Source organism: Myotis nattereri (assembly GCF_964212035.1).
Source record: "Myotis nattereri genome assembly, chromosome: 10".
Taxonomy (NCBI): Eukaryota; Metazoa; Chordata; class Mammalia; order Chiroptera; family Vespertilionidae; genus Myotis; species Myotis nattereri.
In genome coordinates, this window is record NC_138085.1 from 59,263,773 (window position 1) to 59,322,719 (window position 58,947).

General features: G+C 38.3%; 1 protein-coding gene across 1 annotated transcript; it reads right to left on the minus strand.

Moving 5' to 3' along the window:
• Window positions 1–8,324: 8,324 nt before the first annotated feature.
• On the minus strand, window positions 8,325–52,772 carry SOCS5 (suppressor of cytokine signaling 5). Its single transcript, XM_081100545.1, has 2 exons — window positions 52,531–52,772; window positions 8,325–12,542 (listed from the first exon to the last, which is right to left on the minus strand). The coding sequence occupies exon 2, from the start codon at window positions 12,528–12,530 to the stop codon at window positions 10,920–10,922; it is 1,611 nt and encodes a 536-aa protein (XP_080956671.1). The 5' UTR covers window positions 12,531–12,542; window positions 52,531–52,772; the 3' UTR covers window positions 8,325–10,919.
• Between the last annotated feature and the right edge of the window lie 6,175 nt (window positions 52,773–58,947).

Sequence of the window (58,947 nt, forward strand, 5' to 3'; positions counted from 1 at the left end):
CTTACTGTAGCCATGCCCATGCTGTGTGTGATGTGCCTGTGTGTGCGTGTGTGTCCCAGTCCTGTGGTTATACCCACAGTTATAAAATAGAAGGGTGTATTTAGAGGAAAAATAACTAAACTTTAATAAAACTTTTCTATGTATATTGCCACATTTCTACCAGGATGTAAAAACATGAACTAAATTTATAATAACTCTACTTCTATTGATTCCAGAGATAAATTCTTTCACTTTATGGAAAAAAAACTAAAAAATTTTATGAGCCTTGAAATAAAAATTTGAATAGAGTTATGGTTGGCTTTATCCTGCTTCCAAGTAATTTTCTGAGCAAGTTTTATAGATTTATTTCTTGTGAAGATTTAGAGATAATGTTTCAACATTTTGACTCTGTCCTTCAATAAAACTTCACATTAAACCAACAGTATATAGAACTACTGGCTGAATTCACATTTTAGTCAAGTCTTCTGCAGAAGAAAGGCCAAAAGCAACTCTAGATTTCAGTTCTGCATTTCTACTAATGGAATAATATGCATGATGAATGTAAGAATAAAGAAAACAGTAACAACATGTATTGAGCACTTACTATGTGCCAGGCACCGTGCTATGCACTTCTCAAGGATTATTTAGTACAGTATTTGCTCACCACAGTGAGGTAGGTAGAGGAGGTAGATGAGAAAAGTTAAGAAACTTACTGGTTAGTAGGTAGCTGAACTGTAGCACAATCCAGCAAATTGACAATAGCTACACAGCTGTGAAGTTTGAGTTTATCAGAAGAAAAATGTTATGTAAAGAACAGCTTTCTTAACTTAAAAATTATCCTATCTAATAAAAGAGAAACATGGTAATTGGCGTACGACCGCTACCCTTCCCATTGGCTAATCAGCGAGATATGCAAATTAACTGCCAGCCAAGATGGCTGCCGGCAGCCAGGCAGCTTGAAACTAACATGAGGCTTGCTTGCTTCAGTGATGGAGGACTCCAACGTTCCCCGCCTGCCTTGCTGGTCTCTGAGCCTGCAGTTTAAGAAACATTGTAACAAATATAGAAGCTAAACAAAACCCCAGAAACCAGCTTTCAGCGAGCCGGGATCTCAGAGCTGGAGTTGATACAGAGTTTCGATTATAGAACCGAAACAAACCAGATACCTGCTTTCAGCAGCTGAGGCCTCAGAGCTGGAGCCTCAGAGCTAAAGCTGGCCCAGAATAAAAAAAAAAAAAAGAGAGAAAAAGGAGCGGTTGGAAGCTTCCGTCACCCGCCAGCCTGAAAACAGCCCTCAGCCCCTCGCCCAGACTGGCCAGGCACCCCAGTGGGGACCCCCACCCTGAAGGGTGTGTGACCAGCTACAAACAGCCCTCAGCCCCTCACCCAGGCTGGCCAGGCATCCCAGTGGGGACCCCCACCCTGATCCAGGACACCCTTCAGGGCAAACCAGCCGGCCCCCACACGTGCACCAGGCCTCTGTCCTATATAGTAAACGGGTAATATGCCTCCCAGCACCGGGATCAGCGGAGCTGGGAGGCCTCCCGGCACCGGGATCAGCGTGACCGGGGGCAGCACCCAAACCCCCTGATCGACCCTGCTCTGTGCATGACAGGGGGGAGCTCCCCAACCCCCTGATGGGCCCTGCTCTGTGCCTGATATGGGGGAGCTCCCCAACCTCCTGATCGCCCTGCTCTGTGTGTGACAGGGGGTGGTGCCACAACCTCCCTATCGACCCTGCCTTGAGTGTGACAGGGGGCGGTGCCCCAACCCTCCAATCGGCCCTACCCTGAGCATGACTGAGGGTGGCATCGCAACCTCCCAATCCACCCTGCTCTGTGCATGACAGGGGGCGGTGCCCCAACTCCCCAATCGGCCCTGCTCTGAGCCCGACCAGGGGCTGCACCTAGGGATTGGGCCTGCCCTCTGCCACCTGGGAGCAGGCCTAAGCCAGCAGGTCGTTATCTCCCGAGGGGTCCCAGACTGCGAGAGGGCACAGGCCGGGCTGAGGGATCCCCCTTTCCCCGCCAAGTGCAGAAATTTTTGTGCACCGGATCTCTAGTCTATATTATAAAAGGCCTGTGGCCGTAACACCATAATGACCAAAGGACTGGTCATCTAGAGGTGGATTGATGGATCCCGCCCATGATGGTGCGCGGAGGGAGTTTGGGGTCCCGTGGCGCGGGGGTGGGGGGGTCTGGATCCCGCGGCATGGGGTAGGGGGGTTTGGGTCTCGCGCGATTTCACATGCTGGGCCTCTAGTTTTAAATAAATCCCTGTCTTGTATTAACTCATATATACAAATTACAAAATGCTCATTTTTCCAAATGCCATAGAGCTCTGAAAATGATTGGTGATTTATCTGCCATTTCTTATCTGAGATGATTTTCAAACTGTGATTCTATGAGACAGGCAGATATTTTCTTTTTGACAAGAAGAAAGGAAGGCCAAGAGATACCGTGATTTGACCAAGATGACATGAGTGGGGGCTAAGTCTCCTAACCTGAACCCAGGTCTGCTACTCCCCTGCAACCAACTCCTAACATCTCATATAATGTTTCTTCAAGGTCATTCGTTTCCACTAAAAAAGATGACTTTCAGTACCATATCACTTTGGACCTGTAGTTTCACAGATATAGTTATCTCCAATGGCAAGAGACTATTGCCTGAGTGTTTCCTAAGGCATTCATTTGTTCTGTGAATTATCCATGGGTTTCTCCATTCACCACAGGAAGGCCATCATATTAGTTATGTCCTTGGCTTTCTTTTAAAGCTATCTGGATGGATAGCTTTGAGCCCACACCACCAGAGAGAACACAGTCCCCATTTCATCCATTCCCACATGATCATGAGTCCCCTTGGGTCTCTGCCCTCATTTAATAAGAATTGAAGAAACAGTAATCCTATACCCACTTACCAGAGGTTCAGTTCAGTGAACTGAGACTGTAATCACAATCCCTTTGAAAACATGATACAATGCTTTTGAGTACGTCTCCATTTCCAACTCAGCATTCTTTCATGGCTTTCCTAAAAGTTCTAAATAGCTTTAAGGTGTTAGCATAAAAGTAATTACTTTTATCTATCTAATCATATTTCTATCTATCCATCTATCTTTTTTATATTGGAATTCACTAGAAGCTACCTGAAGAACTGTGAAAAAAGTATGTGTGCTTAAAAAATATCAACATATAAAGAAGGAAGATAATTTGAACACTAAGTATGAAAACAAGATTGGGGAAACAAATAAGGGGCAGGGGAGAGATGTGTTCATTTGATTTTATCACCCCAGGGCCCTGCATTCTGGTTATTCAGGCAGAAAATTTATATTTTTTTGTAGGAAATTTACTCTGAAACAACTTTTAAATGTCTCAGATATGGCATGTTACCAATCTTTTACTTTTATTAAAAGATTTAATGCTGGGTTATTTTAAATACAGGTATTTTCAGATATTCACATTACACCACTTTGCTTTTATGAGACCTATGGTAGTACCTGTTTTTGCGAACTGAAATACATCCAAAGAAGATTTTCGCTTTTATGATATAAGACAAAAATTTAAAAAGCATTCAGCTTTTATTTTGCAGTGAGTCATTATAGACTCTGATCCAAATGCATGCTACTTACCACTGTATGTCCCCATCTTCTCCATCTTCTGCTAAGTCAAATTCTTAGACATTCTTGTGATGAAATAAATCCAAGACACCAAATCACCCTGCTTCTACTCACGTTTCTGTTTTTCCATACCAAGCATGAACCAGTTTTCACTTAATTACTTTTTGCTTGGTCTATTTCCATATATTTGCATCATTATACTTTTACTAGAGGCCCAGTGCATGAATTCATGCACGGGTGGGTCCCCTCTGGGTGGCCTGCGGGGAATCAGGCCTAAACCGGCAGTCTAACACTGCCTGCAGCTCCTACCTGCTGCTCCCATCATCCTGGCCCCACTGCACCTGCCACAGGCTCACGCCCAATCAGTCCCGATCAAGAGAGGCTCAAGCTGCTGCAGCAATGCTCACCAGCCATGAACCCTGCATCTGACACCCTCCTGAGGGTAGTGGCCTGCAGGATTGGGCTGAAATTGGCTCTCCGACAGCCCCCGAGGGGTCCTGGATTGTGAGAGGGCACAGGCCAGGCCGAGGGACCCACCACTGCACGATCGGGCTGGGGAGGTACCAGGGGAGAGCTCCAGGGCATGTCCGGCCCATCTCGCTCAGTGTCATCAGCCAGACCCCAGCAGCAAGCTAACCTACCAGTCAGAGCGTCTGACCCCTGGTGGTCAGTGCACATCATAGCATGCAGTTGAGCGGCCTTAGCATATCATTAGCTTTGATTGGTTGAATAGTCGACCGGTCATCGGATGACCGGACACTTAGCATATTAGGCTTTTACTATATAGGATATTTTTGCCCATGTTCTCAACTAGTTTATATTCTGTGAGGTGAGGGTTTTCATCTTTTATTGAAACTTTATTTCAAGAAAGCACCAGTGATTAGGCCTTTGCAATCTCATTTCTTCTAACCACTGAATAATTTGGAGCACATCTGAGTATACTCTCTAAAAGTTATTCGAGGTTTAAGCCTCTTCTCATCTCTGTATATTAATATCTATCTAAAAACCAAGCGACCATAACTATTGGAATGACTGGAATGACCAGAATCACGGGTTGCTATGATGCACACTGCGGCCTGCCAACTGGCCCAATGGGGGCGGGGCTGGCCAGCCAACTTCCTGTGTCTCCTCCACCCGGCCGGCTGGACCCCACCCGTGCACGAATTCATGCACCGGGACTCTAGTAGTTTATAAATTTTGATCTTTTAACTGTTAAAATGCATGGAAAATATTGGAAGGGAATAAATGTTAATAACAGTTACTACTGGAAGACTACAAAATGGGAGTTGGGAGGAGGAGGATTGGAGTTGGTGATAGTAGAGAAAGAGATAGTATGGAGGGTTTTTTTTCTTTTTGGTACTGATTCTTAATACTTTCAGTACTTTCTAAATATTCCATAATGAACTTGTATCTCTCACATGAAAATTTGTACTGAAAATACACAAGTAAACTTGACATGGAAGGCATGACAACCAAATTTGACATGGATAAAGTATTAAAAGTGAGTGCAAGGTTATGATTCCAGTATTCTAAATTTTTTTGAAAGTCTCCTATTAAAAGTAGCTGGCTTAGAAAACACACTTAATTTTGCAGAATCTTTGAATTGTTCAAAGATAAATATTGCCATAATTACTTCCCCCAAAGAAATGCTTTACTCCATGCAAAACCCCTAGTTGTTGCCCTCCTGTCCTATGGTTTTAAATACTATCTCTCTAGTGACTCTCCATATTTTACTTTCCCCTTAAGTCTACATTCATACATCCAATTGCCTACTCAGTGTTTACGTTGGGGTAATTAATAAGAATTTCAAAACTCAGCATATCGAAGATACCCTCAAATTTGCTCCTTCACTGGTTTTCTGAAATCTTAGCTGCTGGCATCACCATTCTTGCTCAGGTCAAAAATTGGTGTCTGATTTCTTCTTCACATCAAATCCATCACCAAATCCTTTTAGCTTTACCACCAAAAGACATCATGACTCTGACTTCTCCCTATGACTACCACCCCAGTCCAGGCTCCCACCTTCTCTTACCTATTTAAAAAGTTTCACTTCAATAAACATGGCACTCTGAAGTAAAAGTAGCCATGAGAATTGTGCTACCTTTTACTGGTTTCATAATCTGGAGCAAGGTTCAAGAGCAGCTGCCCCACAGCCCATTTCCAGGAAGGTATCCTTATGGAAGGTGAACTGAGATTGTGGGCACAGTGGCCCCTTTGCCTTCACTCGATCAGAGCAAGAAATGTGCAGTAACTTTCCAAGTACCTGAGTGTGTGTGCGTGACTTATTGGTTAGTGAAGGCTGGTAAGGCTGTCAGAATGAGTGTGTGGTTCTTTTAATGTTAAAATAAAGATGTGTATAGAAAACAAAAGCTGTCTCCCTTATCTTGCCCCACTATAGCTTGTTCTCTATGTACCAAAGGAATAAAAAGCAGACCATGACACTCCCCTACTTACAATCTTCCAATGGCTTACCAACACATTCAGAATAAAATAAAAATTCCTTACTATGGATTCATAGCCCTCATTGGTCAGGCCCTTGACAATCTCTACAACCTTAGCACCTACCAGCCCTCTGCCGCCCCCTCACCGGACTCTAGACTTGGTAGCATTTTCTTTCTCAATATATAAGCTCATTCTTGACTTGAGATTTTGTTTCTTTCATCAAAATGCTCTTTTCTTTGGTCATTCTCCTCTCACCACTTAAGGCAGGGGTGGGCAAACTTTTTGACTCGAGGGCCACAATGGGTTCTTAAACTGGACCGGAGGGCCGGAACAAAAGCATGGATGGAGTGTTTGTGTGAACTAATATAAATTCAAAGTAAACATCATTACATAAAAGGGTACGGTCTTTTTTTTTTTAGTTTTATTCATTTCAAACGGGCCGGATCCGGCCCACGGGCCGTAGTTTGCCCACTGCTGCCTTAAGGTCACCACTCCCGTGACCCTATAACTTCGTCTTACAGCCCAATGTAGACCCATCACCTAAAATGGTGACTGGCACCGAGTATTTGTTGAATGAATGGCTGAAGAGTCTAAATGTTCAATCAAGCTTCCGGGCACCAAAACAGTTGTCCCAACTGAACCGTACTTTCCAATGGCAAGCACCAACCAACCACTTCCCACAAAAACCCCTCCCAAACCGCTTGTAGACCATACTATTTAGAAAGTCTGTTCTGTATCAGCAGTTGCAAAAAAAATATGAAACAAAACCTGAGCCTCATCGATACTGTAGTTTTTGTGCATACAACCAAGCAGTCTTGTCCTCTTTGGGAACTCTTCTCACCTTTAAGTCAGCCTTTTGTGTGCATCTTTAATTTCATATAGTAAAACTGTGTTGGTGTGCAGAACAAGTGAACGAACTGGTGTAATTTTCCCTGTGTTAACACACTCCCACAGATGGAGAGAGTCCTGACTCACTCATAGCCTCTTCCCCATCACCTAAAAGCAATTTTACAGCTATCAAAATAAGTGATTTAAGACCAATCTCAATAAAACTTACCAAACGACTGTTTAGTGCCAGGGAGCAAAGGAAGCTTGGGATAAAAATGAACAGTTTGCCCTATCCGGTTTGGCTCAGTGGATAGAGTATCGGCCTGGGGACTGAAAGGTCCTGGGTTCAATTCTGGTCAAGGGCACATGCCTGGGTTGCTGGGGAGGTCCCCAGTAGGAGGTGTGCAGGAGGCAGCTGATCAATGATTCTGATCATTGATGTTTCAATCTCTCCCCGTCTCTGAAATCAATAAAAATATATTTTAAAAAATTAATGGCAACCAGGTTAAAATGTCAAATAAGCTTTGAATTTTGTCAAAATGAAGCACAGAAGTATCAATTTTTATAGTTCAAGCCATTATAAATCTTATATAAACCTTCTAATAGACCTTAAGAAAACGGATCAGTTATGGGGTATAATTACTTGGGCTAAATTTTTGTCTAAGAAATATCAATTTAATTATGACTGTTAATAACTATATTTAAACCAAGCTATTTCTTTTTCATTTTTTTTTACTGTGTTTAGCCAGCAAAGAAAATACTAATAAAAGCATTATCTTTGTACGGTGATTGTATTACAAAAAAGACTAAGAGTAGCAAGACTAAACTGTAGGTGTAGATAATCAAATTTGAATGATACAAGAAATACACACACACACACACACACACACACACACACACACTAGAGGCCTGGTGTACAAATTCGTGCATGGGTGGGGTCCAGCCAGCTTGCCCCAACTGAGGCTGATTGGGGCTGGCCTGGCTGGGGGGAGGGGCTGTGGGTGGTTGGCCAGCTGGCCCTGCCCCTGATCAGGGTGGGCCGAATGGGGCCGCAGTGTGCATCAAAACAACCAGTTGTTCTGGCATTCTGGTCGCTTGGCTTTATATATATATATATATATATATATATATATATATATATATATATATACACACATACATACACATACACACACACACACGTATATGCACATATATATATGCACATATATATATGGAATAAGGCCTCTAAATGACTTAAAATCAGATGGCAATATTGTCTAAAGTAATATTAACACCACAAATGTATGTATGTCTGTGTACATATATGCATATACAGAGAATAAATGAACAAGTGAATGAGTGAGTGAAAGAATTAGAATATATATGAATCCATCTGTCTTGGGTTAATTACTTCACTATGAAGATGTGTCTGAACTTCTAAAGAATTTCCTGGTTTGTATTAAAATACACTTCAAAAAGACCATGAAAACACAAATTTAGTTGACAGACTACAATGGGATTCAGAAAAAGACACAGTGAATATAGACTTCGGTGTAATTTCATGCTGGTGATTTTTCTTTTTTAAAATGTAAGCCACTAATATTTCAAGAAAAAAATTTTAAACCAAAAGTTGCATATTAATATTACACACAAACTGAAACATAAGTGACTTTTAGCACAGTGTATACATGCTTACAGAAACTCAAATATTTACATTTAAAACAATTTCCATTTAACATTTAAAGTTCTGAAATACATAAATGCATTAATACGTTCTAGAAAACTACAATTAGAACACTGATTTGCTACAAGCATATAAAATATGAAGTGCTTTCTTGGAGTTTCAAGTTACCTCTTTAAAACAAGATCTTGCTTGCACATATAGTCTGTTTCCAAAAAGCAGTAAGAACTTTTCATTTCCAAGAGGTTTATTTCCCAGGTACATGATAAGCTCAAGAAAATGAACCCAACGATTATGCAATATAATTATGTCATAACAACTTAATTGCACATAATGCTGTAAAGTAGGTTTGGATGAAGTTCTCAAACACTTTGGTATATGTTCTTCAGGGACTTCTATTAGGAAGAACAGGAATTATTAAGTTCCTTCAATTCCCATTTTGCTTTAAAATAGATAAATCTTTGGTTAAAGTTCTATATTTTGGGCATTTGTTATTTAAAATGGTCCCCAAACCAATAAATGGCGCTGATGTATTAGTTCATAAGACTTCTTTTAACCTGTTTCTGGTGCAGTGGGAGGCTAGAAATACTTATTTACTATGACGTCATTGACAGTTTCTATTTTTCACTTAAAAGCAGAGAAATCAACAGGTTTAATCAATATTTCTCTGTTCATTTTGTTATAATCTAAACTGCACAGTAATTTGCAGTAACTATAGTGTTCCACAGTATATGTGATGATTGGAAAGATGTATAGCATTACATTTAGAGTTAGTTTAGTCAGAATAAGTCAATATTAGACTGTACAGTAATTCTGCATTGACTATAGTAGGTTGTCAGGTAAAGCTAATTTAAAAACCCCAATCCATTCCATTTACAAGAGAAATTGTTGCAAATGTATAAAACAGTAGATATACAAGGAGAACACCAAACATACTTTATTAGCACAAAAAAAGCAGCCATAACAAGGCACAGCAAGCAGAGAAACATACATTAGCAGTCAAGGGGTTAGTGTTGCATACAAATATAGCTTTTCTTTTTTGTAGCCTTGGCAATAAGCCATCGCGTAAAATAACTTTCTGTAGCAGCAGGTAAGGGAACTAAGGAGCACTCACCAGTGGTACAGAGCACATGAACAAAAAGACACAAGAATGGATTCCACTACTTTAGTGCAAAATGTCTAGGACAGAACTGTAAGTTCAGTTCAATGCTAAGAAGCAAACACTAGAACTTGGTATTACTTCCAAAACAGCTCACTCAAGTAGTATTGCATACTATTCTAAGTGACAAAAAGGTGCTAAGTAAAGTTATTTACAGATACAATGGTTGTACAGTACCTTTTAAATCTGCAACTTAGATTTCAGATTTTCCATTAAAAATGAAATTCAATTCCATTGAAATTCTATAAATTGTACTTTAAGCAATTCAGCTATGAGCATTTACAACAAAGAGATAAATACTGCCATCCAAATTATTACAGTTTAACAATAACCTCAACATCAGCAATCACTGTAGTTATTATTTCTGACTTGTTTGGGCATCTTCTAGTCTCATTTTCTTCATGGTTCACAAACTTGTCATGGGCATAGGAAAAAATCCAACATTAATAAATCAACAATTAGAGTGCATATGTCAACTTTAAACATCACACACAGGTCTAAATTGCAGCAGTATTCCCAATATGTTTTAAGTTAAAGCACTCATTAAAAAAATTAACACCTAAGGCTTTTAAATAAAATTCTCCTACAAACTTTGTAAGTCTGAAATTTTAAGAACTACTATTTAGAAAAACTGGTTTACTTAACAGTACCTTTTGTAGAAGAGAAAAAGACTAACTATAAACAATATCAACACTTAAGTAACTGCACTATGCCCTTGTGGCCAGAAAATTGCATTTATTTTTTAATTTTTTCTAAAAGGAAGGCAGTCTTTATTTTTTGGATTTCCAAAGCTTGATTTATAGTAACTACAAACATCACTACTTTTGGAAGGTTATAAAAAAATTCTTAGAAAAAATAATAATTTCAAACAAAATCACACGGTTGAAATACTCATCCAATATTAACAATTTGTTCTTTAGTAAGAAATAGAATTCTTCATAGCAAATGCCTCAGAATTGCCTCATTCAATTACTTCAGCCATTAAAAACCAAACAGCTAATTCGGCAAACTATATCTGTAGCCTTACTGAACACCTGCAGTTCTATCTTCTGTTGTCTCAATAGCGACCATGTTTTTCTGAGTAACAGCAGATCGCATCTGACAGATACTAACACTTCTGACAGATACTGACACCAAGCTTACATACTGTACTGAAAAAAACCTAACACTGATATCTGTGCTTGCTATAGGTGTACTGTCTGGTGCACATAAAAGCAGATATAGGACAGGAGAATTTACTTTGCCTTGACTGGTTCTCGTTCTAACCAGCGAACTCTAACTTTTTGTTTATAATGATACTCTTTTAGAAAATCTTGCAACATTGATGGTAAAGGGAGCCCATCAATTCCATCGTACGTAGTGCATCTGCAGATTACTGCACGGCAGATATACTGCAAGCTAAAAGGGAAAGTCCTATTTAGTGAGATAGTAAGCAATGGTTCAAAAAACATGCAAGAACTGGGATCTTTATAATGTTCCAAAAGTCCTGTTACAGTGGTGGAGTGAAATACACATGGGTCGTGGGCATCAAAGCTAAAGTTGTGATTCCACTGTTCAATTCGGGCGTGCAGGGATCTGTTGTAGCGACGGAAGCTCACAGAGAAGAGGTAGTCCTCTTGTGCAGAGTCCCTGAGCAAAAATGTGCCTTCAGGTTTCCCTTCAAGAAGGGCTTCTGCTTCATAACGGTCCATCACTCCCCAGTAACAGGGATTGCCTGTAATCTGAAGCAGATCAGGCACGAGGCAGTGTATATAATCAATCTGAGTATGGACTTTCCAAGCTCCCTGTCTGCTCACGTGGGCATGGCTGTCTCCAGATACCTGACGTTGCTTCTGCCTACGTGACTGCAAACACAGCGTGGTTGTGTCCTCTTCTGAGTCACAATTAGCTTGTGGAATTGCAGAACTGTCCCCACTTATTTCAGTCATCCCAGGCGCTAACTTTGGTCCCAGTTTATATAAGGGATTAACCTGTGCAGTGGCTTCAAATGTATGTATTTGTGCATTGGGAGGGGGGTCAACCCCTTCTTCAATACTAAGCCGCCTTCTCTCTCTAAGCCTATCTTCTTCATCTTCTGTAGAAACCAAGGATGGATCAAATGTATCAAAAAATGTTGAATGTGGGCTCACAGGGGCTGTATGCTGTTTAATCAAATGCCATTTTTGGGCTAAATCTGAACCAGCAGGAAAAGGACATTTCTCAAGCATTAATTCAGAAAGATGTATTTTTCTTTTATTAGAAAATAGAGGTTTTGACTGCTTGTTGTAAGTTCTCATAGGAAAACACAAGCCCACAGTATCCTGCAACCTCTGTCTCAGAGAGCGACTTCCTACAGTTCTGCTGGAAACACTGTCCATGTCATGTACGGAGCTTACGCCGTATCGCCTCTCTCTCCTCTGAAGTGCACTTCGAGTTCTACCAAACTTTTTATCAGTATCCAGTGAACTCTGAGTCTTTGTGGAACAGGAATGTTTCTTCTTCCCACCCCACGGAGCATGTCGAGAGTAGGAATCTCTTCTTGCAAGTCTTGATCCTGTGGTGACACACGAGTCGTTATCCTTTTCAATGCTTATTTCAACAATCTGAGGAATTTCAGTGGCACAGTTTGGGTTTCTCCTTGAAGAATTCTTTGAAGGGCTTAATCCCAGTTGTAAGGCAACATTTTCTCTTAAGGGACTGCTTTGTTGCTGAGGAGCTGAGTCTCCTATACTGATGCTTTTCTCTCTGACAGATAAACATCTGTTGGAGTTCATGTCCACATTTTCACTCCGGCTTCCTCCCTCATGACTAAAGAGATTCTGACACCTGTATTTGAAGTTATTCCACATTTTCCCCACTTTATCCATTGATTATAAGACCTAAAAACAAAACAGGGAAAGGAGAAAAATAAGTTAAAGTGGTGTGTGAAACAGAAAAGGCAGAACCCACTCCCCTTCTTTTTGGAAATTTCAGCAATACTGGTCAAGAGTCTGCCTTCTATTACTAAAGTGATAGGACAGACAATCTGCTAGGTAGCTGTAAGGTCACCAGGCCCTTTGTGGCACTGCATTCAAGCTAGTATTCACTTCCCATTTCCTTTCAGATAACATACTCAGGACTCGGGGGCGGGGGTGGGGGGGGGGGGAAGGAAAGAAACACTTTCAATCAAACTCTGGTTTCTTTTTCCCATGTATCAATCTAATTTCATTATGACATTGATTGTTGCCTTACTTTGAATAATTTAGGTACTTGCCTCAAATATGAAAAGAGAAAACGTATTCTGGATTTTGAAACATATATGATTCAATTTCTCAAAAGTCATAAGCAGGACCACATTTATGTAAATATTAAAATTAGTTAAAAACCTTTAAGTAGCAATCTTCCCAATTTCACTTACCAACTACTACTCCACTAACCTAGCAATCTAAAGCTTACAGGTTAATCACTTGTAAAAATTTTATATCTTCCCTCCCCACCCTACAATGTATCATATTTTATCCATGATTTTGAAGAAGCAGTCTGAGTAGAAAGAAAAATAAGAGGAAGGAAAGAGAATACAATATTTAGGTTTAAGTGAAAAGATATCTTTAAGCTTCACAATTCTCAATCCTGGAAGAGCTTAGAAGAAATAGAGCAATAAAAAAAAAAATTTATGATACTTTAATAATTAACAAAATAAAAACAAAAAATATGCAATTTGGCTTCTTTATTCTTGCTCCTTTATAAAAATCTAAAGCAGTTTATTGCATTTTACAAATAAATTATTTTTTTAAGACTACAATATTAATAGGCACACTGTCTTATTCAGTAACCTAAAAGTCAACATTGGAAGAAATGGAAAAACCTGAATTGACTGATAAAATTCTAGGTGGGAAATGATTTGCCCTCAGAATTTTGAGGGCATTACTTCACTGTTCTAGTTGTCAAAAAGTCACATCATACTAATTCCCAATCTTCTTATGTGGCCTGTTTTTTTTTTCATGAAAAATTATAGTTGTTCTTTATCCTTTGAGTGGCCCTTTTTTTTTTTTACAGTCATTGAGCTGGGGCCTTTCCATGTCCTTCCCACTGCCCCCTCCCTCTCTCCTGAAAGTCCTTTTTATTAGATACTAAAACTCTTAGGTTTACCTTTTATCATGTTTTCTTTTCAATATTGTATTTCCTTTCCTTTTCTACTGTCTGGTAGATTTCTTTGGCATCACTTTCCAACATTTCTAGTTCAGTTACAATTTTTCTATGACACTTTTAATTTCCAAAACAATTTTCTTGTTCTCTGTTCTTCTTCTTCTTTAAACATATATATATTCTTGATTTCAGAGAGGAAGGGAAAGGAAGAGAGATAGAAACATCAATGATGAGAATCATTGATCGGTTGCCTCCTGCACGCCCCCTACTGGGGATAGCAACCCAGGCATGTGCCCTTGACCGGAATCAAACCTGGCACCCATTAGTCCACAGGCTGACGCTCTATCCACTGAGCCAAACCGGCCAGGGCTCTCTGAATGTTCTTTTTAATAGTATCCTATTTTAATTTTTTGTCTGTAATATCTCATTTCACTAAGGATACAAAAAATTTTAAATATTGTAACATTTTAAATATTTTTATCTGTTTCTTCTCAGTACTGTTTTCTTCTTAAGTTCTGTCTGATGAGCCCTGGCTATCCATCAGCACTAACATGCTCATCAGAAGCTGTGTCTACATGGGAGAGTTGTTTGTCAACTGATTGGCTTTACTACAAGGTAATGAAGCAAATGAGTTGTTTTTTTATCCCCAAAAGTCAGTATCTGTAAGTCTGTCTGCTGGCTGGCTCATCCCAGAGACAAATGCTGCAATCTTTTCTCTAGAGCATACAGGGGTGAGCAAAAGTAGGTCAATGATAATAATAATAATAATAATAATAATAATAATAAATATAATAATTACTGAATACATAATAATAAACTGCTTTGAGTACTCACAACTGTAAGCCTACTTTTGTCAACCCTATATATACCTGACTGCCATGTTCTGAGAACAGGGCAAGAGAATAATGGAGTCTTAACCTCAACCTTAAGTCCCTGTTTTATCAAAGGTGTCCTTATTTATAAAAGCTGCCCCAGCTCCAGCTATATCTGAACCGCTTGATTAAATTTGCCCAGCTCTAACCTCTAGTTTCATCTAAGGTAAAGGAATGGTGATCTCCTGGCTACTAAGGGTGAAGATTGACACGTGGGAGCCTGATGCATACGCTTTCAACCACACACGTTTTCCGCTCTATACTTCATCTTACCCTCTGAAGTAGCTGGTTTCTCTAATTTCTGAGCCAGCAGTGTAAATTGGTTTGCTCGTTTCTAACATACTCATTTTGCAGGCACTTAGATCACCGTTCTCAGTTCTGTTAATTTCTAGTGACCTGCTTTTACCAAAAACGTCACCAATTAGGCCTATTTTTATCTTCTCTCATTTGTTTTTTGCTCCTGAATTTATCCCTTATGCTTTTTTTATTGCTTTAGTTTTAGTGGGCATGTGCAGGAGGCAACCAATTGATGTCTCTCTCTCTCTTACATCGATGTGTTCTTTTTCCCTCCTTCTTCCCTCCTTCCCTTCCATTCTCTCTAAAAATCAATGGGAAAAATATCCTCAGGTGAGGGTTAAAAAAAAAAAAAAGGACAATGCTCTAAAGTAGGGTGTGAACAATACTAAATAAACTATGTGCCACAATCTCATCACTGCTTCTCATCTTTTTTATTTTTGTCATGTATTCAAGAGGCCTATAGAATCCTAGGAGAGACCGTCTAGAGCACTGACTCTTTTGTAAGATATAAGAAGAATAAATTACTGGGAATAGGAAATGTAAAAAAGACATGAAATACAAGTGCATTATTAGATTGAACAGACATAAAAATAACTGTCAAATTGCTATAAAATATTTTAAATGTTTGCTTTTAATTTCTATACCTAACTTATCATCTTTTTGGCATCAATTCACAGCCTATACTTTGGGTAGCTCTGGTATACTGTTGTGCTATCTAATACATGTGGTTACTGAGTCCCTGAAATTTGGCTAGTGTCACCTACTGAAATAATAGCATGGATTTAATTGGTTAAATATATCATTAAAATTAATTTCATCTGCTTTTTACTTTTTCAATGTGGTTACTAAAAATTTAAAATTACACATATGGTTCAAATTATATTTCTTCTGGATAGTACTGATTTAGAGCAGGGGTCAGCAAACTACATATCCTGAGGACAAAATATGGCCTCTGGCCTATTTCTGTATGGAGCCTGGCGAAGAATATTTTTTACATTTTTAAAGGGATTACTGAACAACAACAAAAAAACCCCCACAAAGATTATTGACAGAAACCACATGTAGCCTGCAAAACCTAAAATATTTTCCACCTCTCCCTTTACAGAAAGTTTAATGACCCTGGTCTACAGTATGTAAGATTACAAACCATACCACGATAGACATTAGAATAGCAATATTCAAGAAGTCCGAGTCTCTTTTCTCCATGTTTACAACATAAATTTTGTAGCTATCTAAAAATATTTCTTTGACAAGCAAATTATACTTGAGAAATGACTGTTTTAGAAAGCAACCAAACTTAAAACCACTTATCTCCCTATATAGCTGTTTATAAGTTGAATAACCGAGTGGGACATGCAAAAAACAACTGTACTTCCAGGTTACAAAAGGCAGTTTCCAATACTGAAACTTTAGTTCAGTTTATAAATAGAGCATGAAACTTAGTGATTTCTCTATTTCTAATCTGAATAGTGTTGATAGATTACATCGTGACAAAATACTCTAATTTAAAGAAAGACTTATGCTTCCACACCCTTTGGGGATAGAAAGTGGAATTTTTGTTGATGTGGGAAATGCTATGTGGGCGGCTGTAATACTGGGAATAAAAAAAAATGCTGATAATGATTCATAGAAGAGTCCATGTAAGAATCAGACAGGCATTTCAACTATTTTTTTAAAAACGTTTTTGCCTTGACATTCTCAGGAGAAGGTTTTTATTAAATTTATTATTTATTTATTTATTTATTTACTGATTTGAGAGCTTGTTTGGAGGTTCTAGCAGGGGAGCGCAGCTACTCGTATACCCTTGACCGAAGACCGGTCCTCTCCTGGGGGGGAAGGTCGTCCTCTTCGACCGAGCGCGCAGCTTCGGGAGGGACGCACATGGATCGGTGAGGGAGGAGGGGGACACCCGCCTAGCCAGCCAGATCAGCCGAATCAACCCTAGCGATCAATGGGGTGACAGATGTCGCAGCCAGATCGCCCTCACATCCTATTTACTGATTTGAGAGAGAGAGAAACATCAAGTTGTTGCTCCACTTATTTATGCATTCATTGGTTGTTTCTTGTATGTGCCTTGAGGGATCAAACCTGCAACCTTGATGAATGTGGACAACACTCTAATCAACTGAGCTACTGGGCCAGGGCCTGCATTTCAACTATCTCAGTATTTACAACGTCAGTTTTGAGGTTCTTTTGTTTGTTGTTAAATTTTAGGAAATATTTTTAGCTGAAACCCTTTGAAACCTAAATTACAACTCTATTACTTTATATAATGTTACACATAGCTAAAAAAGTGTTAAATTTAAACTGTAGTGATTCTGGAATAAAAGTCACTTGTTCATTACAATCTTTCCATTTCCACTCCTGTATAGCTATCCTTAAAACTAACCAAAACAAATTTCTAAAAACTCATTTCTTCCTCCAAGGATAGTCAGAATTTAAAACTGGTTTTATAATGCCATTATCAACAACAGCTTTTGTTGAAAAACGATATTTAACAGGATAAGCTATAAACCAGAATTATGGAAAATGGTAGGTCAAATTCCATTACTAGAAAAATTTATGTACATAAAATATTAAAGATTACAGTCAATGACCCTCTTAATGCCAAGTTATATCTATTACAAAATTCCCATAAAACAAAATAATTAAAATAGTTTCCAGGAGTTTATTTTAATGGGACTCAATCCACACTTTATTAGAAATAAATTAATTCAGCAAGTTTTAAGACTACACGGCATGCCACAATGGTTAAAGAGGAAGAATATGACTCAACTCAAATCCTCTGTCTACTGTTTAGTCTATCTAGACTACTTAGTCATGGTAATACCTTCCCAACAGAAAGTCCTTCAGTTTCAGTAACAAAAATTGGGACACATGATTAAGGAAAGTATTTCTGTGCCAAATTCAGAGTACAGGAGACAGTTTAAGAGTTTCAACTTTTAATTGGTATTTTGGTGGCATTTCAATAATTTTTAGAAAAATATAACTGGATGCCTATTTATCTCTTATACTGTTATTCAATATGTTCAACCATACAAAATTACTGATATAATTCAACCTCAGAGTTCTATTGGAATATACATAACATTTATATGTAATTTATACATAATCATTTACACAAGGATTTTCAACTGGTGTGTCACAGGAATTTTCAAAACATGCAATACCTGACTATATAGTCAGGGGCACTGTCCTCTTTTCCCTTAGATTGTCAAATAAAAATATGACAACAGCTAATATAATAATAGCCATCCGGTGTGAATCAAAATTATACCTATTTTTTTGGTCAGGTCAGCAAAAAATATATTTTTTGGTGTGCCACAGAATTTTAGTAACTAATTTATGTGTGCTATGAGGTGGATTTGAAATGTTTAGAAGTCAAATCTATAGGATTAATAACTGATCGGTAAAAGGTAATGAAGAAGAGAGCGGTATCAAAAATGAATGCCAAGCCTGAATGGTGTGGCTTAGTGGTTGAGCATCAACCCATGCACCGTAGGTCACCAGATGATTCCCAATCAGGGCACATTCCTGGGTTTTGGGCTCGCCCCTCAGTAGGGGAGGGGCAAGCCAATTGATGGTTCTCTGTCATTGATGTTTCTATCTCTCTATCCGTTTCCCTTCTTCTCTCTCTAAAATCAATTTAAAAATACACAGAAAAAAGAAAACAACCAATGCTAAGTTTCTGACTTGTGAAAATAGGTGGGTAGAGATGCTATTTTGTTATTTCTGAGATGGGAAACGCAGTAGATAGAGCAATTTTGGCAAGTGAGGGGTTGGGGAGAGTTAATAAATTCAATTTAGAAAATGCTACAGTTAAGACTGTCATTGAGATATCTAAGTAAAGCCTCATTAGTCTCTCAATGTATGTTCATATAATAGATTACTATATAGCAGGGATGATAAACTACAGTGACCTGCATCTATACACATGAATCTCAAAAACACTGTGCTTAGAGAAATAAATCATACAGATGATATATACATTATGAATTCATTTACCTTTTAAACTGGCAAACCCCAAAATATATTGTTTAGGTATACAACATACATAATAAAAATATAGAAAGCAAGGAAATGGCTACCTATTTGGGGAAGGGATATGTTATTAGGGAGAGGCACTCAAGAAGCTTTGAGAACACAGGTGATTTTTTATTTCTTATAGTAATGGGGACATGGTTTTTACTTATTAACTATTCTTCAAACTGCAGTTACATTTCATACACTTGTTCCTGTATGTGATACATTGCATAATAAAATTTAAAAAACTATATAGGCCACATTTTGACCACTATGGGAATTAATAACCAAGTATTATACAAAAAAAGCTACCAGAAAAATAAAAAGTTCTCATAACTCTTAGGTAAAAAAGGAATTCAAACCTAAAAGTTACAGACGATTTAGAAAATAGCATATTAATATTTTGCATTTTTTTCCTGTGCAGCAATTTGGCATATTTATCAAAACACTCTTACTCTTCAACTTGGCACTTATTCTAGACTAGATGGTTACCCTAAAGCAGGCAAAGTTTAAAACAAACAAACCAACAACCAGAAAAAATATTAAGCTAAACTGGTTTTCTAATGTAATACAGAGGTCAGCAAACTTTTTCTGAAAAGGGCCATATAGTAAGTAAATATCTTAGGCTTTGTGGGCATGCATTCTCTGTGGAAACTATTGAACTTTGCCATTGTAGCCTGAATGCACATAGATAATATGTAAGTGAATAAGCATAACTGTTTGTCAATAAAACTTTATTATGGTCATTGAAATCCAAATGTCATATAATTTCCAGTGTCACAAAATATTCTTCTCCTGATTATTGCCCCCAACCATTTAAAAATGTAAATCCATTCTTAGCTCTGGGGTTATACAAAAACAAGTAGCAGGACAGATTTACCTACAGTTTGCCAACTTCTGATAAAGTATATCATAAAGCCTTTGATATTACATTTACTAAAACAAATGTTTATTCTAGAAAGCAATTTGGGGAAACAATACTCTAAGAAATAAACATACCAAATAAAAGTCTAACCCTCATCTGTAATCCCACCACCCAGAGTCAACCACTGTCACTATTTTGGTGGACATCTTTCCATACATCCTCTTTTATGTAAAAAGCTGTATGTAATCTTCTTTTATAATTAAAAATTTATATCTTCATGTCTGTGACTATATTCCTTCTCATTTATTGAATAGTGTTTTTTCTTTTTCTTTTTTTTTAGTTAGCTGTCAGAAATGGCATCAGACTAGTAAAAGAGGAAAACCTCTGACAGTTATATCTTTTAAATTGATCAATAAACCCAAGAGTATTTGAAGTAAACAAAAAAGCAGACAAACATTGGAAAGCTGAAAAAAGAAAATAATAATGGTAATGATGGCTATGATGACGATTTACATTATTGAATGCTAACCATGTGCCAGGCACTGATATAAGCATTATACTTCTCCCAACAATCCTATGAGTAAAAATTATCTCAATTTTATATATATAGAAACTGATACAATTGAAAGATTAATAGTAATCTAGAATTAAGTTTCTTTCATTATTATTAATCTATTCAGGTTTTCTACCTCTTCTTGAATCAATTTTAGAACTGTATATTAACAACTCTAACTCTGAGTAGGGTTATTAATAAGTTCTTTAAAACCTCAACAAATACATAATTTCTATATATTTTCAACTATGGCAGAGAACAAAAAAAGATGAAACTGATACTAAAATTTGGAAGGTAGCACATACACACCAAAAGAACATTAATGGTTTGTTTCTTTTGTTGTTGTTGTTGTTGTTTTGGGTAATCCTTACCTGAGGATATTTTTTCCGTTACTTTTTAGAGAGAGTGGAAGGGAGGTAAAGAGGAAGGGGGAGAGAGAAAAGAGAGAAACATTGATGTGAGAGAGACACATTGATTGGTTGCCTCCTGCACACACCCTGACCAGGGTCAGGGATTGAACCTGCAATCCAGTTATGTGCCCTTGACCAGGAATTGAACCCTTGACACTTAAGTGTGCAGGCTGATGCTTTAACCACTGAACACACCAACCAGGCCTGGCTTGTTTCATTTTATTATAATGTATGAAACAATACTCTGACCAAGAGTCCAGAGTAAAAACTATATTCACAACCTACTGCAAATATTTTGGTATCTATACTCTATGCTTACCTATTATGAAAGTCATTTTTTTTTGTGTAGAACTTGTATACCACTCAGAAATGTTCTGATTATTATAACTAAAGGATTTATATGACTAAGTTCTATTTCTTTGCTCAAATACTACTTTTAACCACATGGTCAGTTAAGAATGTGTTTGAAGCCATATGCTTAATTCAAGGAATGAAGTTCAAGAAGTACTTATATTTCTTTCTGCATATTAAGAAAAATATAGTAGTCCATTTTTAAAAAGAAAAAAGAAAGAGGACATAAAATCAAATTAAGAGTCACAGTGTTATACAGATTCTGCATTAATACCCCCCAAAAGTGATAACCTGAGGGTGGTTTTTTTTCTAATAAAAGTAAGTATCTAAAATTTGTTTCTTAAATTTTACTCACGTAGTTCTAACTTCCAGTGTCATGTTGGAGGTGCTCCAGGCCTCAAAAATCCCATTCTTAAGCCCAAATCACTTGTGGAAACACTGCATGTGCTTTGCTTAGGGCATAAGCATATTGAGCCAGTCCATGGGACAGAGAGGAGAGGAGGCTGAACTCCAGCTTTACTACTTAAGAATACTTTGAACTTGAATGTATTCCTTCACATTTCTGAGGTTAACTTTGTCTCTTGTTAAAACAAAGATAACAATACTATCTCATAGATTGGTTATGAGGAATAATAACCATCTATTATAATAAAAGCATAATATGCTAATTAGACCAGACGTCCTTCCGGATGACCTTCTGGATGAAGCTGGGACTGGAGGGAAGCCTGGGAAACAAGTGCCTGGCTGTGGCTGGAGGGAAGCCTGGGTCCCGGGTGCCAGAGGGAAGCCGGTGCTGGCAGCTGGGGGAAGGAAGGCCTACTTTTGCACGAATTTTGTGCATTGGGCCTCTAGTTAACTATAAAGCCTTTGGCTCATAGGAGACACTTAAGACAGTGGCTTTAAAAATGGTATCAGCAGTATCTAGCATAAAACTTTAGCTTTTCTTTCCTTTAAAGATAATTCTCCCTTTCATTTCTTGTGGGTTATGCCCCAAATGTTAATATTGTCCTATGTACAATATCTGCCAGACTGTAAGTTCTATTAATCATTTGAACTTCTATGTTATTTCCTCAGAAACTCTATGGGGATTTCAATGTTCCTTAGCAGTTGAAGCTACAGCTCATCTACAACCTAAACTAAGCATAGCTAATCTGTACAGTACTGGGAAAGATCCAGGAAAACAGTCCTCATTCTTTATTTTCTTCAAAATTTCTTTTTAGTCTGTAAAAACACTGCCACAATTTAAATTTTACCACATAGATGTTGTACACCAGTGAAACATAAAGTCCTAATATGTTATGCTTCATTTTCTGTGGAGAAAGTATCTTATGTAATATACTAATGAGTGTACCATTAACTGAAATGTTTCTTATCTGGCCAGTACTATTGGCAGACTGAATGGAACACAAAGAACATGTGCTTTAGCTTCCGAGGGCCCTAAACTAAAAATCAAGCACTCACTAGCTGTGTGAAATCTAAGTCTCAGCCTTTCCATCTAAAAATAGGAAAAATTACCCCTCTTTTCAATGTTTTCTAGGAGGATAACATGACATTAGGATTAAGTAATAATAGCTGAGTATATAATAGGGTCTCAAAAGTGGTAGCTTCTGTTACACAACCAATCCAAGGCAGGAGAAGCTACATGTTGGTACTAGTAGCAACAAAACAAAGCTGTTTTATGGCTAGGGAGAGATTATTGATGAGTTAGTCCTGCCTTTATCCCCCACCTCAAGGGAGGCTACTTTTAAATGTAAAGAAAAGTGTCCTGGCCGGTTTTGTTCAATGGTTTGACCATTGGCTCATGGACCGAAGGCAACCAATCAATGTGTTTCTTTCACATTGGCATTTCTCTCTCTCTCCCCTGCTCCTCTCCTGCCTTTCCACTTCCTCTAGGAAATCAATGGAAAAAAAGAACCTCGGGTGAGGATTTAAATAGTTTCAAAGATGAATTGAGCAATTTAAGAAGGAAATTTTATATACGTAAAAGCTTTAAAAATATGTGCACCTTTTGACCCAAGATTTTACAATTGGAAATTTGTTCCAAAAAAAATAGTCATTTAACAACACAAAGATTTATATATGAGATATTCATCATAGCGTTAGTTATATTAGCAAAATTGGCAAGAACTGTATTGTTCATTTAATAGAGGATTAGTTAAATAAACTGATACTTTTATATGCTAGAATAATAGAAAGACATTAAAAACCATGTTTCTGGAGCATTTAATTTTCTGGAAATATTCATGATGTTAAATGAATATAGTTTAAAACAGTATGTGTAATTGACCTCAACACATACATATAGAAACATATACTTTCATAAAAAGATATGGCTAGGAAATACCACTGTGGTTATCTTGGGTGGTTTTTGATTATTGTAATTTCATTTTTTCTGTTCTGTATTTTCCAAAATACTACATTTAAATGTATTAATTTCATAGTTGGAAAAAAATGCTATTTAAAAAGGAAGATCTTGAAAAAGACCAATCTATTTTAATATTATAAACCCCAAATTATGTGTAAAATGCAGAAGAAATAAATAATGAAGTATTTAAAAAGACCATTTAAGGAAAGGTAGAAGAAAAGCAGCACAAGGAAATGGGGGATTAGAAGGGTAGAAGAACACAATCAATGGAGAAAGGAATAGCAAATACAAAGATATCCACTGGAGCCAGCCTGATTTTCTCAAACAGTATTGGGGATGAGTAAAGTCACATTGGATTGGGAAGTAAGAATGGCAACCTTATTTTCCAAAAGAGTACCAATAGTAAGAAATGCACATTCTTCGGCATATGGAGATACTATTTATAGGATAACCAACAGAAATAGATTGTGTGATGCCATATAACATTAACACTTCTAGTACAGCTGAGCTTAGTTTCCAAAATGTAATAAAGAGGGGAGGGAAAAAGCAGTGGTAAGAATGGTGGGTATTCCATTATTATAAAAACTAGAGGACCCATGCATGAATTTGTGCAAGGGGTGGGGTCCCTAGGACTGGCTGGAGATTAGGGCTGATCGGGGTTGGGCTGATTGGGGCCAGCTGATCGGGGCCTGCCAGACGGGGGGAGGGATGGAAGGGGAAAGGAACACGGGATGTTGGCCACTGGCTGGGGGAGGGACTGCGGGAGGTTGGCCAGTGGGCCGGGGGGGGGGGGGTAGGGACTGGCTGGGGGGAGGGACCATGGGAAGTTGACTGGCTGCAGGAGGTTGGCTGTGGGAGCACAATGACCACCAGGGAGGAGCTCCTGCCTTGAATGTCTGCCCCCTGGTGGTCAGTGCTTATAGCAACTGGTCGGTCAGTTGTTCCGGTTGCTCAGTCATAACGGTCACTTAGGCTTTTATATATATAGATGTTTTCTACTTGTTAATCAAAGAGTAGCACTCTGATATGAATTCAACTCTTACACATCAGTCTCTTATGAATTCAACTCTTTCCTTATGCATCAGTCTCTTCTCCTTGCTGGGTACTGACACTCACTTGGGTTGGCAAATGTAGGTGTGTGTGGTGGGGGAGAAGTACTGGTTATAAGTATGAATTTGGTGGGAAAGAAGAATTCTCATTGAAATCCAAGAACAAAATCAGTAACATAAGTGGGCTTAGGCCTCAAGGATACTGGAACTGAGAGTCTGACCAGGTCCCACAGTTGCCCTAGGGAACCAAGCAGCAGGAGTCTGTTGGGTCCACATTCTAGACTCTGCAACTTGGTATCTGATTTGCCTCATTATGTGGATCCTTATAGTAACCACCACTCCCCCCTTACTTGTTAATCCTGAATACATCCAGACAGAAAATTAAAAGCAAGAGCTATATTTCTTTAACCAGCCAATGAGATCTATGAGAACCTGATTGGTTCAGTTTTTCCCATTTGCACAAAACTTGTTGTGTTAGCCCACCTGTGATTGGCATCTTTGATGTGGGTACCTACGTCTTCCAGCCACCTATGGCCAAGTAAGGGAAGGTCTTCATAATGTGGAGCACACCTGCCTTGTTTTACTCCCTCAGCAAACGTTCCCCTAGACATGACTGTGGGAAAGCAGGAGCTGAAATTACTCTGTGACAATATGTAATATAGAGATGTTTAATACTTTGGTCCTATTCTACCAGTTCATAAATAATGTTCTACAAAATATTAAGAAGTATTCTACAAATAAAGGTTTCAGTTCAAATAAGTTAATGCCTTAGCTCTCTGAAAAGGATATCCTCCTCAGCATTATTTCTCAACCTCACTTGACAATGGCAGCCTTATTGAGATTTCAGAGGACACTAATGCTCTGTGGGTCAGTTTGGAAACTTCTGTCCTATTGTGCTTCACGTTTCCAGGCAATCCAGAATTTACTACAACGTTAGTTTCAAGAAAGAAGGGACTTTGTCTTGTGCCATGCTTGGTACATATTAAATGTTCAATATATGAATTAGGTGCTCAATATACAAATGTTGTGAAACTAAGTCATTAACATGGAAGCTGAAGAAAAAATGGTAAACAGAAGAGTAAGTGGAGAAAAATAACATGAAGACTACCATTTCTGGTAGTCTAGGATTTTTCAGACCAACCTCCTCGCTGAAAACAAAAGTCCTTAGATCCAAAAAGTCCCAAAATAGCTTAAAATAAAAAGCTGACAAGCTGGTGGGAAACAGTCAGACCAAATTCTAGGGACAATTTGGAACCCAGAGAGATAATAAGAACCCCCTAAAGACAATGACCCTGAGGGCATTTGCAGGCAGAGTTCAACAAGTTAAGTCTTTGATTTCAGTGACCTTACAGGATTAGGGGAACAAATTTCAAAGTACAGATTCCTCAAAAGGTGGAGAGTCCAAGGGAACTCTTTAACACATTAAACCAGGATCCCAAGGGGCTATAATCTCAATCAAAGATAAACAATATCTAAAACCAAACCCTAAATCCCACCCCCAGGAGACTGAAGAGAAGGTTGTTTTAGCCCAGGGAGAAGTGAGAAAAAAAGAATGGAGAGTAAAACATCTGAGGATATAGATCCCTAAGAAGTCAGACCAGTCTAGGTAGAGTTTGCAGTCTGGGTTTGCATGGACTCCTAATCCAGGAAACTTCAAGCTGTGAAATTCTTTTAAAATATTCCTCGGTTAGGGATACCGTCACATATCTTAAAAAAAGGAAAGATAAACCCACACTGAAGGAAGACATTTTCATTCTAGGCCTCAAAGAATACTCACAAGTAATTTTAAGGACAATAAGCAGGAGGCACATTCAAATACAAGTACACAGAAGACATGACTGAAAACAAGAGTCCATAGGAGATAGAAGTATCAGTAGTCAAATTCTTTCCAAAAAGAAAACCTTGGACCCAAATTACTTCATTGGTGAATTCTATCATTATTTAAGGAAAAACAAAATATTCCAATCTTACACTAGCTCTTTTAGAGAGAAACATTCTCCAACTTATTTTATTTGGCTAATATAACCTAATACCAAAGTCTAACAAGGAAACTTTGAGAAAAAAGGCTACAGGCCAATCTCAGTCATGAGTATAGATATAAGTTTTTTAAACAAAATATTAGCAAGCTGAATCTAACAGTATATAAAAATGGTCAAGTTAGACATATCTTAGGAATACAAGGTGGCATTAACATTAGAAAATCAATTAATATAATTCATCATACTGATAGTTACAGAACAAAAAATATGTAGCTCATGACGTGGAGAAAAAGCATTTAATAAAATTCAACATCCACTTGTTAAGAATATATTTAGCAAACTAAGAGTGAAAACTAAACATTGCCCAACTTAATAAAGAACATTTCTAAAAAATGATAGCTAACCTCATCCTTGATGAAATGCTGAGACCGGAATAAGACAAGATGCTTATTATCATCACTCCTACTCTACGTTGTAATAAATCTAGTCAGCGGAATAAGGCAAGTTAAGAAATAAAAGGCAGTGATTAATTTTATCTTTATAGCTTTTGGGAGGAACAAACAGTTATTATTTCTGGATAAAATAATTGTGCATTTCAAAAATCCACAATGATCTACCAAAAAATGATCAGAATTATATGAATTTGGAAAGTTGGTAGATTCAAATCCTATATAATAAAAGCCTAATATGCCGAAACCGGTTTGGCTCAGTGGATAGAGCGTCGGCCTGCGGACTGAGAGGTCCCAGGTTCGATTCCGGTCAAGGGCATGTACCTGGGTTGCGGGCACATCCCCAGTGGGAGATGTGCAGGAGGCAGCTGATCGATGTTTCTCTCTCATCGATGTTTCTAACTCTCTATCTCTCTCCCTTTCTCTCTGTAAAAAATCAATTAAAAAAAAAAAAAAAAGCCTAATATGCTAAGTGTCTGGTAATCCGTTCAACCAAAGTGTAATATGCTAATGATATGCTAAGGCCACTCAACCACTCGCTTTGACGTGCACTGACAACCAGAGGGTAGACAGTCCGACCAGTAGGTTAGCTTGCTGCTGGGGTCTGGCTGATTGGGACTGAGATGGACTGGACGCGCCATGGAGCCCTCCCGCATTCCTCCCCGGCCCCGTTCGTGCACTGGTGGGGTCCCTCAGCCTGGCCTGTGCCCTCTCGCAATCCGAGACCCCTCGGGGGATGTCGGAGAGCCAGTTTCAGCCCAATCCTGCTCAACACAGGAGCTGCCCCTTGGTGGTCAGTGTGCTCCCACAGGGGGAGCGCCGCTCAGCCAGAAACTGGGCTCACAGCTGGCAAGTGCAGCAGCACTAATGATGTCCGACTGCTGGCCTAAGCCATCAGTCAGATATCCCCCGAGGGCTCCTGGACTGCGAGAGGGCACAGGCCGGGCTGAGGGACCCCCTCTACCCCCCAAGTGCACGAATGTCGTGGACCAGGCATCTAGTCTATATATATATAAAAGGCTAATATGCTAAGTGTCCTTCCTCCTGTCCAGGTAATGATGACACATAGCAACGCCTGGCTTCATCCCCCTAGTGCAGGGGTGGGCAACCTTTTCGTGAGTGCATGCCAAAACCAGCAAAATCTCTAACTCAAAATTCTTCTGTGTGCCAACCCTAATTTTTTGAGAACATGTGACGCCTACTTGATATCTCTTAAGGGTATGTATGTGAAGAACCTTGAAGAAATAATAAAATTCATTCGAGCGACAAAAACACAGTATATGATGATGAAAAACACATTTATTTTTTAATGTATACATGTACACTGATAGTCCAACAGAAAACTTTATGACTCTGTTTGATATTATCAGTGGGACTTTTGCTGCTGCATCACTGATGACAGAGATTTTACATCAGGTTTATATTTCGTGACCTTCAGAGATATGCACGAGCTACTACTTTCATCCATCAGGTTACTCCTATTACGAGACTTAACAAAATTCATCACTGAGAACAAAGATTCACAAGCATATGTGGATGAAACCAAAACACTGGTATATTCATATAGTAGGATAGTATGTGTATAATGGATTAGAGAAATGAAATGTTATACACAAATGAATGAATGGCACAAAAATAAGTCAGACACAAAAGACTATATATATTGACATATATACATATGTCTGTATATGTGTATATATAAGATGTAAATTTCATCTTTAAGGATGTAAACTTCTGAGAGAAGGAAAAAATATAAGAATATGGCTACTTCTGGGAATGGATAGGATAGAGACATGTAGGGTTTGACTGGTAAGGGCACATAGCACAAGTATGGTAGACTGGCAATATTCTATTTCTTAATTTGGGTGGTGAATGCCTTATAATTACCCATTAAACTGTACCTTTATATGTATTTTACACACTGTTCTGTACATGTTAGATTTCATCATGGGAAATAAAGAACAACAAAAGAGTATACACAGAGAGAGATCAAAGAAAGCAGAAAGCAGTATTTGTTGTAGGTATTACTCTCAAAGGGCTACTTAACAACCTTCAGGTAGCTTCAGTGAAACCCAAATAATAGTCCATCTCTACACTAGACTATTATTTCTTTCATTATATTACCTTTATCATTACTGTTACATATTATATCTTAACAAAATTTCAAATCTAATTATAAGAGAAAGAATACTTTGCCAAGTTTTTTCTACTTGACTCCATATGCCTGCTACATACACAGAGAACCATTCCGAGAGAGAAAGCCATAAACATTTGGCACAGCAGATATAACTAAATGTTCCACTAAAAATGATCCATAAAACATTCAATAACATAGTGGTAGATTTACTTTAAATCTTATGAAGTTAAACTACATATTAAGTAGTTAATTCAGTAACTTAACTTACATTATTCAAGAACATAAGTATCCTTTATATGACATTTTTCTGCCACAATTTCTATTCAAATATGTTTTTTATGAAAGAATCTAAGTTTTTGCCCTGTTCCGCATCTTAATAGCCATATAAGGCAATTTGGATTCCACTTTCTTAACAATATGGGAGAACTTCAGTTTCCTGGGTGTAATTTATGAATTTCATCTATTTAACTAACTTAGTCCCTTCAGTTGAAATGAAGCTAATGGGGAATTTTTTTTATTTTATTTTAAGAGTGTATATATATATATATATATATATATATATATATATATATATATGCTATGGGAACGTATGTTCTTGTCTTTACAGTTATAATCAGGTATTTTTCTAGAACCAACTGTTACCTCCTTGAGTACAGCTGGGTTTTTATGGGAAGCATATTAACAGTCCTTATATTCCATCCACTTTTCAGTCCACTAATAGCCTACAAAAATGTCTCAATTTGGCTATTCCTCATCGCCCCTCAAATTCATTATGTCTAAAATTAACTTAAGATTTCTCTCAAATTGGGATATCATCAGTACCACGTTTCTGTGGAATTTCTTAGAAAAATTGTATTTTATTATTTTCCACTTGACATCATTATATTTATTTTTTATTTTTAAATATGGTTTTTACTGATTTTAGAGAGAGAGGAAGCAGGAGGGAGAAACATCAATGGGAGAAACATGAATCAGCTGCCTCCTGTATGCCCCCTGACTAGGAATTGAACCGGTGACCTTTCGGTTCATGAGACGATGTCATCCACTCTGGCCAGGCAACACCATTATATTTAATATTACCAAGTTGACAATTTCTTTTCCAAAATGGCTCTCAAGTTTACCTTTGCTCTGCACCTTCACTGCCAGTAACCTTGTCCAGGTTTCTATTGCTACATTCCTAGGTTTCTACAACACCTTAGTCTCTCCTCTTCCTGTACTCTACCACCACCAAACTCATTTCCTTTCAGCAACATTCAACAGGTATCTCTTGTGCCTGACTTTCACTGACTGACATCCATAATTAGGCCCCATTTTATCCAAACTTAATTCTCCTTACTCTAAAACACCTCCACCACTACTCTGTCCTTCACCATTCAAGTCTATTTTTAATGTCTACATCAAGTTCTAATTTCTCTAAAAGGATTTATTACTAATGCTACAATTTGTTGTTTTCTTCTCAGATTGTTTCAGACATGTCAATTTTATCTCTATAAAAGTACACCTACAGGAGAAATGAAAAACTTTACATCAGAATTTTTAGGAAAAGACAAAAAGGTGTCAAGGCCAAGGTGCTCTATTCTATTCTGGTACTTGGGTCTTGGCTCGGATAACTAAATCAACAGCTGGTCTGTGAGCTGGCTAGTGAAGTATGACTCATTCTGCCAAATGGATTAAACAATTAGCTGCAATGGGAAAGTGTCTATGAAATTCTATTTAAACCACTGGGCATGTATTCTACATAAGTAATTATTTGAAAGCTTGGTCAGAGAATTTTAGTAAAAAAATTTGATTGCTAATTTGGATAATGTGCCTAGTGGGATAGAAGCCAAAACTCAGAGTTTACTAGGCAATCAAACATTCAATAATTATTATTTGACAACAAAAGAGGTCAGGTGATAGAATGGGGCTAATTTTCTTTACTCCACCCATTCTTAACCCTTTTCTCTTTAATGTTAGAGAAATTTTATAAAAGCAAAATCCACCAAGCTACAGCTGTAAAAATTTCTTTCTTCATTGTCCAGTCATGGTAATACCTCCATATTTCAAAAGGATAGAGATTAATAGGTTGAACTCACCTGTGTCTACCATAATTCAAGAAATTCTCCATTAAAACAAAATCTAATCTTTTCTTGTGAAAAGCCACTATATTTTCTTCCAATTCCACTCTTGTACCTAGATTTGACACCAAGATAATGTTTTCCATAACTTAATTTTACTTTTTAATTTATACTTCAGAAACTATGACTGGGAGAGGTGTTAATTACTTCCCAAAGTAAGTTCCTAACACAGATGATTGTTTTTATGTTCTTTGTACTTTCCTTATAAAAAGGTATGTAATTATATGGTTTCTGTTTGGGGGTAGTGGTGGTGAAATTACAATAGAATAAGACACTATTTGTATTGAAAAGTAAAAACCTTAAAAAAAACAGTGTAATACAGCAACCCAAGCATCCAGATGAAAGGATAAAAAGAAAAAGTGGTACAATCTATAATGGAATATATTCAGCTTTAAAAAGAAAATAAATTCTTCCCTCACCAGTGTGGCTCAGTTGGTTGAGCATCGTCCCAGACACTAAGAAAGAGGTTGCCAGTTTGATTCCTGGTCAGGGCACATGCCTGGGTTCCTGGCTTCCATCCCCAATAGGGGGCATGCAGGAAGCAGCTGATAGATGTTTCTCTCTCACACAATGTTTCTCTCTCTCTCTCTTTCTCCTTTCTTCTGTCTAAAACAGGGGTGGGCAAACTTTTTGACTCGAGGGCCACAATGGGTTCTTAAACTGGACCGGAGGGCCGGAACAAAAGCATGGATGGAGTGTTTGTGTGAACTAATATAAATCCAAAGTAAACATCATTACATAAAAGGGTACGGTCTTTTTTTTTTTTTTTTTTTTTAGTTTTATTCATTTCAAACGGGTCGGATCCGGCCCGCGGGCTGTAGTTTGCCCACGGCTGGTCTAAAATCAAGAAAAACACAATTTTTTTAAAAAAGAAATTTTGATATATGCTGCATCATGGATGAATCTTGATGATATTATGCTACATGAAATAAGCCAATTACAAAAGGACAAATATTGTCTGATTCCTCTTATATGAGGTTCCTAGAATAGTCAAATTCAGAGACAGAAAGTAGAATGATGGTTGCCAGATGCTGGGGGCAGGAGGAAATGGGGAGTTAGTGTTTAATGGGTACAGAGTTTCAATGGGGAAGAGAAGAAAGCTCTGGTGATGGTTGGTAGTAATTAGTGTACAACAATATGAATGTACTTTAATGCCACAGAAAAGTATACGTAAAAATGGTATCATTCATGTATATTTTATGAAAAGCCAGTATAACAGAGAAGAATATACAACCTTTTAAGTAAACACAACCTTTTGTGTTCTGCGTGGTTAATCAATTTTGAAAAGAAGCTACGCTCTCTATTGCTGGAAGTATCCACTTCTCTCTACATAATAGAGAACATAGAAAAAAGTTAAGTCTAAGATATCAGTGTCTACACAAGCAATTACTCTTGTTCACAGGAGTATTTAAATATCGTTTTCTTATGTCTCTGATAATTTTGCTGTAATCTTCTTGAATGTCTTTATCCATTCACTCAATACTTTATGAGCAGACTAGGTACTAAACTTTACGTAAGCTGCTGGAAAAAAAAAGAATACAGTATCATAATCTCTGAGAAGTGCACAATCTAGTAGACAAGGCAAACTAATTATAATACAACCTAAATGCTAATTAATTAGACGCCTATTGGGAACTCAAAGCACAAAGCAACTACCTCTAGCTGGGGAAGCATAACACATTGCTAGTTGTACTCCCTACTTGTTCTTCCTTTCTTTCTCTCTATATATAAAAGCCTAAGCGATCATTACGACCGGTCGACTGCTCGACCAGTAGCTATGACAACGCACTGACCACCAGGGCGCAGATGCTCAATGCATGAACTGCCCCCTGGTGGTCAGTGCACTCCGACAGCGGGAGCACCGCTCAGCCAGAAGCCAGGCTCATGACTGACGAGCAGCTGCAGCAGTGGGAGCCTCTTCCGCCTCTGCGGCAGCTACCGAGCGGTGGCGGTGCTGTGTCCGGCCCCAGCTCAGGCTCCTCCCCGGCTGCCTACCTCTTCGCACACTGCTACATCCCTTGGGGGATGTCGGACTGCCGGTTTAGGCCAAGCCTGCGGGATCTGGCCTAAACCAGCGGTCCGACATCCTCTGAGGGGCCCCAGATTGCAAGAAGGCACAGGCCAGGCTGAGGGACCCAACTGGTGCACAAATCCGTACACCGGGCCTCTAGTAATAATATAATTAGCTAGCACACAGTTGCCAAGAACAAAGACACATTATTCGGTCTTCATTCAAGCCAATGAGATGCAAGCAGAAATGTCGTGTGAGAGCTTTAGGGAAACTTTAAGAGATAGCTTGCCTAAGACCTTTCATTTTTTGTTCCTTCATACTCATGCTGCTTAAAACAAAGATACCTCAACTTTGGGCCAGGAGGACAAAGGTCTGAGAGATATGAGAGATTCTGAAGCAGTTACTGGAAACTACTTCCTTAGTGATTTTGTGAAGAGCTGTCATTTCAGCCTTATACCGCAAATTCCAAATTTTTATGGGAGAAAAATAAATCCTCTCTTGTTTTTAAGGTCATTGTTATTTTGGTGGTTCAGTTACTTGTCACTGTACATAATTCTAATGAATGCAGGGAGTCAGGGAAGGCTTCACAGAAAAAGTGATGTTGAGCAAGGTTTTGAAGAATGAATAGTTACTTGCCAGGTGAAGAAAGGCATTTCAGTTTCAGGCAGGTAATGTAAAGGCACAGATGCAGGAAAGGGTCTGACTTTCCAAAGGATGAGGAGTGGTTCAGGTGACTGATGTATAAGGTAGGTGGAATGAAGTAAAAGAAAAAGCAACCCAAAGCTGGAAAAACACACTTAAAGAGTCTTCTTCCATGCCATGCTGAAAAAGATGCTTTTACTCCTGTACTTGGTCATCTATAATAATAAAAGCATAATATGCTAATTAGACCAGAGTTCTGGAAGGATGACGTTCCAGACGAAGCCGGGTCCCAGGTGCCAGAGGGAAACTGGTGCCGGCAGCCGAGGGAAGGAAGGCCTACTCTTGCACGAATTTCGTGCATCGGGCCTCTAGTATTAAATGACTATGAATTCAGATGATCTTCCTCATATTTTAGAAGATCCAAATGCCTCAGTCAGAAAACAAAGCAGTATGGATTAAGCTACGGTGAGGGAGAGAAACTTAGTTCTATAAGAGAAAGGCACACTAGTATTTCTGTACATGCTGAGGACTAGTAGAAATAATACCTGGCAGAAAGAAAAAATTAGGACTCCTGTGATAGTTAAGGGAGAGGAATCTGGACAACAAAGAAGAGCATACATATAATGTGGCAATGTCTGGCTGAGGTAAAGATTGGAATACTTGCTGTTTAAAGTAAACTGAGGTCAAAGAATTACAGTATAACTATGAGCATCTGATTGTAATACATTTTATTTTTATTATCTGCCTGCACTCATTATATCCTTTTACAAGTGGCTGTCAGAGCTGAACAGCATCTACCTGTAATAGGAACCTGGTATTTGATGATCAAATACCTTTCCTATCAAAGAAGAGTTAAAAATATGAGTGAGGCAGAAAAAAATCAGTGCTCCTTATGTTTGTTTTAATTTTTACACAAGGAGGTAGTATTCTTTTATTTTTCTGTAATATCATGTATTATTTTTGTAAACTTATAGTTTTAAAAACAACCACGTATGCCCAATCAAAAAAATAAAAAGTGGCAGCAACTATTACCTCATAGAAGTATCAAGAGACAAAATTATTGAGAGGGTCTATGGCTTCTGTGAATACATCATTTATCCCAACTTGCAGGAGACAATAAACAGACCTCAACGTTGAGATGATCCAATGTTGGAATTACCTGATGAAGATCTTATAGCAGCTGTTACCAAAAATGCTCCAACAAGGGCAAACATTCTTGAAATGAATAGAGAGACTCAGCAAAGGAAAAGAACCAAATGGAAATTTGAAAAATGAAAAATACAGTAATTCACTTCAATAAGCAAAATGGAGATGATAAAAGGAAGTCAGTGAACTTGAAGACTGATTGATAGAAATTATCTAGTCTGAACATCAAATAGAACAAAACATGAAAAGAGCCTCAAGAACCTTTGGGATAACAAAGGTCTAATGTTGGTGTTACTGGCATCCTGAAAGGAGAGTGCAAGAGTGGAATGCACAAAAGTATTTAAGAAAATAATGACTTTTAAAGTTTTCAAACTTGGTGACACAACATATATACAGATTTGAGAAGCTCAGAGGAACAAAAAAAGAACAAACCCCCAAGAAACCCATACCCAGACACATCATAGTCAAACTGATAAAAACTCAAGACAAAGGAAAACTTGGAAAGTAGACACACACACACACACACACACACACAAAGTAACATAATATTAATAGGGAAACAGCAATTTGAATGAATCTAAATTTCTCACCAGAAACCACAAAGTGCAGAAAGAAATGGCATATTTTTAAAGGACCTAAAGAAAAGAACTGTCAACACAGAATTTCTATATCCAGTGAATATAGTCTTCAGATATTAAGGTAAAATAAAGACACTCTCAGGTGAAAGTAAAATTAAGAGAATTCATGGCCGGCAGATATACTCTAAAAGAATTACTAAATGGTAGAAGGAAAATGATGACAAAGGAAAAAAATGGAACATTAATAATGAAGAAAGAACAAAGAAATTATAACCATCTGAGTAAATATAATAAATTATTTTTCTCTTCTTGAATGTTTGGCAGTTAAAAGCAAAAACTATAATGTCTGATGGGGTGTTCTATGTATGTAGAAGTAATATATAAGAAAATAAAATAAAAAAGGAGGAGGGTAAAGAGACATAGTGTTAAGACTTCTACATCCCACTCAAGTGGAAAAATATTTATTCTAAGTAGACTATGAAAATTTAAATATGTATATTATAATTCCTAAGCAACCATGCACACAGACACTAGAGAGATATAGTAAAAAAAAAAACACAAAAAAAACCCCACAATAGATAAATTAAAATGGGATACTAAAAACTGTTCAAATAACTCAAAATAAGGCAGGAAGTGAAAGCAGTGGTACAAAACAAAACAAAAATCCCTTATACTATCCCTTTGTGTCATACCCCTAACCCCTAACTATCTTGTTTTAACCCATGACAACCACTGATGTCATATAAATGGAATCATACAGTAAGTAACCTTTTGAGACTGGCTTCTTTTACTCAGCATAATGCTTTTGAAACACATCCAAGCATGTGTCAATAATTCATTCATTTTATTGCTCAATAGTATTCCATTGATTAACTGCACTACAATTTATTTATCTAGTCACCTGTTGAAAGCCACTTGGATTATTTCCAGTTTGGGGCAATTATGAATAGAACTGTTAAAACATTTATGTACAAGTTTTTCTGTGAATACAAGTTTTCATTTCTCTAGGGATTGGGAAGGGGGAGGGGGAATGGGGAGATATTGGTCAAGGGGTATAAACTTTCATTTATAAGATGAATATTACTTGGGGACCTAATATATGGCATTAACTATAGTTAATGTACTGCACTGTATACTTGAAATTTGCTAAGAGCGGCTCTTCAATGTTGTCACCAAAAAAAGGGGGGGGGGCGTATAATTATGTGAGGTAATAGCTATGTAAATTAGCTTGTTTGTCATAATCATTTCACAATGTATATGTGCATCAAATCATTATGTTATATATCTTAAATATTAACAATTTTTGTTAATTATACTTCAATAAAGCTGGGGGGTGGAAAATGCTGACTGGGACCAAGTACTAAGCAAACCATCTTAAGCAGGTATAAAATATTTCTTTTTTTGTGTGTGTCCCCAAAAATAAACGAGTCCACCAAAACACACGAAGGATTATAATTCAAGAAAGTATTCTCTATAACTATATGTATTTTGGGGTGGCTGCCATAAAAGTTAGATCTTAGATTGTGAGTTTTAAGAAACAAAACACAACCATATGACCAAAGCCATTTATTTAAATAAGTAACCAACCTCACCATCCCTAACTGTGTCCTAGTTTCTAAACATTAAATGTAAGTTATCTGTAGAAGCACTCAATCCTTTTAAATGACAACAGCATTTTTCTAACTTTTCAATCTTTAATCTTCTGGGATATGAGCTTTAAGTAGCAAATCCAGATGTTTCTACAGCTGAAAGTATGTTAATATGTAAGCTTCGGGCAATGAAAATTTGACAACAAATATTTATCTACTGCTAAACAAGTTAATTATTGAGTACTTAAATATTCCAAGCCCTAAGGGTCATACAAAAGAGATCAAAATGGTACAGGTCCTCAAGGACTTAGCTGAGGAGACAATACAGACTCATGAGATAGACACCAGAACTGTAAATAAAAAACTGTTATGTACAACAATTAGAGAATAACATCTAAATAGACATCAAAACATTCTGGTAACTCAGAAGAGAAAATAATTTCATCTGATGTTGAGAGACACTGGAATACAGTGAAAAGAAGAATGTACTGGAGTCTAGAGGCCTGTCTCAGCTCTGCCATTAAAAACTCTCGGGTATGTCCCAACTGCTCCCCAGTGTATAGTTAGTAGACAAGGTACCTGACACAAAAAGGACATTTGTTCATTCACCACTGCTTTGGATTTGGCTAAGCAAGGAAGAAGGGGCAGGCAGGGGCTCCTTCTAGAAGGAATTCTGCAACTCAGGCCTATGGCAAGCTCACTATTTGAATTCAATTCCATCTTTTCACAACCATGTGGCTGTTCTCCTGGCCTCCTCCAGAGCACAAACTCTTGTATCAAGGGCCTCACTGTCCTGGGCCCAGCTGCACTGGCACCTCACAGTCCCAGGGACCCCCTATGATGCATCAGCTGTCTGGCTTAGTTTCAGGCTGGTTCTCTGGGTCTTAGTAAGCTTATCTGAAAGAAAGGGAATCAATCAGGTCCTTTAGAACATCATGATCTGTTAATATAAAAATAATATTATCCATAGAACATAAACCTTACTAAGTTGTCAGCTATGAGTAAAACAACTTATAAAATTTGTTATCTGGACTTTACTTGTTTGTTCTACAAGAAATATCAAACTGTTTTTAGAAATGCCAAACAGGAAAAGCAAACACTAATGAATTCTTTAAAAGAACAATTCTTACTTTAGTATCAAAATATTAAAATGGCTAGATCTCACAGTAAAACATAACCTATGAAAAGATTCATCGCAGTTCTTCCCTAGATTGAGTTAATTCTTATGACTCAGAACAATATTCTTGTAAATCAAATACTCTTAGTACCTCTAGAACACCAAGTGCAGTAGAGTTCCCAGCAATGTCTGCAGGCAGCAAGAAAAAGGTCAAGAGTGCCCTTCTTAACTTCCAGACCTAAAACCCAGAAGTAGAAAAAAACACATCATCTTAACAGTCCCTGAATGACAACTATGTGCTAGATGTTGTCCTAGTAACTTTAAATAGATTATCTTATTTAGTTGTCACAACAATCCTATGACTTGGCTAGTTATTATCACAATTGTCATGATGAGAAAATTGAGGCTCCGGAGGTTCAGAAAATGTCCCACAGCTACAGAATATTTTACAAAGCCTAAAAATAAGGTAATCAAAGAATGTGCCACTGTTTTAAGCCTTCAGAAAAACACTCTCATCAGTGGACCCAACTGTTCACATCCCTTTGGTAGATATAGCCCTATAGTGAAGATGTGGACTATCAAACCATCATGATTGGATATTATATCTTAACTTAAATTAAGAAATTAGCTTTGTTTTCCATATGAGACTTCAGTAATTTACTTAGCATGAAACCAGTTCCCCTGATCAAACTGAGTTTCTAGATCTACAATTGCTGAGGAACAGACACCAGACTATTCAAGTTAAGGTCATTCTTTGAGGTCTGTTATGAATGGCACCTCCCTGGAGATGTCTATTTCTTTGTTCATTAACCATAACATTCCTTTGTCTCTTCTTTTGAATATTAACTTTCTCCACTGGATTTCTAATATGTTCTTTATATAGCAAAAAATGTGAAGCTGACCACTAGAGTGAGTTCTTGAAGAGTCCCAGGTCCATATGCCTATGATGCCCTGGATAGAGACAGCAATATAATATTTTATTAAGAAAACTAAAGACTATGATTTCCATTCTTTCTTTAACATAAGAACATCCATATCTGCAAGGAGGTGGGTAGTTACAGTGGCTGAGAAAGGAAGACAAAAACATATTTAAAAAATACTCTGGAGCCCATGGCTCAGTTGAGCACAGACCCAGGAATGAAGAGGTTGCCGAGTCAATTTCTAGTTAGTACACAGGGCTGGATCCCCAGTAGGGGACCTGCAGGAGGCAGCCAATCTATGATGTTCCTCTCTCATAGATGCTTCTATCTCTCTATCCCTCTCCCTTCCTCTCTCTCTAAAAATCAATAAGAACATATTAAAAAAACACATACCAACTTTGAAAAAAAACACACACCAACTTTGAAAAAAAAAGGAAAGAAAGAAATATTAAATATCTTTAAGTATACAAAGAATTATTTGATAGAAACCCACACTTGTAAACTATGAAACATGGGGCACTGCCTTAGTTTGGGAACAGTTTAGAATATGTATTACACATATAGTGTAAGAATAAATGTCTCTTTCACTTACTGATAAAGATCAGTTTAGAATATATGCAAAAATGGAAAAGAGGCAAAGTTAAGATGAGAATCACTTAAATCCTTCTTCTCTTATCTTCCCAATCATTAATTTTATCAGAATTTTTAAAATTAAAGTCATTTTTGGGGTGTGTGTGTGTCGACTATGAGTACATGCTTATTGTAGGAAATGTAAAAAGTATTAAATATTGTATTAAGAATATGTTATCAGAAATAGATCCAGAGACATGGAAGCATACAATAGACTGAATCTCAGAGGGAAGGGGGAGGGGAGAACACAGACAAAAGTTTGGTGAAGGCCTGGGGTGGGGGATGGGTGTGAGATGAAGGGAGGAAAAAAGGGGACATCTGTAATACTTTCAACAATAAAGATAAATTAAAAAAAAAGAAAAAGACTATGTTCTCTGACCAAAATAGCATTAAATGAAAACACAGTAACTAAAAAGATACCTGGAAAATCCCAAGTATTTGAAAATTATTTGACAATACTCTTTGGAACAATCCATGGGTCAAAAAAAAAAAAAAAATTACAAGCGACATTAGAAAATACTTTGAATGAAATGCTAATGAAACTGTATAGCTTTAAATGTTGATATTTTAAAAAATAAATTTTAAAATCAATGAACTAAGCTTTCACCTTAAAACATTAGAAAAAGTAGAATAAATTAAACCCAAAATAAGGATGAACGAAAGAATTACTGAAAGAGCTCAAATCATAAAACACAAAACAGATAATCCACAGAAAAATAAATCAAAAGAATCAAAAGTTGATTATTTTAAAGGACTGATAAAAGTGATAACCCCTAACTAGACTAATCAAGGGGAGAGGGAGATGAAAATGAATCCAATATCAGAATGAAAGAGGAAGCATCCAATAGATCCTACCAACATAAAAAGGAAAACTGTTTCATAACATATATAATTTATTTTCAAGCTGACAAATTTGACAAGTTAAGATAAAATGGGCAGATTCCTTGAAAAATACAAATTATCAAAACAGGCATAAAAAGAAATAGAAGATCTGAATAGTCTTATATCATTCTTTTAAAAATTGAATCCTTAATTAAGAACCTTTCCACAAAGAAAACTGCAGGCCCAGGTGGCTTCATTGGTAAATTCTATCAAACATTTAAGGAAGAACAGCAATTGTACCCAAACTCTTCCATAAAAGGAAGAACAAAGGAACACTCACTGCTGGTAGAAATGTAAAATGGTAAATCCACCTTCGAATTTGTTGTCAGTTCCTCCTAATGTTAAACACACGCATATTCTAAAACCCAGCAATATCACGTCTAGGTATTCATCCAGAATACATGTGTCACAAAAAGCCTTGTATAAGAATGTTCATAGCAGTTTTAGTCATAACAGTTGAAAAATGGAAAAAAAAAACCTTTCTGCAATAATAATAATAATAAACAAATTACAGTATATCCACATAATTGAATACTGGTCAGCAACTAAAAGGAAGTAACTACAGTTACATGTAACATGGATGAATCTATATTTTAAACAAGAGCTTCATAAAATTTTTATGCCCAGGAAAGTTTGAGAACCATGGTTATAGAAATATGTAAGAAAACAAAAGGAGAAAATAGGGATTTGGGTAATTTATAAGCTAATCAGTGCCATATACACTATTAACTATATGTAACAGTTGTCATCTTCCATTAAGTGCTTAATTGCCATTTAAATCAATATTCCTCTGATCATGTTTAATTTTCTACTTATGTGCTTCAAAGAATTCCAATTCCAAATTTTAGTCTTCAATCATCTAACTACCCTAATTTCTCATTAATCCCAACTCATACTGTACATTTTAGATAAAAATCCTGTTCACCAGTTTCCTTTTTTTCCCTTCCTTAATGTCCCACTTGCTTGATACTGTTTTCCCCACCTCATTAATAGTGTTATTCTTACTCTTCACTGCACAGATTTGTCTTTCTACCTCCTTTAAGACTGAACCAAAAACTCATCTTTTCCACTAAGTGCTAAACCTCAGATTTTTTCCAAATTCTCTCAGCACCTGAAGATCTTGCTCCTAATATATGTATTTATTTTACTGAATTTGGACATCTCTTATAATGACTCACTAACTCCATCCCCTGGTTATAGAGTAGACCAGTGATGGCGAACCTTTTGAGCTCGGCGTGTCAGCATTTTGAAAAACCCTAACTTAACTCTGGTGCCGTGTCACATATAGAAATTTTGTGATATTTGCAACATAGTAAAACAAAGACTTATATTTTTGATATTTATTTTATATATTTAAATGCCATTTAACAAAGAAAAATCAACCAAAAAAATGAGTTTGCGTGTCACCTCTGACACGCGTGTCATAGGTTCGCCATCACTGGAGTAGACCCTTTGGGTCCAGTGAATTAAAAAGATTACAGTCCTTTTCAAGGTTCATTTTCTTGTGCTGTTTTTACTTTTCTCTCTGGCATTCTAGTTGCCAGAGGCTTAAACTCTATAGGGCTGGAGGGGTAGGAGAGAAAGAGATGGTTGATTATGGCTGTTCTGCATTAGATTTTAAAGGTGAAAAAAGCCTTTAGGCTTCAATATCTGTTCAGACTTGCTCACTTACCCAAGGAAGCAAACAGGATTCTAAAAACAGACTTTAGGAGAGGAATAAGGAAGTGTGTTTGTCTATGAATTCCCTGTGTTGTACAAGTGATCAGACAGGATGCAGTACAGTTTCAAGGACATTCAAATATTTCTGACAGCAAATATTTCTATGTATTGTTTATAATGTTAGGGGGTGGAGGTTTGACTGGAGGTGGGCAAAAATTAAAAATCAAACTAAGCGCCAGTACTCTTTGTTCTGCATACATTATTACTTAGGAATTACTCGTCTAATTTCACAACTTTCAATTTTAAATTATGCCTTCCAAATCATATTTATAAACCTGATCATGCGCCTGAGCTAGAACAATATTCGCAAATGATATCTTGATCATGTTAATCTAAAAAGCACAGAGTTATCTGAAAGCAAACTTAGTATTCCCCGCCTCTCAAACTTGCACATATTATTCTACTGCTAAGTCAGAAGCCTTAGACTCATTCTCAACTTTCTCTATCATCTCCAAACACTAAGGAAGTCTGGAAGACAAACTCCTAAATATCTCTGAAATCAGTGCTCTTGTTTCTATCCCCACTACAAATTCCTTAATTCATACCATTATTATCTCTTTCCTGAACTAGGGCAGAGCCTTAAATGACATCCTTGACACTAATCTACCTACCAGGGGCCAGAGAGACTGCCACATTCACTCAGCCTGCCACATGTATTATTTGATGAATAAATGTCTCCAATCTCTGTTCCTCCAGACTATTCTCTTTATTACTGCTATAATCAGTTTTCTAAACCACCAAACTATTTGTGTCACTTCCCTACCTATAAACAAAATAAAAATCCAAATTCCTACTATGGCATATAAAACTACTCACAATTTGTTCCCATTTTACCTTGGTTCTAGTCTGACTTTCTAATTTTTTTCTGCACTCATTTCAAGAAATCAAACTTCACCCTTTTCTTTAGACACACTATGCCCTTTCTTGCTTTCTTTCTTTCTTTCTTTTTTTTTAAAATACATTTTATTGATTTTTTACAGAGAGGAAGGGAGATAGAGAGTTAGAAACATCGATGAGAGAGAAACATCGATCAGCTGCCTCCTGCACATCTCCCACTGGGGATGTGCCCGCAACCCAGGTACATGCCCTTGACCGGAATCGAACCTGGGACCCTTCAGTCCGCAAGCCGACGCTCTATCCACTGAGCCAAACCGGTTTCGGTGCCCTTTCTTTTTAATAATCTAGAATAAATAGTAACTCAGTCCAGCTTATTTTGTTTTTATGAGTACCTTATACTATTTTAAGCCATTAGCTAAACCTGTACAGCAGTAATGACTGAAGAAACAATCAGATAATATAGCCAACTCTCAGTTAGCTTATCTATTAACATGGTCGGTATAGACTAAGTGGAAAAGTGAATAAAATGTTTCAACTAACTGTTGAGCTTCTTCCTTACAGTAAATTAATGTTAAAATTCTTCAGTGACAGACTTATTGTCCTCCTTTTGATTCCCAGGCACAAATAGAACTGTAACTCAATTTTCTTCATATCTATCCATTTCCTTTCTTTCATCTTTAACACCTCCCTTCCCCACTTGTTTTTCCTCCTGCTAAGTTTTTGCAGCATCCTCTTTGTCCACTCTTCACAAGAACATAAGTATTCTTCTACCACTTTTAATTGTAGAGCACTTAAAAATTTATAAAGCACTTTCACATATACTTACTCACTTGGTTCTTACCTCATTTTTTGGGATTCCAAAATCAACAAATATATATGCCCTTATAATTAAAAATAAGATGTTCTTCTTATATTTTAACTCAAATTTGAGGAAACTGCAGTTCAAAAAGTTCAGTGATTCACCTAACATACTGCTATTCCCTCTGCCTAGAATTTCATAAACCCTCTTCATCTGTTCCTCTCTTAAGACACAGCTTCTGTCTTCCCGTCCTTCCAGAGCAAGAATGTTATGCCTGTTTCAATGCTATTAGAATATTTTCACACCACTAGAATAATCTAGGTCTCTGAACTCTACTCTGGTGTTATTTTCTGCCAAACAATATTTTCCTTACTAACTAATATTACATTTACTAATGCCCACTAATTACCCAGCATTTTGTAAAATCAAAAGGAGAAACATTTTATGGGCAACCAGCACTTATTTACCAATCTTGAGCGTAAAACTGTACACCAAAACATCCCTACCTTTCCTTAAAAATCAGGAATTTAAGCAATGTCTCTAAATCCAATGAAAATATCCAGATACTGTCTCTTGTGGTAATGCCACAGCAAAGGAGTAAAACAGCACTCCATGAACCCCAAATTCAACTATGACATGTTTTAAGAGATGCCTCTTAATATCTTGGGAAACTTTTAGGATTAACAATCAAAAGACCAGGGCCACAGTACCAACTGCAATACATATTTAACTGACTTGGGAACATCATTTAATCTCCCTGACTCAAATTTCCACTTTAATAATGCCACCCACCTTTCACAATTGTTAAGAGAATTAAATGAAAAAATGACTACAAATCACTTAGCCTGGAACACAATAGTAAAAAAAATGATAACCCCTTTTATACTTATTTTTATATACATCATTTTTGTCTTCTGAAACATGTTCTTGGACTTTGTGACCCAGCAGCAAATACAAGGAAGTTATTTCCATGACTTCTGGATCCCCTACCTGGGTCATAACTCAGGTCCTAGAAATATAACTTGGAATATCTCCTCCTAAATGCATTATCTTGTTCTCTGCCACACGAAAACTCATCAAAAGATATTCCTGTAGCTTCTCCTTATTGGCTTGACTTTTAACTACCTGAAACAGCACACACTCAGCTGCAAATCTGGCAATATTTACTGCCAGTATGTTTTTTGAGTCACTTATTTTAAAATGTTAAAATAATCTGAACGATAAAGATTTATTTTTTAAAAATGTTAAATAAAATTAGTCCCAGCACTGATCACCTGAAGGTTAATGAGGTTGGAATGGTGTCTCATGTTAATAAAGTAAAAAACTAAATAAACAATTAGATAAATCAGCTCCCCTTTGGACATAGGCATATTTTGACTATTTTAATTTTTTTTTTTTTTTTGAGAGAGAGAAATATCGACGTGAGAGTAAACATTGATCGGTTGTCTCATGCACACGATTGAACCTGCAATCTGAGTATGTGCCCTGACCAGGAATCAAACTGATGACCTTTGGGTGCATGGGATGATGCTCAACCAATTGAACCACATTGGGCAGGGCCATAGGCATATCTTAACCCTTAAGAAATTACTTGGATTTCTCTAATCAAACTATACTTACATTTTTAGTAAATTTATCCTTTAGTTTTATAGACTACTTCAATAATTTTCCTGACATACTAATCTATGGAGCCCAAGATCTATGCCAGGCACCAAACGCCCACGAAATCCTGGTTTTCCTCAACATTTTTCTCTTTCCATCCTCTGATGGCTTCTTTAGCTCCCCTTCTTTTGACTACCCACCATATATACAGGCTTAAAGTTCAGCTCCCAAATCATTTTCCTTCTTTCATGTTTCATTTTAAGTATATATATTATTTAAATGGGCTTCTATCCTTTTCAAATTTTTGAACTACAACATATATACTTGATTACCACCTTGAACTGAAGAATCTTGCTCAGAATAAAAAGAATGGATGTTATTCCTGTTACAGTGGTCTTCAAATTTAAAGAGTCATAATTTGAAGATAATTGCAGAGCAGATAAGCCCATTTCAAAATCTTCATCACTGCTTCCTCTTATTAATTTTGATAAAAGATTACTGTATGATATCTCATCAAAGTAAAGGTAAATTTAATTTTGGTATTAAACAGCATATAAGTAAAGTGCTTATGAACTATTGGAGAACCCATGGAAATATATTCTCACTATACTGTATTTGGCAAGGGTGTAATTATAGTCTCTCTCAAGTCATTCCTTAGAATGTGTCACCTACCAGGTACATGCAGAATAAAACTAGGTAACTAATTCTCAGTTAAAGCACTCAGATGTATATTTACCTAATATTAACATGAGTCGCAGTTTAGCCAATTACCCTTCAAGGTTACTTCTGCTTTAATCAGATTCAAAAGCCCTTTCCCCCCCCCTTAAAAGTAGGATAGTTGGCTAATCCAGATGAAGAGTTTTTACATTGGGCAAGGCAAATAATTTGTATTTTCCCTGTCCTTCTCTAACATCTACACTGAAGCCAAGAAACTAACTTGCATGGTCCATATCTACCCAGTCCACATCCCCATGAATTTTAAATATGAGTATCAAGCAATTCACAATGCCATAACTGTTTTTAAATATACAAAGAAAATTCCAACTTAATGAAAAATTGAGCAATGGTTGTATTTTATTATAACATGGTATTGCTAATATCTTTTGAAATCATATTTAACTAAATATTTTAATCATATAATTAGATTATGTAATAGATGGAACAAAGTATCTGTACGTTTAAATTATATAAAATTTCTAAAGGCATGTCATGAGTCCAAAAAATGTACAATAAACTGTAATAACTTCATAATCTTTATTATAATAGTTAATCAAAAGAAGATTAGGAGTTGGTCACTCTCATATATTAAAACTTTGTATCAGTTAAAAATTAATACAACCCTGGAAACTTTTGATGGCTCCATGTAATTCTTTTAGTCCTGCTAGCATTACTTCAGATTAAAGGGATGACCCATGTATTTATCATATGAAGTACTACCAACAGAATGCCTGCCTGAGATCTAAAACAATATAGCGAGAGTCTACTACTATCATAATGAATACGCTTTTGAGCTATACCTTATTTCTGATTTTAATATCTAACCTGTAAAATAAACTCAATTTAATAAACTCTAAAAATAAGAGCAATTAAAAATATTATGTGAAATACACTAAAAAATAATTGAAATTAATGTTTTAAAAGAGGCATGAAAAATAAGCTCATGTGTTACAGATGATGAAAAGTCACATGTTGTTACAGGAGGTTAAGATGTTGTGAGAAGGAAAGGCCACAAAGATGCTTGAGAATCAAGGAAAGACCCATAAAGATGCTTGAGAATTAAGATTAACCTACTATAATCAGAAGAGCTACTGTAAATGCAATAGGACCTCCTAAGGCAAAAATACATATGCAAAAGAAATCTACCACTATCACCACAAAATACATTTGATAAACCACATGCTCATGACACTCATTAGACCTGGGTTACAGCAAATTTAAAAAGAACAAAATGTTACAAAATTGGAGTAACACAAATTTTATCACTAAAACCTAACAGTTTAATGAATGAAGTCATCAAAATATGCAGTTAATAAAAAGCAAGGTTCAAAGATCTTTTGATGGTTCCACTGGCAGAGAGGAGTTTAATAACAGACCTTATAAATTCCTGGTTTCCTTATCTAAGCATACCCAGTAGGCCTCTAGAACTCAGTAGAGTACCTGCAAATCAATTTTAACATTTTGCTTCTATATTAGTGAAACTGCAACAAGGGTCTCCTGATGACATTCAGAAAAACAGACACCCAACTTGTTATGCACATCTAATTAAAGGTCTAAGGTGAACAGAGGAAGCAGGACAAAAAGTGAGAGCATCAACTATACTAACTGCCCTTAAGGCAGACTATTATTTTTATCTAGGAATTTTTTTTTTTTTTGGTAGCCTCAAAGTGTTAACAGCAAGGAAACAAGTGAGCATACAAATGCCTATATATACCTACTGAACCATAAAGTTTAAGGTCTAATATTTGCTGTACCCTTACTATGTGCTAAAGAAGCACTTTTAATCCTCACCAATACTCTATGAGGTGGGTACTTTTATTACCCTCACTTTACAGATGAGGAAATCTAGGTACACAATGGTTAAATCACTTGCCAGAGATCATAATGTTATTAAGTGGCTGAAATACAAATCCAGTTTTTCTCTATTACAACTATAATAGAAATTATGTTTTCATAATTATCATGTAATTCTACTACTGCTCTTTTATAAAGGTACTAGAATCCATTTTAACATAAAACCTTCACACTCACTAAAATTTATATTTTAAATATATAGTTTTCTTTGAAAATGAGCCTTTTGAAATCTGAAAATCTTTTTTTTTAAATGTATTTTTATTGATTTCAGAAAGTAAGGGAGAGGGAGAGAGAGATAGAAACATCAATGATGAGAGAGAATCATTGATTGGCTGCCTCCTGCACACCCCACACTGGGGATTGAGCCTGCAACCAGACCATGTGCCCTGACCACCGGGAACTGAACCAATCATCACCTCCTGGTTCATAGGTCAACGCTCAACCACTGAGCACACCAGCCAGACTGGAAATCTTTTAAGCAATTAAATTTTAGCATAAAAATTATAGAACACTAGCCTACTCTAATAAGCTTACCTCATTTTTTTTGAAGATTTTTAAAAAATATATATTTTATTGATTTTTTTACAGAGAGGAAGGGAGAGGGATAGAGAGTTAGAAACATTAATGAGAGAGAAACATCGATCAGCTGCCTCCTGCACGCCCTCTACTGGGGATGTGCCCGCAACCAAGCCTGGGACCCTTCAGTCCACAGGCCGACACTGAGCCAAACTGGTTAGGGCTTACCTAATATTTTAAATTTAGATGATAGTTTGTCCCTTCCCACTGAGAGAAATACCAGCACTTGCACTAACAATGCAGCATATTGTTTTAAAATTTTCAGTAAAAGCTTATACAGCTTTACAACACTTCATGTATAAAAGTAGTCAACTTCAAGAATGTGGACTAACTGGAACTCTTACACGATGCTGGTGGGAGGGTAATATGGTACAGACATATTGGAAAAAAGTTTGGCAATTTCTTAAAGGACAATAACCACAACCACAACACAAATCACACCTTGTATCCAACCCAGTCATTCTACTCCTCGTTATATACCTAATAAAAATGAGAGCATTTATCCAATGATTTGCACATGATTGCTTATAAAAGCTTTATTTTTTAATAACCAAAGAATAAAAACAACCCAAATGTCCTCAACAGAAGAATGAATAAGCAAATTGTGGGACAACTATATAACGGAATACTACTCAGCAAATAAAAGGTAATGAACTATAGACACAGATAATAATATGGACAAACCTCAAAAATAATTATGCTGCACAAATGAAGCCACATAAAATCAAGTACACACTATGTGAATTTATTTATATAAAATTCTAGAAAATCCCAAGTAGTCCATAGTGACAGAAAGGGTTGCCTGGGAATGGGGGAGGGGCAGAAGAGAAGGATTACAGAGACCAGACATTTTAGAAGGTGATGAATATGTTCATTATCTTGACTGTGGTGATAGTTTCATAATTGTATATTTTAACATGTGAAGTTTACTGTTTGTTAATTACACCTCAGTAAAGATGTTAAAAATGGAGAGAAAAAAATCAGTCAACTTAACTTCTCATCTTTAGAAGGGAACAACATCACAAATAATTGAAAAGCCATTTATAGTTGGCACTAGAATGTTTTAGTTTAAACACTATGCTTTTCCGCCATCTTCCCGTGCCACCATAATGAGGCACATGAATGTACTGGCTCTAAGAGTATCAACAATGCCAAAAAGAGAGGCAAACTCCAGGTTCTTATTAGGCTGTGCTCCAAAGTCATCATCCGGTTTCTAACTGTGATGATGAAGCACGGTTACATTGGTGAATCTGAGATCACCACTGATCACAGAGCTGGGAAAATTGTCGTAAACCACATGGGAAGGTTAAATAAGTATGGAGTGATCAGTCCAGATTTGATGTGCAACTTAAAGATCTAGCAAAATGGAAGAACAACCTGTCAGTTTCGTTTCACTGTACTGCCAACCTCAGCGGGCATTACGGACCATGAAGACAAAAACACACAGGAGGGCAAATCCTGGGATTCTTTTTCTATAGGTATAATACATATGTGCAAATAAAATGTCTCAATGGGAAAAATAGAAAATAAACACTTTAAATGTGGTAAAATAGAAAAACCCTGGACTACAGTCCAGAGATCTGTCCATCACTAACAAGCAATTTTGTCCCTTCCACTATTCTGGGCCTTGGTTTCCTGCAAAATAATCATCTCCATGGTCTACAATTCCAGCTCTAGAAGAAATATGGCTCATACCATATATCTTTTTCCCAAGCTTCCCATTCTCATTGTTTAGTTATTACTGCATTATTGTCCCCTGTCTACAAATGGAGAAAACAGCCCATTCTAAACAAAGGTGATAAGAAATAGCTTTCTAAGATCACTGGTTTGCTACAGATGAATCTCAAGGTGAAAAATGTAGAAGCTATTATAATGTTAAAAGGTGTTAGGTTTCAGTATTTTAGGCTACTGTTTTGTGTGCCAGTACATTCTCCCTAAGGACAAACAGTAAAATTCAAGGACAATAGGGAGAAGAAAAAAAAAGTAATTATCCATTAATTATTCAAGAACTAAAGAGGTGCCAACTGAACATATTAACTTTTTTTGCAGATTTTCTCTGACCAATGAATTGCATTAAAAGGCACAATCTGATCTATAAAATTTTACCAAATCTCTTTAAGTACTCCCTTAAAAAGCTTTCATTTTATAAATGATGAGAAATTAGTAAGATAACATATGGGGTTAAGGAAATATTTAAAAGATTAAAGATTTAGCTGTGCAAATCTTAGCTGCTGCTTCTCAGAGACAGGAAGTGCCTCTGTGGACGGCATGCCACTCACTGCCTAACGCTGATACGCATTTTCTATGTTCCTAATCCATTCTCAGGAGTGTTATACAAACGCAAGATTCTTAAAATTAAGCTAAGCATCTGACATTAAGATCCCCAACTGTTAGAAACCTCAACCCGATTTTAGTATTGGCTTCTAGGCTGCTAACTTACCAACATCTTTCCAATTCAACACACAAAGTATCTTAAAACTTCTATAGAATTTGTGATTCAATTTTGCATGCTCTTGTAAAGAAACAATTAAAAGCAAGAAAAAGAAAGCATGTGAATGACGTATTAATGTTGTAGAATACAAGTCAGTAGCAAACTAAGCAATCCAGTCCAATCTAAATGTTAACTTGGTAAAAACTGAGCCACTTGGTATGGAACTGAGCAGTGGCTACAGATGAAGAGACCTGAAGAAAGGATCTTCAGCAGCTGGAGCGGCTGCTGCAAGAATTTCAAGGTGCAGCTTTGAGAATCTCCGGTAAAACTGGTTAACTGTAAAACACCATCAAATACGTACATACACTTAAAATTAAAGGGTAGCTGAAAAGGTCTAGCTGCGAGCCAGCTTTCGGTGGGAATGCCAAAAGGAAATGTCAAAATCACCTCTCGAGACTCCAATCGCCCAGCCTTCAAACTTGAGATCCACGCCACAGTGTGCACTTAAATTGTTTCTTAGCATCCTTCTTTTCATGCAATCCCCTCTCCGGAAAGTCGCTTCGCTTCAGCTACCCGAATACCCAAACCCCAGTCCCCACGAATCTTAGGACCCCGAGCAGTTTGCAGAGAAGTCTTCCTGCAGCCGCCTGCGCATCCCTTCCCACCTCGCGTTATAAACCCGGGGTGCCCCAGTCACCTCAGCCCCCATCAAGCGTCCCGGTGTCCCCTCTCTGCCAGTGGACCTCTTTTCTTCGACCCTGAGGACCCCCCCTTCCCGTCAGAGCCTTAGAGCCCTAAGTCAGTCGGCGGTGCCCGGTTCCCTGCAGCGCCCGCATTGCCCCACAATCTCCGGTAGCCTCGCCCCCATCCACCTCGACCTGGATCACTAACGTTCCCCTACTAGACCGGGGGGGACCCTGTTCCCCTGAGACACCTCACGTTTCCCCAGCCAGATAGCAGTTCCACAGAAATGCATCGAGAGCCTACTAAGCGCAAGCTCCCACTACGCGCGGCGCGGTCTGCACAGGGCTCGCTGTCCCACGCCCGCCGTCTCCTTCCCGGCCAGAGGCACTACGCTGCCTCCGCCCGGGGCGTGGAAGCACCGGCCGGAGGCGGACTCCGCCGGGCGCGGGCACCGGGGACCGTAGAGGCGGCCGCTAAGGGCGGTACAGGAGCCGGGGAACGGGTGCCGGCAGTGCCGGGCGCGGGCCGCGGGGAGACTCACCGGTCCGGGCGCGCGGGGCGGCCTCATCCAGGGGCACCTGCGGCCAGGCAGGATGGGCCTGGACGGCGCAGTCACCGAGAGGGCGAGTCCGCCCGCCCGCGGTCCCGTCCCCTCCGACTGCCTGAACGAGCGCAGTCTCCCTCCCTCCGGACCGAGCTCGGGGACACCAGCTCCGCCGGATGCCCCCGCCAGGCCCCCACCCCCTTTCCCGGCCGCCTCCCCCTTGACACCCTTCTCCCCTCCCCCCTCCCCCCAACCCCCCTCGGAATGGAAAATACCTCCCGGGTGGGGGGCGGCGGGGGCACGCCTCTCGGAAGGGCAGCCTACCGTGACCAATAACAGGAGGGGCTCTGGAGGGGCGGGATTCCTAGTGGCCAATCCGGAGGCAGGTAGGTGAAGGCCGAGGGAGGGAGGCTGGGAGCAAGAGGGGGGCGGCCCGGGAGTCCGGGAGGTCCGGCCGCTCGGGTGCGCGCAGCGCGCGGCTGCCATTTTGGACTCGGGCAGCTGCTATGGCAGTCGGGTCGGGCCCGGAGGGGAAAGGGAGGAGCCAGTCAGGTGGGAGAGAGTTGGTCACGTGAGCTCGAGGGGCGGGGTTAAGCGGGCTGCGGCTCGAGGGGAGGGGTCGACGGCAGCGACTGGCTGGGACGCAGGGTGGTCACGTGGTCGCAGTCGGGCCCCGGGTGGGCTTGGGGGCGGAAGGTCAACCTGAGGTGGGAGAAGGAAGCCAGCTTTGCCCTGGTTTCAACTCCGTTCAGGAAAAGGAAAGGGAAAGTGATGAATGGACAGTGTGAGCGACGGGGCGGAAAATGTGAATGAGCCTCCGAGCTTCTTCCAGCTTGGAGCCTCGTCATTACTACATGGCAGGATCTGCGGGAAACTGGGCGCTCCACTTAATTCAAGTATTGCCATCCCTACGCCCAGCTGTCACAAACGTGACTCACAGATCCATGGAGGGGTGTTTGTCGCCCACTCTTTGCCTGCACTGTACACGGAAGGGCACCCGCTCTGGAAATGGACGAAAGGGTAGAAGCTTCCTAGTTGAGGCCTTGTGACGCTGCCAGGACTCTTTCCCGCTGGCCTCCTAGAAACCTGTCATCATTCGCAAACCTCTGTGTTAGGTAAGCCCGTGATTGGATTCCGACGCCTCCAAACATAAAACAAACTACTACCTACCCCCACCCCCCACACACACACCCCCAAAGGAAAAAACAACTTGCCTATGAGACCCTATCGAGCATTCAGTTCACGCTTCAAGTCCAGCCCAATTATGCTCCCGGTGAGTCCACTGAAAGTGCTCTTCTTCAGGGTCACTGTTCAGTTCTTACTTGATCTCCGTTGCAGTATATTCTATAGATAGACTACATCCTTCTTGAAACTTTGTCACCACCCAAATGCACACCTGACCCCAGTTTCCCTGGAACTATCATTTCCCTGAAACTACAACCGCAGGTTGTCTTCCTCTTCAGTTAATCCAGCTCTGTTCTCTGTCGGCTCTTTGAGTCCAGAGGGGATCCCGAGCCCCTCCTCAGTCGTACAGCATCGTTCTGTTGCAGAGTAGGTGGCCTAATCGTCTTGATGGCTGGGTACACCTTCTGTGTGCGTCTGGGCCTCTCCACTGGAGCTTCACCATGGGAACCCAGATGCTTCCGGAAGTCCACACAATCTGTTCCTTATCTTCTTTGGTAACATCACCATCCATTCCCTTAGCCAAGCCAGGACCCTGGGAGTAATCCTCCATGCTACGCCCCCACTGTGTAACACCTCTCTCTCCCTTCTAATTTTGCCCTGTTGATTCGATTTACCAAATGCCCTTTCCTCTCCATTTCTACAGCCACGGCCTCACCTGGCCATTTATATTCACCAGGCCAGTATTTACTAAGCACTTCACTAGGTGCCAGGGGTTATTTGAGATGCTTAGGCTGGAGTGATGAACAAAACAGATAAGGTTCATGAATGGGGTGAGACATACAAAAGTCTATCAATAAAGTAGCAAATAAACAGGATAATTCAGGAGATGCTAGTTGCTATGAAGACAAAGGCAAACAAACAAAAACCTACCCCACAACAACAACAAAAAGACAGGGACACCTGCAAGACCCTCCTGGAGTCGTTGCCCAGCTCCTCACCTCAGTCTTTACCCCCCCCCCCTCCTACCCCCACCCCAACACTCATCCTTTCTTCTTATTCTTAAAGAGAGTAAGGCCCAGAACTTTTCCTTTTATGTTACAGTTGCCTGAATACAAATCCCCCAACTAGAAGATAAGCTACTTTGACGGCAGGGATTATGCCTTACTTTATACATCTTTGTGTCTCCTCAGCACCTTGGCCCAGAATGGGTGCTCAGAAAACGAGTGTTAAGTGAATTGGTGAGTCGCCTGAGACCTGAATCACTGCCACAGAAGCATCCCTGGCCCAGATCAGAATGGAAGGTCAGTGAACTCACCTATTAGAATCTAGTGGTAGTGATGCCTCATGGTAGGGGACAGGGTAATCATGAATTTGACAATCTGTGATCATCATCTTCCAGCCCTGGGATCCCATGAAGCTGTGCCCCATGTGTAGCAGTAGTTGCTTCATAGACACTGTTTATTGGACAGTGCCAAGTACATGTGGGCAGTTTAAAAGTACTCTTTGTTTCCGATGATGAGCTTCCAACTCAAAGCACTTTGGGTGAATTGCCAGGGTAGACTCTGCAGGAGAAGGTTGCTGTTGCCACTTCACTTTGTATTTCCAGGCCCTTGGGTATTGCACCCCACAGGGAGAGAGTTGTTGCCAGTTCCGGCACAGTCATTGTAATTAAATCCAAGTTCTGGCAAAGGGCAGTACGTAATTATGAAGTATTATTATGGTTTTTATCATTATTAGACACCCAGCTGCCCAGCCCAGGAAACCACAGTAGTAAAACACTGGGCAGCCAAGCTCCTCTCCCAGCTGGCATGAATCAATACCAGGTGTATTGGCACACAGACTTGCAGCTCCACTCATCAAGATGGGTCCTTCTGTCCCCTCTTTTTAGCAAGATACATTTTTAAATAAATGGAAAGAGGAAATGTAAAGACCTTTGCCATCATCTCTGAATCTAGTTCCTCACCCTCCCATCTCCCCAGAACGATCTCTTCTCATCTATGTATGTATTATATAAGTCCTTTTCAACTTTATCCTTGACCTGTCAGCTTCCTAACCATCATTCCCTAAATGTCTCCTGAGGATGTATTAGTTAGGGTGAGAGTGCAGAGCACAGGTAAGAGTGCTTTTACATTGAAAAAAAAAATATGATACAGACTAAATAATTCAGAAAGTATAGTCAGGCTTGACAAGATATCTTCCTTTCATTAAGTGCCTCCTCAATGCCATGCTCAGCATTTCACTTATGCTATCTGACTTCATCCACACCAGCCTGCAAGGTAGATTTTATTAGTCTCACTTTCTTCAAGGGCTCTAAGACTTAGTAAGTGACAGAATTGAGATGTGAACATAAAGATACACATTTGGTAACTGTATACTCATGGTAGATGTGTCCACGCTGATGGGTGAATATAGGTATCAGCCTTCTCCTCCTATCAAATTAAAAATGTTTTTTGGGCAAAGTAGATTTTAAGCTGAGCACTGAAAGGACAATTCGGAAGTGATGCTGAGGGAATGGTGCCATAAAAGGAGGCCAAATTGGCCTTTAGCCTAAAATCAATCAATAAGCAAAGATTTCTTGTTCAGCAATGAGTCATATTATATTCTTCAAGCACCTTTCCTGTCTTAGCTCTTCCGAATACAGAAGTCAACCCAGGTGGCACAAGGTGTGCTGAGGATGGAGGAGGGTGGTTTGGGGAGGGAATACGATTTTGAATGCAGAACTCCTATATGGCCCAAAGACTGGCACATCTAGCACTGGTTTCTGGCACAACGGAAACCATGGCAGCTTTCCGTGCTGATGTTTTTAAAGGTGTGTGTAGAACAATTTCGCAGTCTCTTCTTGTTTCTAAAAAACAGCTGATAAAAAAATTTTTAAAAAATTATTTATCACCTACTATTTATATAAAGCAGTTCACTTCTATTTTTAGTTTTATAAGGGATTTTAGATAACATACATCCATTTATGTGTAAAATTTTGATCTGTTTTAAGTCATGTATAACAGTGTAACCACTATCATAACCATGAAATAGAACATTTCCATCAAGTCAAAAAGTTTCCTATGCCTCTTTTGCTATAGAAATTTTTATGCAACTTGTAATTTGATGACTCCAAAAACTGGATGTCTAGCTTCAACGTAGCTTTCAAAGGCTAGGCCCATAATTTTAACTATCTGTGTAACATATCTAACTAGACATTACAAACAGCCACCTCAGATGAAAAAATGAGTAAAAGATAAATCTTAGCTACAAGAAAACCCCCATCTCTCTCCTCAAATCATTTTTCTATATTCTTTAAGTTGGTTGAGAAAGTCATCATCTACCAAGTCATATAAGCTAAAAATGTTTAAAAATCTTTACTCCTCGCTTTCTTCCACCTCCCCAAAGTGAGTCTAATTCACACATTCTGTAATCTGTCCTTTTCATTTCCACTTTCCTCCTTCAGACACTAAAACTTGCTTGCACAATCACAGAAAAAAAGAAAAAGAAAAAAATGCCTAACTTGTTTCTTCATGCTCCAATTCACCCACCAATCTGCCGTTCTAATTTTCTTTTGAAAACCCAGATTTGGCTGTTTCAGTCCCCTGCATTCAGGGACTACTTAACAGTGTACAAAATGGTACTGAAAATCTTTAACAGAATAGGGCCCCAACCTCTTCTTCTGGACTTCTCTGCTCCCCACCACATGCAACATGCTATACATTTTCACCTTCCTTTTTTAATTAGATCTCTGCCTGAAATATGCCTCTTTCTCTACCTAGAAACTCCTGCTCACCTTTCACAGCTCCATTTATATGACTTTTCTTCAATGAATCCTTCCCTCACCTCCCCAGACAAAAAATCTCTTTGTTATACTTGACCTCCCATAGCATGTTGCACATACATTTATCACACTGAATAGACATAGTGGTAAAGTAGAACAGGAGAGATAGTCAAAATATCTGGGTCTAACTTAAAAACCTTATTCATTACTTGCTGTGCCATCCAAGGCAAGTCACATAACCTCTCTAGCCCTCAGTTATTTAATCTATAAAACTGTAATCTTAACAATTATAATACTACTCTACCTCATAGGACTCTTGTTGTGATCAAATGAGGTAATCATAAATGTGAATATGATTTTCATTATGTAGATATTAGATATTATAATTATAAAATTATATTTTTTGATAGAATTTTGGCTCCTCAAGTGCAAAACCAATGTCAGGTCATTGTTATATCCCTCTACCTAACATAGTTCCTAGGCCTACCTGTCGCCTACATTGGTTTATGGCATAAGTTACGATTTCTAGTAGAATTATATTCTCACTATTAACTCTTTTAGCTTACTATCCACAATGTTTCTTCAAAAGCCAATCATGACATCCTCATTTCTTTTTATAATTATTTATTGCCTTTTTATAATTAAACTAGAGGCCCAGTGCATAAAATTCGTACATGGGTAGGGGCCCTAGGCCTGGCCGGCAATCAGGGCCGGCCAGGGCCTTCCTTCGTTTTGCACCTCCCCCTGGTTGTCAGCACACATCATGGTGAGCAATCAAACTCCCACTCTCCCAGTTGAACTCCCGAGGAGACACTTTGCATTTTAGCCTTTTACATAGATAGATAGATACAGTAAAAGTTCTCTAAGAAAATGAAATATTCTACCCATAATAATTTTAAATTCCTTCATTTATTCAACAAAACTTTTTGGAGCCATTACATGTCCAGCATTGTTCTAGGCCAGCCATGGGCAAACTATGGCCCGCGGGCCGGATCCGGCCCGTTTGAAATGAATAAAACTAAAAAAAAAAAGACCGTACCCTTTTATGTAATGATGTTTACTTTGAATTTATATTAGTTCACACAAACACTCCATCCATGCTTTTGTTCCGGCCCTCCGGTCCAGTTTAAGAACCCATTGTGGCCCTCGAGTCAAAAAGTTTGCCCACCCCTGTTCTGGGCACTGGTCATACAAGAAACTTCATAGGACTTACATTATAGTGGGGACAATAAGCACAAACCAGCAAATTAAGGCGTTAGTCTATATAGTTACAGGTGCTGCAGATAGAACAATGTTGAGTGCAAGGCTGATGGAACTGGAGTGATCAGAGTGGCTTCCCTGAGGAAGGGGTGTATGAGCATCAATGATAAGGAGGCAACTATACAGAAAGAAGGGCAGGGGGAAGAGCACAGAGAGAGGCCCTGAGACAAGAGCAGGCAAAGTAGATGTGAGGAACTGAAAGAAGGCCTATGTGGTATGGAGGGAGTGAGGGGCAGAGGTAGAAGGTGAAGTCAAAGAAGCACACAGGA

Coding starts and splice junctions, on each gene's coding strand:
- SOCS5 (XM_081100545.1), bottom strand. CDS start 12,530: ATGGATAAAGTGGGGAAAATGTGGAATAACTTCAAATACAGGTGTCAG.